General features: G+C 46.8%; 1 protein-coding gene across 2 annotated transcripts; it reads left to right on the top strand.

The window, feature by feature from the left end:
- Nucleotides 1-12,291: 12,291 nt before the first annotated feature.
- Nucleotides 12,292-48,312, top strand: LOC139009266 (acyl-coenzyme A synthetase ACSM1, mitochondrial-like). Of its 2 annotated transcripts, none has more exons than XM_070413462.1 (14): nt 12,292-12,370; nt 13,067-13,307; nt 23,138-23,348; nt 26,544-26,751; nt 31,932-32,072; nt 35,029-35,188; nt 35,878-35,957; nt 38,222-38,345; nt 40,239-40,319; nt 40,808-40,909; nt 43,937-44,064; nt 45,046-45,145; nt 46,206-46,325; nt 47,977-48,312. In XM_070413462.1, exons 2-14 carry the CDS (start codon nt 13,116-13,118, stop codon nt 48,070-48,072), a joined length of 1,743 nt encoding a protein of 580 aa, XP_070269563.1. In that variant the 5' UTR covers nt 12,292-12,370; nt 13,067-13,115; the 3' UTR covers nt 48,073-48,312. The 2 variants fall into 2 exon arrangements, with proteins under 2 accessions (XP_070269563.1, XP_070269564.1); XM_070413463.1 differs by having other exon boundaries at nt 12,294-12,370; nt 13,070-13,307.
- The last annotated feature ends 17,728 nt before the right edge of the window (nt 48,313-66,040 follow it).

Here is a 66,040-nt window from a genome sequence, read left to right as displayed (position 1 = left end):
GCAGTCGATGTTGATGGTTGACCTGGATCAACCCATGGTTTTGTGCATTTGGGATTCTCAAAATAAATCCACTTTTCATCACCAGTCACAATTCCATGCAAAAAAGACTTTCTTTCTCGTCACTGCAGCAACATTGTACTGATGACTTTTCGGTTTTCCATTTGTCTTTCATTCAGTTGATGTGGCACCCATTTTCTTTTCTTGAAAATCTTTCCCATTGCTTGTAAATGATCAGAAATTGTTTGCTGAGCAACGTTTAATCTTTCTGCAAGTTGTTTTTGAGTTTGACAGGCATCTTCATCCAATAATGCTTGTAATTGTTGGTCTTCAAACTTTTTCGGTTGACCTGGACGTTCTTTGTCTTTCACATTGAAATCATCACTTTTAAAGCTTTTTAACCAGCGTTCACAAGTATCTTGAGATGGAGCATGTTCACCATAAGCTTCCCGAAGTATTCAGCAGCATTTTTCTTCAAAATAAATTAATGAATTATAACTTTCCACAAATGCTCTTTTTTGGCACAAAATTTAACATTTTTAAGTGTAAAAATATCTATGATGTTAACAACTTCAGCAAATTTGACATATGAGGTTCTGAAGCTTGTTGTCAATACAAAATAGCATACATATCAAATTGCATATATATCCCCATATGTGTAACTCCATCTATTGAAAAGAATCCATTACACCTAGTAATTAATCAGTACACCTGATAATTCCAGTTTGTTACTGGAAGGGTGTCTGTGCAGCATCCACTTACTTCACCCCCATTTTTAATTGCCTGTGATTCAATCATTGTAATTTCCAAATAATATTTATATTATACTAGAGGCCCAAGGAATGAAATTTATGCAAGAGGCTTGGAACTTGCATCCCCAGATGGCTCGGCTGGCCCTTGCAGCCCCTCACAGCCTCGGCCAGCCCTCACAGCCCCTTGCAACCTCAGCTGTTTGCCTCGACCCTTGCAGCCCCAGCTTCATCTGAAGGTCGTCCAGAAGGATGTCCAGATGGTTGTTAGGCTGTCCAGTCTAATTATCATATTATGCTTTTATTATTATAGATGACATGTAAATGTTTTGTTACAGTGCCGGTAACATAATCAATTTCCAATAAATTTGAGTCAGTATTTTACATCATGAAAAATTTGAGTCTCAATTAATTCATTTCTTTAATGAAAAGAAATACAAGGTACTAATCCTATATAATAAAGAACTAATATGCTAATTAGACAGGACGGCAGAACAACCTTCCAGAACAACCAGTGGGAGGGTCCGTGGGGCCATGAGGCAGCTAGGGTGCGAGGGCTGAGGCAGTCCCTTTGGACAAATTTTGTGCATCGTGCCTCTAGTCCTATCTAATAAAGAGGGAATATCCAAATTGACCGTCATGCCATCACAAAGATGGCAGTGCCCACAGCAGAGGCGGATTCTGTAACACAAGATGGCTGCACCCACAGTGGAGGCCGAGTTTCCATAATGAGCCTTAACGAGCAATCAGCAGGGACCTAAGGCTGTGCCCTTGCCTTGTGGGACTTGACAGGGGACCTCATGCTGTGCACCCTCCCCGGCACTGGGCCAGGCAACCTGAAGCCATACCCCCATCCGGTTGGGCTTGACGGGTTGGGGCCGGCCAAGTCTAAATCTAGCCCAATGGGGGTGGGGCCGGCCAGTTCAGGGTCTCACACAATTTTGAGGTGCACGTGGATGGGCGAGGACTTGATTCTGTGCCCTGTGGCAAGCCCCAGACTCTGACAGGAGGAAGATTTTCATATACATTTTACTAATTTTCTTTCACCTCTGACACTTCTATTATAGAGAAATGGCAAATAGAAATATTAAAATATTTCCTCTAATTAATTCCCTTTTAATGTGCACAAACGTTGTGCACCAGGTCACTAGTATATGTATATGTATATGTATAAATGAGGTTATGTTCCTTTAGGAAAGAAGTCCTAAAGGAGTAATTATATCTTCTCTCTTTCTACTGTCCTTTCTCTATAACAGTACTACTACTACTACTACTATTCTTACTATGGGCTGGGCACTGTTCCAAGCAGTCTGCATGTATTATCTCCTTTAGTTCTCATATTAATTCTATCAGGTAGGTACTGATATTCTTATTTTTGGGTGAGGAAACTGAAGCACAGCATTGCAATGACTTTCTCAGGATCTGTGTGATATAGTAACTGGTAAAGAAGATCTCTGCTTTGCCTATTTGGCACTGGAGTCTGTTTCAAAAACAGCTGCCATTTGAAAAGCACTTTCTGTATGCTCCATATGCTGGGCACTTTGAGTGTCTTCCAAACATTATCTCGAATGGCTTCCTCTCCAGGACACAAGTCGATGCAATATTGGATCTGAAATGGCTGGGGAAGGCATTGGTGAATTCCGATGGCTTGGCCAAACATAAAACCAACCCAGTTTGTGTAGTGTCATAAATTCCAGAGTCAAAATTTTTTTTCCTTCCAGGGCAGATAGGGTTGATCAGAAAATGTAAAGAGAGTGGGATTCCCTCTCACCCAGTACCCAGTTGAGCAGCTCATATCTATTGTTTTTGATAAAAGAAGACAGAAATCAGAGATGGAGACGTGTGGCAGGTAGGATAGAAGCAGAATATTGTCAGGAGACTTGAGCAAGGAAGACCGCCTTAAAGAAAGGCAGGCCTCAAGACCTTGGCCATGTTAGGCAATCTCTTCAGTTTCTACAGAGGTAAAACATGACCGACTACACATGTCATTGCAGAAGCCAAAAGCTGGAGAGTCACCTCACCCCTCTTTTCTTCATTTCCTCTATCCAAACCATCACTACTAGTAGGTCCTCCTGATGGTGTCTCGAAATGCCACCCTGCACCCGCCACTTCTCCGTGGTCATTGTGTTAAGCTTGCCCAAGCCACCATCACAGCTTAGGCCATCCAGCATCCTCCTCACTTCGAAAGCCCTTCTCACAGAACTTCCAGTGAGCTCTCTACAATACAAACCTGATCATGTCGCTTCCAAATGACCTCTTTCCCATGCTAATTAATTTCAAAATTAAGTAACCAAGAGACTAGCCACTTAATTGAATACTGAATTGTGTCTCTTTTCTCTTAAAATCCTCTCAAGACACCCCACCACACTTCATGCAGAATCCAAACTCCTAATTATGGCCCAACGGTGTCTCCTTTGTGCTGTGTCCCCTGCCTGTGTCTCTGAACCCAGACTCATCTTCCTCACTCACTAATCGGCCACCCAGCCTCGATCTAGTCCTTGGAAACCTCAGCCTTTAGCCTGTGTACTTGCTGCTCCTCCTGTCTGGAACGCTTTTCCCATGGTCTTCGCATGGCTGGCTCCTTCTCCTCCTTCTCCTGTGACAAAATGTTACTTCTTAAGAGAGGATAACCTTAGTCAGCCCCCCAACCCCCGCCCAGTCACACTGCTATATTATCTTGTTCTATTTTCTTCTGGACACCTAATACCATTTGGGATTCCCTTGATAATTTAATTGATTTTTAAGTAAGTCTTTATTGTTCAGATTATTACCGTTGCTCATCTTTTTTTCCCCCATAGCTGCATTCCACCCAGTTCCCACCCCATCCCATGCCCTTATCCACCCCCGCCCCCAACTGTCCTCGTCCATAGGTGTACAATTATTGTCCGGTCTCTTCTCACACCCCCCACACCACCTTGCCCCGAGAATTGTCAGTCCAATCCCTTTCTGTCACTGGTTTATTCTGTTCATCAGATTTTTTATTCACTTGATTTTCAGATTCACTTGTTGATAGATATGTATTTGTTGTCATTTTTTGTTCATAATTTTTATCTTTACCTCTTTCTTCTTCCTCTTCTTAAAGAATATCCTTCAGCATTTCATATAATACTTGTTTGGTGGTGATTGATGCCTTTAGCTTTTTCTTATCTGTGAAGCTCTTTATCTGACCTTTGATTTTAAATGATACCTTTGCAGGGTAGAGTAATCTTGGTTGTAGGTCCTTACTATTCATCACTTTGAATATTTCTTGCCACTCCCTTCTAGCCTGCATAGTTTCTGTTGAGAAATCAGCTGACAATCGTATGGGTACTCCTTGTAGGTAACTAACTGTTTTTCTCTTGCTGCTTTTAAGATTCTCTCTGTCTTTTGCTCTTGGCATTTTAATTATGATGTGTCTTGGTGTGGTCCTCTTTAGATTCCTTTTGTTTGGGGTTCTCTTCGCTTCCTGGGCTTGTAAGTCTATTTCTTTCACCAGGTAGGGGAAGTTTTCTGTCATTATTTCTTCAAATAGGTTTTCAAGATCTTGCTCTCTCTCTTCTTCTGGCACCCCAATAATTCAGATGTTGGTATGCCTGAAGTTGTCTCAGAGGCTCCTTACACTATCTTCATATTTTTGGATTCTTTTTTCTTTTTGCTTTTCAGGTTGGGTGTTTTTGCTTCTTCGTATTTCAAATCTTTGGCTTGATTTTGGGGATCCTCTGGTCTGCTGTTGGATCTCTGTATATTATTGTTTATTTCAGTCAGTGTATGCTTAATTTCTAATTGGTCTTTTTTCATATCCTTGAGTGTCTCACTAAATTTCTCAGAGTCTTCTAGAAGATCTTGAGTAACCTTATAACCGTGGTTTTGAACTCTATATCCAGTAGTTTGCTTTCCTCCATTTCTTTCATTTGTGACATGTTTCTTTGTCTCTGCATTTTGGTTGCTTCCCTGTGGCTTTGTATGCTAGGTGTCCTATAGGGCCTAGTGGCTCAGCCTCGCTCATTACCTGAGGTGGACGCTCTTGGTGCACCCTTTTGTGTGTACAGTCTTATTGTAGTTAAGTCTTGATTGCTGTTGGTATCACTGGGAGGAATTGACCTCCAAGCCAATTGGCTGTGAGGACCAGTTCTGTCTACAGTGGGAGAACTGCTGTGCTGAAGACACCTTTATGGGGCAGGACTTGCTTCAGTGGGGCTTTGGTGCTCACTGAGTCTGCCCCATGGGTGTGTCTCTTATGGATGTGAAGAGTTGTAATCTGGTATGATCTCACTCTGACCACTGGGTACACTGGCTTTTAGATCTCCAAGGATGTGCAGAGTCAGCCACTGCCCTAGGCCACCCAGCAGTAGCTACAGAGAGATCTGCTGACACCCCCTCTTTGTTTGGGGTTTGAAGGTGCCCAGATGAGGTCCAGCTGTGAAGCAATGCAGGCTGCTATCAAGCCGTGGGCCTTCTTTTGGAACCCCTGTGTTCTCTGACGCAGCTGCAGTTTGTTAGGTTTTAGATTGCAAAAGGCCAGGCCATTCATATGCAAAAGCCTCTGTGCACAGCTTGGGTAGGGTTGTACATTGGGTGGTATGGGGTGGAGCAAACAGCAATGGCTGCCAGTCAGCCCTTCCCTGAAGAGGTCCTTGGGTCTCTGTGTCCCGCGGCACAGTGCAGAAACAATGATCTCTGCCAGCACCTCTGAGAAAAAGCCACCCTCATGTTTCACCCCGATGCCAGACAGTCCAGTTTCTCCCCATATGAGTCTGGGTCCCCAGAACCTCACCCAGAACTGGAGTTCAGAGCAGTCAGGAGCTTGTGTCTCCCTCCCAAATGAAAAAGTCAACAGCGCTCCCAGTTGCCAGTCCATTTCCACACGCACCTCTGTACCTCCGCACTTCCCCACCTCCACACCTCCTCCCAGTCTCAGTGCGCTTTTCTCTTTCCTTCTTGTTGTATAACTTCCAGTCAGCCAGCCTTCCCATGGTTCTGGATATCTATTTTTTCTTTTAGTTGTAGTTTTGATGTGGTTGTGCAAGGCAGCAAGTTCAGGCATTTACTTATGCCACCATCTTGATTCCTCTCTTTCTGATTGATTTTTTGTTTGCAGTCTTCTGCCTCCCTCTCATGGGAATATAAACTAGAGAGCAGTAACTTTGATTGACATGTCCAAAGCTATATCCATACCTGGAGGGTGCCCATTATATGTCTATTGCATGAACGAATGCTCCGTAGGTTTGTCATAAGGTTAAGAAAGTTAATGGGTGTAACGTGTTCAGGTTGACAGGAGAGGGCTGCACAGTTACTCAGAGAACTGGGCTGATCGAGTCTCTGCCATGTTTTGATGTTATCACCTTCACACGTGGTTTCCAGGACTAGTGAGTCAGGGAAGAGAGTGTCGAAACTCAGACCTGGCCTGAAATGCCCGAGACCAGGGAGTTGTGACACCTCCAACTGGGGTTCATAAACAGAACTGGAATTCAGTGGCCTCATTCTCACTGCAAGAGAGGCTTGGCAATGAAAGAAACGTGTGCACGCAGTCTTCTGAGAGTTCTACATCTCTACCATATACCCATTGTCAAAGGTGAGAAAACTGAGGCACCAAAGGACAAGAAACCTTCTCAACGTCACAGAGCTGGCAACTGGCAACTGACTGAAACCCAGGCTGCCTGGCCCCTGTCTCCTTGACCTCAACACTGTTGTTAAGTTCCCCACAGGAGATCCACTGAGATCCAGAGAGGACCCCATGGACTTTTCTTCCTGTCCCCATTCTCTTCTCAAAAGTGATGAGTAACTAATTTTTCTGCTTGAATGACAAGGTTATTTTGTACTTTGATAGTTTTGGTGTTTGATGTTTACTAGCCCTGCCCTCTCTTTCACTCGTTCCATGACATAAAAGGCTGCCTGAGCTAAAAGTTCATCATTAATGAATCACTCAGGAAGAACAAGACCCACGCTCAGAGCGAGGTTTCCCTCAGCCACGGCAGGGGTGTTCTAGGTGTTTCCAGTAATCTTTGCTGGTGACTTTGAACAGTGGTATTTCTCTCCTGGTTCAATGGGAGGTAAAATGTAATGGGAAAGTGGGGCCAGAACAGTGGAGATGCGCCTACCCCCCCCCCCCCCCCCCGCCCCCAACAACATGCCCAGCAACACCCGCAAATGGCTCTAGGAGAGAACTAACAGTTCAAGCCACTACCTGTGACAGTACCCACTCACATCTGCATGCCTGCGCCAGGTGCTTCCCAGGCATTACCTCATGCAGTCCTTTCAGAGAGCCCAGGGGACACATCTGAGCAGCAGCCCCCAAACCTCCATTTCTCAGACCAGAAGACCAAGGTTAGAATAGCAAATGGCCTGCACACGGGCCATCTTATAAGTGGCTGAGCCAGAATTTCAGCTCAAGACTTTGGGATTCCAAAGACCCTGCATTTTGCTAGTACAACAATATTATACTTCAAATCCCAAATCAATACAAACAACCAACATTGATTATGCCATGCACTGTGCTATATGCTTCCACAAATTATTTCATTTAATCAGAATCGCAACAAAACAACCATACCCTGGCTGGGTAGCTCAGTTGGTTAGAGTGTCATCCAGCTATGCCAACGTTGTGGATTCAATGCCCAGCCTGGGCATATACGAGAGGCACTCAATTGCTGGGGTCCAGCCCCAGCGGGTCCAGGGGATCCCCAAAGGTGTGGACGGAGTCGGCGAAGAATGAATGACATGGAAACTGGTTTCAGTTCATCAGCATAGCGAGGTTCTCCCTCCAGGATCTCCAGCGAAGTTCTGGTTAGGAACTCGAACCAAGTTCTGGTCAGGATCTCCAACCAAGTTCTGGTGCCATGTTCTCTCGCTAGGTTCTCCAGCTAGGTTCTCCAGGTTCTCCAGCCAGGTTCAGTCACCAGGTTCTTTAGCCAGGTTCTTTTGCCATGTTCTGTCTAGGTTCTCCAGTGAAGTTCTGTAGCCAGGTTCTGTCCAGGATCTTTTGCCATGTTCTCTCGCTAGGTTCTGGTTAGGATCTGACATTTATTGTCTTGTTACATCCGTATTTATACCAGCCGATTTTAATCCTGTCAATTTCTATTACAAAGGTTAGGGCGTTTCTTATCTCCATTCCAGGGAATCAAGATTATGTAGCTTAACTACCCGCCTGGCACTTAATTAAGGGGTTGTATCCCCTCCCTAACCTCAGGGAAAAATCCCCACCTGGGGAAACAACCTTTCTCAGAGAGGTGACCTTGGTTAAAACACATAGCACCAAGAAGGTGAGCAAACATATTAAGAACAATATGCCATATATGCCAGGTCCCTTGAAACAGCAAGGATGGACCGCTCCCGGCACTCAATAAATGCATAAATAAATAGAACAACAAATCTCTCTCTCTCTCTCTCGCTCTTTCTCTCTCTCTCTAATAAAAAAACACATAGGACTTTAGGTGTGCCCAGCAGCAACCTCTCTGAGACTTCATTTCCTCAACTGCAAAATGAAGGTGGTGATATCCAGTAGGGGATCCATGGGGATATGCGCAGGCTGTAACTAGCACAGTTGCTGGTACATAGCAGGTGATCAATGTAATGTTAGACAGCTGTGCATGGGAGGGAGGGTGCAAAGGGGAGTAAAAAGACCCAGAAGGTGAATACCTGGAATAAGACTGCACCATACAGTAGTGGGTTCACATTATATAAAAGGCGTGGCTCTCATTTCCTAAAAAATCATATCTAACAGGGGGGTCGGCTTTAGAATTTGCTGGGTGGTACAGGGCACCTCAACATTTATTGAGCCCTTACCCTTATTAGACACAGTACTGGCAAAGAGATTTTTGTAGATTATTTTACTAATCCTGTGGGCAGCTGGGTGGTAGGTATTGTTACTATGCCCTCAAGTTCAGAGACACAAATAGTGGCCAAAATCACTCAGCTGGTAGGCAGTGGAACCAAACTTGGCTGTGTAACTCTAAGATCTCCTGGAACACACTAATTCTGTTATCTGATAAAATAAATAGTTTTTTGATGCTGAAGTCTCGTGAACTCAGAGCTTTGTTGCTAGATCTCAAGGCACTGTGGGCCTGAGCATAGAGTAGTGGGCCGAGCCACCTCTCAAAACCCAGTGCCAAATTGATATCCACCTTAAAGCATTTCAAAGGATTATTCTTTTATATATGTATTTGATTTCAGAGAGGAAAGGAGAGGGAAAGAGACATAAAAACATTAATGATGAGAGAAAGTCATTGATTGGCTGCTCCTGCATGCCCACACTGAGGATTCAGGCCGCAACCTGGGCATGTGCCCTGACCGGGAATCAAACCTCAAACTCCTGGTTCATAGGTCGACGCTCAACCACTGAGCCATGCCAGCCAGGTTCAAATGATTGTTCTTTAAAACTATTTTGTAGGATGTCCTTAGACGTGATTTTTCATCATTTTTATCCAATAGCACACATCAACTAATTACTACACCTCGGGGGCACACCAAAAAATATACTATTTTTTTTCCCAATATGACCAAAAATTGTTAGAATTTTTATTCATGCACACTAGCTGTCTATTGTTGTGTTGGATGTTGTCCTTTTTTAAAATTGACACTCTAAGGGAAAAGAGGTCAGTTCCACTGACTAAATAGTCAGGTATTGCATATTTTAAAAATTCTTGTGGTACACAGGGTGAAAATCACTGCCTTAGATTATAAAGCCCAAGAGGGTAGGAACCCTTGCAGCCTAAATAATCTCTGATGTTCTAATACCATGTGTGGCACAGTAAATATTTGATGAGTGAAAAATGTATTTATCTGTAATTCACACATTTTTATAGACACACTATATCTTCTCCCCCAATTTTCATCTTTTAGTTTTCCAAATTATGGCAGAAAGGGAAAATCTAACATTTTATTGAGTTCCAATGTCAAGCATTGTGAGGAATGTGCATACATATACACATACGCATAAACATAGACATATACATATACTGTATTTTTTCATACATAAGATGCCCCCATGTATAAGATGCCTCCCACTTTTCCAACCCAATATCAAGAAATCAATATTTTAAACATAAAACAGAACACATTTTTATTTAGTAATTACTGCAGGTAATGTTTACATACCAGGACTATGATGTTTTGCAGCATGTCACTTCATTCAGCCTCTGTTGCATCACTGCCCCCTTCGTCATCGCTATTAGTTCCAGACATATCAATATCTCCAACTTCTACTGTACCACTGCTGTCTTCACAGTCACTGTCCATATATGTGAGATCATCCTCATAAACTGGTGGCATTTTCTGAGCTAACTTTGTTTCTGTTCTCATGGCCAACCCTTCTCTCCTCATAAAATTGAAGCACCATTTTGCCTTTCCTGTAAAATCAACAATGTTCATTTCCCTTGCAAACAATTTTGCCTGATATTGAATAAGCTTGGTTGACACACGTAAGCCACTCTGGTGCTGCTCCATAATCCAAGTCTTAAGCCTCTGCTCCAAATTTGCCCATTTTGCTGGTTTTCCTCTTATGGCCTTCTCCTTTTTTTGGCGTCTTAAGGAGTTGTTCTTCCTGTTTTCTCCACTGGCTGATCGTACACTCAGTGGGAGGAGGTCCAAACTGTCTCTCTTCTGCTGTACTTCCATGCTGTTTTGCACAGCTGATTACATTCAGTTTGAATTTTGCAGAGTAAGGCAATCGCTTACCGGTATGTATCTTTTTATTCTTTGACATCTTTATGGGCTCAGAACGCTCCGGTCCCTGTTGCATCTGCGCACTCTCTCCTCCACATCCAATTACAGCATCAGCTGACATCAGTAACAATAAGGCTCGTGATTGGAGGAAGCCTGTTTGACAAAGTATAGGCAGCTACGAACCCGTGCAGCAACTTCCTGGGCTAACATCCGTGTATAAGAGGCCCCTCGATTTTCAGTCTAATGATTGTAGAAAAAGTTAGCGTCTTGTACACGGAAAAATGTGTCTGGTCACAGCCCCTCTGCTAAGGACTGGACCTCCGTGGACGCAGAAATCAGAAGAAGACATGAGTCGCCGCTGGCATATAGGAGAGCCTTTATTGCAGACAAAGTAGCCATTGCTAACACAGGACCTATCAGACCACTGAGCCATGCCAGCCACGTTCTTCAAAGTAGTCCCACAAAGCAGCCGCACACTGGCTGGTCAGCAACACGTTCTTATACCAACTCAGAAAAAACAGGTTTCTTGCTAAATAGTGACATTCATTACATAAGATAATGGTGCACCTGCGCAGCGCGTACAGTAAAACTACTGTCTCATTGCCTCTGCACATACATATAGCAAATTAGCCTCAAACATCTGGCGTAGTCTAGTCATGGGCCCACTCACAGATACAAATGTAGTTATAAATATCACTATAGTACTTCATAGTGAGACATATCAATATCAACATGGATATAGATATAAATACAGCTATCGATGTAGTTATAGGTATAGATATGATAAAGCTACTGATAGTGACAGCAGATATTGGCATAATTATAGATATAGATATTGACAGTTATAAAGACAGATATACATGAAGATAGAGATGGACATGTAAGTATAGATATCCCCATGTTTAGCCTCTTTAACCTATTAATGCAGAAGCTGGACGCTGTGCTGTCTGCTCAGCAACGTATTCCTATTCCTTCTCATTAGACGCTAATCCCAAAGCTCAAGCAGCCATCTTTTTTGAAGCCTGATTGTTCATTGAGTTTCCTCAGACAGAGTGTTTGTTAGCAGAAATCCCCATGCCTGGACTATTCACCTGTGCTGAGTCTGTGCTCACATGCTTCACACAGGAAGTCATTCATTCACTACTCCAGGTGTTGCTAATATTTCCATATTTTAGAGGGAGGTTAAGAAAATCTCCCAAAGCTGTGTAGGTGAAGAGTGCAGGGACTGGGATTTGAACCTGTGCCTATTGGCTCCCTAAGGGCACGCTCTCAGCTCCCACAGTCCTCCCAGCTGGGTGCTTGAGGTGCTTGGTCCCCTCGCATGATGAAGATTAAATCCGAATTTCAAACACATTTACAGGATAGGATAATGCCAAAGTCATTTCTTTGTTATTTGATTAAGAGAAGTGTATTGGATAGCTAGGGCTGCTATAACAAAGTACGACAGCCTCGGGGGCTTAAACCTCAGGAATTTATTTCTCACAGTTCAGGAGGCAAGAAGTCTGAGATCAGGGTAAATGGGGGTAGGGGGCGTCTCTTCTTGGGCTTAGCTCTGGGCGTGAAGTTGTCCGTCTTCATGTTCACACCACATTCTCCCTCTATGTGTCTGTGTCCTGATCTCTTCTTATAAGGACGTCAGTTATATCAGATTAGGGTCCACCTAGTGACCTCATTTTAACTTAATTACCTCTTTAAAGATTCTTCCTCCAGACCTGGCTGGTTGCTCGCTCAGTGGTTAGACTTAGATTGTTACAGAGAGTACCTCAGTAAGAAGCACACACACACATTTGAGAAAGGGATTGTGGGTAGCTCGGTCTGGATTAAAAATTCATAAGGGATGATTGCTCAACCCTGGACCAATGAACTTTGCACAGGGGCCGGGATCATCTAAAAATATAACAGGTTCCATGAGAACAGCACAGTTGGGCTCGGCAGGAAGAGAGGTCTTAGAGCCAGGCTAGCATGGAGAGCAGGACTTTCAAATGGTGAGTTTACCCCAAAGGGGCGGGTCCCATGGCTGCCAACCTGAGCTTAACTCCCAGGGGCTGAGAGAGAAGGAGAAGACCCTCAGGAAGGTGCACCAATCTCATCCAGTAGCTATAGGGTGTCCCAAAATTCACGCAAGAAGTAATTTTGATAGAAAACACAGGTTTATGATTGAAAATTGTAAATTTTTTATTGATTCATAAAGTATATAATATAGGCTTATGTATGGAATATCACATCGGGTAAATGGCCTCCAGAGCTTTTCTGGCACATATGCAACGCCATGGTCTTTATTGGTCTTCATTGTCCCTCCTCCTGGGCCATAATTGGTACTTGGTAATGCTTGTCAAATTGAAAGGATTGAAATCAAAGAACATCAGATATTAGAATCTGATTCAATAAACCAAGTAAAATTAGGATTTTATTTTGTTGTTGTTGTTGTTGTTGTTGTTGATGATGCTCACACAAAATTCAAATCTTGCGTGAATTTTGGGACACCCTATATAATACCTCCCCATCATGCTCTGCCTGTGGTTCCTGAGCTGGGAAGAGAAATCCTAAATCCTCAGTCACTAAGTTGTGCCTCCAAATACTGGTCAGCTGAAACAGAACTGCAGCCATGAACCAGAATGTGCCTCGTCTTGTGGAGGAAAGTCCTGCTCCATGACTGACCTATTAGCCATCTGTTCCCGAAGCAGGTGGTGACTGAGAAGTCGGTGCCTGCTTCCTGAGGACTGCTCCGCCATGCAGTGGCTGATGAGGCTCCGGGTCCTTTGGGGCACCCACAAATCCTGCCACGCCTTCCACCCTGCTCCTTGGCACTTGCGCTCCCAGTATTTATCAGTAACTGGTGCCCCGAGATGGAATGACCATGATAGACCTGAGAAATTTAACTTTGCAAGTGATGTCCTGGACTACTGGACTCAAATGGAGAAGGTGAGGAGGCGCCTGTGATGGGGTGAGGATAGGTTGATCTTTCTGGCTTATCTTGCTCCTCAGAGTCTGAAGGGCACAGACCAGATAGAGCCGATACAGGCCGACCTCACCTTACCAGTGTCATGGGAAAAGCTTATGTTTTGGGGTTCAATTCTCAATTCTCACCCTGGCCACTTTGCACTTCACACTCTTTTCCTGCCGAGTGGTTTTATCTGTGAAATGGGGATAATCTCGCTTAAGAAACAAGACAGCAGGTAGTGTATCTGGTACACTAATAATTGTGACCAAATGCAAAGTTCTAACTACAAGGTCAGCAACTTGATGGTAATGTGAATTCTGGCCTTCCACTAATGGGACTGTGAGCCTAACTGGGATTCAGCTCATCAAACTGGGGCTCAACTTCAGGCTGCACTCAGAGGGAGGGGACAGGCCCCCTGCTGGTGCCCCTGCGCACCTGACACCTAGAGCTCAGTCAGCCGTCCCCCTGTGGGGAGAGGAAGGCCACTGCAGGCCTTGCCACCAGCGACTACTTGAGTGTGGCATTGGGATCTGTTCAGAGAAACCAGTCCCTGCAGCCTCTAGAGTTCACAGGTCTCTTCAGAAGAAACCAAGTGCTTGAAACCAAAAGGGGAGCCGTGATGTCTACCCCAGGGGAAGGAGTGGACAACGGGTGGTGTCCCAGCTACTAAGTCCCAGCTGATGATGATCACAGTGTGAAAAGTTACCCAACTTTATCTTTGTACAAAGAGAGAATCCACCTGCAATGCAGTCAGAGAGTTGATGGAATGTTTAAGTTTCCGGTGAATTTAACATATGCATTCACGTGTTAGTGTTCAAGGCTTATATGCCTTTCATGGGGTTTCTTCTCCCTCTTTCATTTTCCTTTCTCTGAGTTTCCATAAGAAATCCTAGGAAAACAGAGCCTTGGTTATGAAGAGCATTTTTATTATCCACACTAGAGACCCGGTGCATGAAAATTAATGCACTGAAGAGGGGGGGGTCCCTCAGCCCGGCCTGCCCCCTCTCACAGTTCGGGAGCCCTCAGGGGTGGAAGGCAACCTGGTGATCAAAGGAAAGCGATGCCCCATCACACCTTTGCTGCTGCCACTGCCGGCAGCACAAGACTCAGCTGGCCCTGGTACCTGAGCCTCCAGCAGCCCTGGGTGGCTGGGGGTCTGAGGGGACTGGGTGCCACCATCTTGTGGCTGTGGGTGCTGACATCTTTGAGGGCAGGGCAGTCAATTAGCACATTCCCTCCTTATTGGCTGTGGGCGCCCCCATCTTTTTGAGGGTGGGACAGTCAATTAGCATATTCCCTCTTTATTACATAGAATCTCCCAGATAAGAAAACTGAGTATCCGGGTTTTACATTACCTACAGAAATTACATACCTAAGTAGAGGAGCAGAATTTGGGTCCAGATTGTCTAATTCTAAAATACATTTTTTTAAACTTGGTCTCATAATCTGAAGATGCCAAATCTTTGCCTTCAGACTATAAATTGACTTCCATTACTGTCCAGACCAAAAATTTGATGGAGACCTTGTGGACCATGAGATGGGCTGGAGAGGGAGGAGGTAGAGAGGAGGAAAGGGGCCCAGCTCTTCATTTTCGCATTTATCTTCATAAAATTCTTATTCATTAGTTCACGCATCCACCTATGGAGATAACCACCAAGTAAATAGGATTCCCCATGAAATACCTGTTCTTGTTGGGTTTTATATCATTGTTATCAGTGACCGTCAATTCCTCCGTATCTCCCACTGTCCCCCCAGCACCCTCATTCCATTAATTTTCATTCTCACAACACTTCTGATCTGTCTGTTTCACTTATCCAATTGCCTTAACTATGATCAGTGTCTCTCTAGGGATGTGGGGTGTCTGACAAGTTTCTCAACAAACATTTGTGGAGTAAATTAATTTGAAACCTGCCTTACAATCCATAGATCTTGGTGCTCCTCCTATTAAAGACTCTGCAGAGGCCACGCCACCTGGATCCAGTCTGCTCCCTGAACCTCCCTCAAAACTTAACAGTCTTGAGTTAGAAATCCAACATTTTTATGTGGCCTCTCCTGATTGTGTGTGTGTGTGTATGTGTGTGTGTGTGTGTGTGTGTGTGTGTGTGTGTGTGTTGGCAAGGAATTCATTATAAAACAAAAGAAAGTGCTTTGTCGCTCTGGCTGGGTAGCTCACTTGGTTAGAGCATCGTCCCAACCCGCCAAGGTTGTGGGTTTGATTTGTGGTCAGGGCCCTCACAAGAATCAACCAATGAGTGCATAAATGAATGGAACAACAACTGTTTCTCTCTCTCACTTCCTCTCTCTTTAAAATGAATCAATAAATAAAAATTTTAAAAAATATGAGGCAAACCTTTTCTTTTTTTTTTAATGTATTTTATTGTTTTTTTACAGAGAGGAAGGGAGAGAGATAGAGAGTTAGAAACATCGATCAGCTGCCTCCTGCACACCTCCCACCGGGGATGTGCCCACAACCCAGGTACATGCCCTTGACCAGAATCGAACCTGGGACCTTTCAGTCCGCAGGCCGACGCTCTATCCACTGAGCCAAACCGGTTTCAGCGAGGCAAACCTTTTCTACCTGCAATAAACTCACATGTGTGGAGGATTTCTTTGTTTTACTGTGACTTGGATATCTTTATTTATCCTCACCCAAGGATATTTTTTCCCATTGATTTTTTAGAGAGAGGGGAAGCAAGTGAGAGGAAGAGGAGAGAGAGAGAGAAACATTGATGTGAGAGAGACACATCCATTGGTTGCCCTGACAGGGTCTGAGAATGAACCTACAACTGAGGTACATGCCCTTGGCTGGAAATCTAACTCCAGACCCTTCAGCCCACAGGCCTAAGTTCTAACAACTGAGCCAAACTTGTCAGGGCTTTATTTTTTTATAATTAAAAATTGTTTTTGGAGGGAGACCAAGATGGCGGCATAGGTAAACACCTGAGATTGCTGCCGCAAACAACCACTTCAAAAATACAACTAAAAGACGGAACGGACATCACCCAGAACCACAGGAAGGCTGGCTGAGGAGAGACTCTTCAACTAGAAGGAAAAACAACAGCATACCGAGGATCAGAGGAGGCGCAGTGTGGAAAATATAAAGGTACCGAGGTGCGCGCGCAAAGCGGGCTGGTGGCTGAGGGCGCGGTTGTCGTTTTCAATCAGGAGGGAGTCTCAGACTCTGAGCTCCAGATCCGGGTGAGTCTCTAGGGACTCAGACTCAAACGGGAGAAGCGGGATTGTCTGGCATCAGTTGAAACGTGAGGGCAGCTTTCTCTCCGAGGTTTGCAGCCGTTGCTGGGGTTCTGAGAAGCAGAGCCTCTGGGAACGGGACTGAGAGCAGCCATAACTGCTCCCTCCGCCCGCCCCGTTGATCCCGCCCTGCCAAGCCCTGCGCAGAGCCATTTGCCGGATCGCCTCAGGTAAAGGCTAGATTAGCACCTCTCCAGAGGACAGAAGTTTTCCCACAGCTGATTCTCACAGCCAGTCGGCCTCGTGGTCAAATCCCTCTAGTATTAACTACAACAATCAAAGCTCAACTAGAACAAGACTGCGCACAAAGACCACAAGGTGGTACACCAAGAAAGCATAAAAAATGCGGAGACAAAAAACATGACAGAAATGGAGGATATAGAGCTAAAAAACGCAATTTTGAGGGCTTGCAATAATGTGCTAGAAGCAGCCAATAAACTTGATGAGAGCCTCACGAAAACTAATGAGACGCTCGATGCTATGATAAAGAACCAACTAGAAATTAAGCATACACGGACTGAAATAAAGAATATTATACAGACACCCAATAGCAGACCAGAGGAGCGCAAGAATCAAGTCAAAAATTTGAAATGCGAAGAAGCAAAAAACACCCCACTGGAAAAGCAAAATGAAAAAAGAATCCGAAAATACGAAGATAGTGTAAGGAGCCTCTGGGACAGCTTCAAGCATACCAACATCCGAATTATAGGGGTGCCAGAAGGTGAGACAGCAAGATATTGAAAATGTATTTGAAGAAATAATGGCAGAAAACTTCCCCCACCTGGTGAAAGAAATGGACTTACAGGTCCAAGAAGCGCAGAGAACCCCAAACAAAAGGAATCCAAAGAGGACCACACCAAGACACATCATCATTAAAATGCCAAGAGCAAAAGACAGAGAGAATCTTAAAAGCAGCAAGAGAAAGAGACTCAATTACCTACAAGGGAGTACCCATACGACTGTCAGCTGATTTCTCAACAGAAACTTTGCAGGCCAGAAGGGAATGGCAAGAAATATTCAAAGTGATGAATAGCAAGAACCTACAACCAAGAGTACTTTATCCAGCAAAGCTATCATTCAGAATTGAAGGTCAGATAAAGAGCTTCACAGATAAGAAAAAGCTAAAGGAGTTCATCACCACTAAACCAGTATTATACGAAATGCTGAACGGTATCCTTTAAGAAGAGGAAGAAGAAAAAGGTAAAGATACAAATTGTGAACAACAAACATGCATCTATCAACAAGTGAATCTAAGAATCAAGTGAATAAATAATCTGATGTACAGAATGAACTGGTGATTATAATGAATCAGGGACATAGAAAGGGAATGGACTGACTATTCTTGGTGGGGAAAGGGGAATGGGAGATTCGGGAAGAGACTGGATAAAAATCGTGCACCTATGGATGAGGACAGTGGGTGGGGAGTGAGGGCGGGGTGGGGTGGGAACTGGGAGGAGGGGAGTTATGGGGGCGGAAAAAAAGAGGAACAAATGTAATCTGAACAATAAAGATTTTAAAAAAAAATCAGCTGCCTCCTGCACACCCCCAACTGGGGATGTGTCCACAACCAAAAAAAAAAATTGTTTTCAATTACAATTGACATACAATGTTATATTCATAAGTTATATAAATGTCTAATCATTAGGTTGTACACCTGAAACTGAGTTCTAGACTATTTCTATCACCCCAAAAGCTTTCTTTGACCTTTCTCAGCCAATCCCCTCCCACTCCCACCCTGAGCCCCAGGCAACCACTGACCTGCTCTTGCACCCTTTTGTGTCTGGTTTCTTTCACTTAGCATAATGTTTTTGTAGATTAGTTGTTTGTTTCTTTCTTTTTTCTTTTTCTTTTTTTTTTCTCTTTCTTTCTTTTGTAAGCCTCACCAGAGGATATTTTTCCCATTAATTTTTTTTAAAGAGATTGGGAGGTGGAGGAAGAAAGGAGAGGGAGAAAGAGAGACAAACATAAACATGTGAGAGACACATCCATGAATTGATATCCAGCTGGGATCGAACCTGCAACCCTGGTACTTGCCCTTAACCAGGAATCGAACACGAAACCCTTTGGAGCAAGGGCAGACACTGTAACCGCACTTGTCAGGGCTGTTCATTTCTTTCTACTGATAAGTTATTTACTCGCTGTCTTATCTTTTTAAACTATTTCTCAATATCTCTTAGTTTCATCTCACCCCTTAAAACTTTAAATTTCAAACCTAGTTTAAGGGTTGTATTTTATCTTCTTGAAAACAGCTTCATGTCAACATCACATTATCAAATTAATCCTTAACACAAAAATACATGACTACTAACGTGATACCTTCTTCAAGGTGCAGGAGTTAGGATCTAACACAGACTGAATTCTGAGCAACAATTGTTTTCTACTTGTTATACCAGCTTTTCCATCATTTTTAAAATCCTGCAGAAATCTTGTGTACTGTACTAGGCTCCCTGTATATAAGCAGTGCACAACTTGTCATCAATACTTTTTAATATTCTTTATCCTGTTGGGCAAGAATTTTTTTCACAGCACTGATTTTTTTAAAGCTGTACGACACACATGTGTATGTGTAGGGAGCGGCTCTAGGGTCAAGCCTCAGGCTGACCTGTGGCAGGGCCACAAACAAGTCCCAGCCTGGGGGGCAGAGCTCTCCTAGCATAATTAAGCCTGACCTTGTAGCCCTCCCTAATTCCTTCCTAAGTAGCTAATGGGCTGTGGGAGGTGCAGCAAGTGTTGCCAAAACAAGAACATTTGTATACATGTTAATCTACCCTTGTTTTAATCAGACTATAAAATAAAGCACCGGTTTGCAGGCTGGGTCTTTTGTGTCCTCATCCAGGCATGGGAGATCCACCAAGCCCCAGCTGTATTCTCTTGTCTGTCTTTTCTTCAATCCTTCACTGCCTCTCCTCAGGTTCACCCTTGACCTTGCTGGAGCAGCACAAATATGCACATATATTAATCTTATCTCAGATGAGATACATTCTTTGGTTCCAATAATCTGAGTTAAAGAATCATTTTTGTGCATTTGTCATGGGGAAATTTCTGGAAAATGTACACTAAACCATTTTCAATGCTAACATTCAGGGAGGAAAAATGTGATGAGAAATTTGAAGAAATCCTTTTGTTTCTGAGAACCTTTTCTACTCATAAGTTTCTGTATTGCCTGAATCCTTGTGGTCTAAGAAAAGGGCCTAAGAAATAATAAGATCTAACTAATATTGAATGAATAAGTGAATAATTATTATTAAATTTGAATTATAATGCAAGTATGTTTTTTATATAAATTGACATATTGTTAGCATTTTATTGCAAAAAAATGATTTTATTAATTCTATAATTTTGTAGACAGTATATAGTTAGATCCTGCCAATCTTTATCTTTGATTGGGAAATTTAGTTCTCTTACATTTAAAGTAATTACTGATGTGGAAGGAAGTACTACTGCCATTTTGTTAATGTTTTCTTGATATAGCTTTTATTTTTGTTCCTCATTTCCTCTTTTACAGGTTTCTTTTGTGTTTGGTAGATTTTTTTTGTAGTGATATGTTTTGATTCTCCTCTCATTTCCTTCTTTGTATATTCTGTGAATTGTGTATATTACATATAATGTCTTAAAGTTATAGAAATCTATTTTAATCTAATAACAACTTACCTTCAATTGCTTATAAAAACCATATTCCTAGATAAATTTGAATAATCCTATCTAATAAAGAGGGAATATACTAATTGACCCTCATGCAGTCACAAAGATGGTGGTGCCCACAGCCAATAAGGAGGGAATATGCTAATTGACTGTTATGCCCTCAAAGATGGCGACGCCCACAGCCACAAGATGGTGGTGCTCAGTCCTCTCAGCCACGCCGGGGCGGCAGGCATGTGGCAAGGCCAGGCCCGCCCCAGGCAGGCCCGGCCACTCCACTCGCCTGCCTCCGGAGTCCCCCAGTCCTCTCAACCCCCCAGCCGCCGAGGGCTGACCCGAGGCACAGGTAAGCCTCAGATGGCAGCTGCCCAGCTGCCCAGGGCCAGTCCTAGGTGCAGGCAAGCCTCGGATGGCGGCTTCCCAGATCATGCCCGAGGCACAGGCAAGCCTCAGATGTCCACTGCCCAGTCATCTAGGGCCGCCCAAGGCTCAGGAAACCAGGGCCGGCCGAGGCTTGCATTGCCAGCAGTGGCAGCAGCACAGGTGTGATGGGGCATCGCCTTCCCCTGATCGATGGGTTGTCTCCCTCCCCTGAGGGCTCCCAGACTGTGAGAAGGGGCAGGCCGGGCTGAGGGACGCCCCCTCCAGTGCATGAATTTTCATGCATTGGGCCTCTAGTAATAATAATAACTTTAAAGACATGTAAAGAAAAGAAAAAAAAGACTTATATCCAAAATATACAAAGGACTCAAACTCAATAATAAAAAAGGAACAACCCACTTAGAAAATTGGCAAAATTGAATCGGCCCCAGTGAGGTCAAGACGGCCCCAGTGAGATTGAAACGGCCCCGGTGAGGTCGGGATGGCCCCGGTGAGGTTGAAATGGCCCCAGTGAGGTCGGCACGGCCCCGGTGAGGTTGAAACGACCCCAGGGAGGTTGGGACGGCCCCGGTGAGGTTGAAACGGCCCCAGTGAGGTCGGGACGGCCCCAGTGAGGTTGAAATGGCCCCAGTGAGGTAGCGACAGCCCCGGTGAGGTTGAAAATGCCCTGGTGAGGTAGCGACAGCCCCGGTGAGGTTGAAACGGCCCCGGTGAGGTCGGGACGGCCCCAGTTAGGTTGAAACAGCCCCAGTGAGGTTGGGACGGCCCCAGTGAGATTGAAATGGCCCCAGTGAGGTTGAAACGGCCCTGGTGAGGCTGAGACCACCCCAGTGACGTTGGGACTGCTCCAGTGAGGTTGGGACAGATAATGGGGACCAGAATAGACTGATGAACAGGGGTAGATGCAGAGGCAGAGCAACATTGAACAGACGGTCAAACTACAGTGGGAAGCCTGAGGAGGGTTTGGGGGGATTCAGAGATCAACCGAAGGACTTATATGCATGCATATAAGATTAACCAATGGATACAAGACACCAGGGGGGTAGGGGCTGGGGGAATGTCAAGGGGGGAAAAAGGAGACATATGTAATACTCTTTGTAATACTTTAAGAAATAAAAATTATTTGTAAAAAAGAAAGGAAAAAAAAGAAAATTGGCAAAAGATTCTGAACAGACATCTCACTTGAGAGTCACACAGACAGCAAACAAGCATACAAAAGATACTCAACATTACTTTTTATTGGGGAATTTATAAATAAATGAATGAATAAATAAATAAATAAATTCCTTTTCAGCTACATCTCACTCCCCACTGAATATTGCAAACAAGTTTCACTCTTTTCCTTCTGTCCCAAAAAGGGGCTGGGAACCTGGCAACACCTCCTCCCAACCCTGGGGCACCACATCAGAGAAGGGGGTGCAAAAGTGAGCACATCCCCAGTGGGGGGCGTGCAGGAGGCAGCTGATCGATGTTTCTCTCTCATCGATGTTCCTAACTCTCTATCCCTCTCCCTTCCTCTCTGTAAAAAATCAATAAAATATGTTTTTTTTAAAAAGTGAACACAAATGTCACATGCCCTACCATTCTAGGTGTGGCTTTAGCTGTTTGGGCATTTGTTGGTTGCTGCAGATCCTTGACTGTTTTAAGAGCCCCAACAAAGCCATTTTAGTCTGTTTACTTGATGTTTCTCTAAAGGAATAGGGGCCTGGACCTTCCCAGTCTGCTTCTTATGAACTTCACCTTTAGAGGCAACTTAATTTTAAAAATTAATTCCACAAAATATTCAGAGCCTAAATAAGCCTCTTCTATTGTGTAGCAATTATAATAATAGTCATATTTATTGAGCACCTACTGTTATGTACACTTTGCTCTTTAAATAACTCATTTAGACTTTACGACCTTCTAGGTGATATTGCCCCCACTTCCCAGATGAGAATGCTGGGGCACACAGAGGAACGCACTGTCTGCATGGAACTAAGACACGTGGGGATGGAGCTTTAAGTCTACAGTTGGAGACATGAAGCTATTCATGGTTTCATATGACTTGGGAGGAGGTGGCTACAGTAGACCATAAGAAGTTGGCTGGATGACACCCTAACTTTTCTTGGCTCTTTAAATGATTTAAAATGAGGTCTCAGATCCTAGCTGGTTTGGCTCAGTGCATAGAGTATCAGCCTATGGACCAAAGGGTCCCAGGTTCAAGTCCGGTCAAGGGCACATGGCTCGATTGCAGGCTCTTCCCTGGCCCGGGCACTGGTCAGGGCCCTACTGCTTATCAATGTGTCTGTGTCCCAATCTCTTCCAATCACATTGATATTTTTCTCGGTCTTTCCCTCTCTCTTCCACACTCTCTAAAAATCAATGGGAAAATATCCTCGAGTGAGGATTAAAAAAGAATAATAATAATAAATAAAATAAAATGGGGTCTCAGTTCCTGAGCTATGCTCACACTGGAATGTGACTGTGACAGTGGATTGGGGAAATAAGAGCCGTTTTCCTGTGAAGCAGGAAGTAACACACGGTGTGTGATCTTGATCAGGAAGGCAAGAGAGGCCCCAACCCAGCCCTGTGGTGGGTGAACAGCCAAGGAGACGAAGTGAAGTGGAGTTTCAGAGAGCTGACAGACTTCACCTGCCGCGCAGCCAACGTCTTCACACAGACCTGTGGCCTGCAGAAGGGAGACCGTCTCGCCTTGATTCTGCCTCGACTGCCTGAGTGGTGGCTGGTGGCCATGGGCTGCATCCGAACAGGTCAGTGACTCAGAGAGACCCGTAGAGATCTTAGGGATGTCCTGGAGCCAACTGGTCCAGGAACACTAGTGTTACAGAAAACCGGAGAAGAACCAAGCAACGCTTACAGAGATGGAGTTACACTTATTATTATTACACGTGGGCCCAGAGGAAAATTACCTCTCAAATTCTGGGCCCTGTCACACAGAAAGTTTTCTGTATTTATACGTTCTTACCCTCTTTGTATCCAAAATATGGGGTTCTGTTCTGGTCCCCTTTGCAAGTTCTTTAAGAGCCCTTATGTGCTGGGGCTTTGAGACCTCGACCAAAGGCTTGGCCTGGTGCCAGCACTGATAACTTCGTCTGGGGAAGGTTTAATGGCCTCTCTGAAATTGGAGTAGTCTTATTTTCCTTATTATTTAAGCCAGCAAGGATTTACAGAAGCCAAAATGCAGGGTTAAAATTTCAAACAGCAGTTTTTATATAAGATGGATGCTTCACTAGTTGCTTCCTCGTCCCTACAGTCTTTCTTCTTCACAGTTTTTCTCTTTCTCAGACTCCCTCACATATTTTTACCCATTATCGCTCACTCTCTCCCTCACACTCACATATGCTCAAATGCAAGGACACACACACACACACTTTCTCTTGCACAGCCTCAGACATTATTACTTTTTTGAAATTCATCAACTGAACATTTTGCCATATTGGAGCCCCCACTGAGTTAGTAAAGGGTCAGTTGCAGACATTGTGACACCCATAAATGCCATGTAAATACCCATAAACCCTGGATCCCAGACATTTCCTTCACCATCACCAGAGCAGGCTTATCAAACAAGAAGGCTGACATTGATACAATATGTGTTACCTGATAGCTACCCATAGCCAACAGTCCCCAATTGCCTTCATCATGTCCCTGACAGCCATTTCTTTCTTTAAGTCCAAAATCCAATTGAGGATCTTGCATTGCATTTACTTGTCATGTCTTCTCCTTCTCCTTTAATCTAGAAGGGCTCTCTAGCCTTTTCTGCATGGCAATGACATTTTTGAAATGTCTAAGCCAGTTGCTTTGCAGGAGGTGCACACAAATTGGTATTTCTGACTCTTGCTTCATGATTATATTCATCTTAAAACATCTTAACAGGAGTGCTGGGGGGACAGTGTTGTGTCTTTGTTGGTGCATCACATGAGGGGTCTCTGCAGTTGTTTTGTCTTCCATCAATGATACTGTTAATCTCAATAGAAGGGTGGTATTCAACTTTGTCAGGGCACCTTTTCTCTTCCTGACTAGTAAGAAGTCTGTGGTGTAACACGTATGAGACTAGTGACTATCCTGCTCCCCCACTGTCTTTCACCCCATGGTTTGAGTATCCCCTGATGATTCTTGACTGAGTTAAATATTATTATGGTGTTTTTATACGAGGACTTTCTGTTTATATCACCCCCTCTACATTTATTAGTTAGCATTCTTATGTAGGAATTTCCCTGTCCCTTTTAATTGCTTATCTATCTATCTATCTATCTATCTATCTAATTTAGAATCAGAACGGGACTCATGGATTTTTTTAATCACTTCAGTTGAATCACATGTTTACACAACAGTCTGTTCATGCTCTTGCTTATATACTCTCTCTTAGTTTCCTCATAAAATAGTGGATTTATCAATCAAAGTCATGTGGAATCAAACATTAATAGCAACAGCAGAGGGAGCATAAAGAAGCCATGTCATTTGTAGAGCTAAGACGTGAGCTGAGCCCTCTGGGATAAGCACAATTGAAGAGGAGTAGAAGCAGAGAAAGGGAATTCCAAGAACGGGCTTAGCACATGCAAAGGCGTAGAGTCAGGAGTTGCCTATGTGAACGGCCATTTTGAAATAGAGAATAGAGGTGTGGGGAGAAAGGTGGAACGTGGGCAGCGTCTTCAGTGTCAGAATGGGGAGCGAGCTGTTTTCCTGGAGAGAGGACACAGGTGTTAGTGAAGAGAAGTGAAGGTGAACGTGGTGGGCAGGCAGGCTAAATGGCCATCTCAGAAGAGATTAAAGAAAATTGAGTTTTTTTAAGGAAAGGAGGGTGGGACTGGAATATCCAAAGGGAAGGGCTGCACAGCCAGGAGCCAAGGGGCTGATGGGCACCGAGGAGCTGCAGTTTCATCCCGATGTGTAGTCACGAGTGGGAATCTCTTGTTGTCAGTGGGTTTGGGGGCTGAGCTGGTGGGCTTGGAATGGGGATGGAGTGCAGGTGTGCGATCAGGAGGCTTCAGGACAGTTCCAGTTCCTTACATGGACTGATTCCTGGTGTCCAGCAAGCATTTCCTGGTCTTTGTTCTCCTGTGGCCGGAAGCTTACAAATGGCTGTCAAGGGTTGTATTGCCTTCTAGTCCTAACAACAGGAAATGCTGGGGGAACATCGATGCCCCGGGGGACTTACCCAGGTAATAACACAGAAGTTCAAGGCAAGGCATTTGGTGGGGAGATTAGAATCCAATAGGTGCACACAGATACTGGAACTAATTGTTGGTGACAGCAGAGGGGAGGGAAGGTAGGAAAGTTCCAGGGACAATGTGGTTAATTTGGATGTGAGGGATGAAGGAAAGCAGGGATTCCCAATGACACAGGGATGAGAGAAGGGGGTGGGAGGAGAAAAGCGGGGGCTGGGATGCAGCTCTTCCTGATGTCAGAGACTCTGTCCTCCTTGCATCTGTGCTCCCAGGTCCCATGCAAACTCTTGCAAAGTAGGACCCACCTGTCTACTGGCTGCACCCATCTAGAGTAGACAGGTTAGGGCAAGCGTTTCAAACATGAATGTGCATGGGATCACTTGGAGGTCCTGTTAAAATGCAGGTTTTGCCCTGCTGCCTTTCTTCAGTGGTTGTGTATTGACCTATGAACCAGGAGGTCATGGTTCAATTCCTGGTTGGGGTACATGCCCAGGTTGCAGACACAATCCCCAGTGTGGGGGTGTGCAGGAGGCAGCTGATCAATGATTCTCTCATCACTGATATTTCTATCTCCCTCTCCCTTCCTCTCTGAAATCAATATGAATATATTTTTTTAAATGCAGGTTCTGATTCGGTAGGTTTGGGGTGTGACTCAGTGGTGCTGGTACTGTGGGTCTTTGCATACCAAGAGGTTATGGGATTTCTATGCAGATAAGCCAGGCCTGAAGCCCATGGTTGTGAAACAGGAAATAAAACAGATAATTACTTTCTCATCCCCAGGTATTATCTTCATACCAGGGACAACCCAGATGAAGGCCAAGGACATTCTCTACCGACTAAAGCAGTCTAATGCCCAGAGCATCGTGACCACAGATGCCCTTGCCCCGGAGGTGGACTCTGTGGCTTCTGAGTGTCCCGCTCTGAAAACCAAGCTCCTGGTGTCTGACCACAGCTGTGAGGGGTGGCTGGACTTCCGATCCCTGATTCAGTGAGTTTCGGGTCTGATGGAGGTGCTCTCTGAGGAACGGTGGGAGAAGGCCCTCCACACCCGAGCGCTGTAGACAGACAGCTGGTGGTAGGAAGCTCACCAGGCCTGGTTCCAGAAACCTCTTCCCATTATGTCCCTGACCTGCTGTGTGACCCTGGGCTACTTCCTGCCCCTCTCTTAGCCAAGGTTGCTTCATCTGTAATATCAGGACATTGCACTTCTCTGCTTCTCTCCCTAAAGTTTGATCACCCCTGGGATGTTAAAGGAGGTGTAATGTCAGAGGATTACTGTGTTTCAAGCTTCTTGTAGGTGGGAACCTAAAAGATTATTCACATCCTATCTAATAAAAGAGAAACATGGTAATTAGCCATACCTCTGCTACCCTTCCCATTGGCTAATCAGGGTGATATGCAAATTAACTGCCAGCCAAGATGGCGGCAGGTAGCCAGCCAGCTTGAAGATAACAGGAGGCTTGTTTGCTTCAGTGATGGAAGAAGACAATGTTCCCCACCTGCAGCTGCCAGCCTCTGAGCTTGCAGTTTGAAACATTGTTACAAATATAGAAGCTAAACAAAACCCCAGAAACCTGCTTTCAGCCAGCCGGGATCTCAGAGCTGGAGTTGAAACAGTGTTTCGATTATAGAACCCAAACAAACCAGATACTTGCTTTCAGCAGCTGAGGCCTCAGAGCTGGAGCCAAGCCTCAGAGCTAAAGCTGGCCAGAATTAAAAACAAAAAGAAAAAAAGGAGCGGTTGGGAGCTTTAGTCACCCGCCAGCCTGAAAACAGCCCTCAGCCCCTCACCCAGACTGGCCAGGCACCCCACTGGGGACCCCCACCCTGAAGGGGGTGTGACCAGCTGCAAACAGCCATCAGCCCCTCACCCAGGCTGGCCAGGCACCCAAGCGGGACCCCCACCCTGATCCAGGACACCCTTCAGGGCAAACCAGCCGGCCGCCTCCCGTGCACCAGGCCTCTATCCTATATAGTAAAAGGGTAATATGTCTCCCAGCACCAGGATCAGCGGAGCCGCGAGGCCTCCCGGCACTGGGATCAGTGTGACAGGGGGCAGCACCCAAACCCCTGATAGCCCTGCGGCTCTGTGTGTGACAGGGGACGGGGCCACAACCTCCCTATCCGCCCTGCTCTGTTTGTGACAGGGGAAGGCGCCCCAACCCCCTGATCAGCCCTGCTCTGTGCCTGAGAGGGGGGAGCTCCCCAACCCTCTGATCACCCTGCCACTCTGTGTGTGACAGGGTGCGGTGCCCCAACCCCCTGATCGGCCCTGCTCTATGTGTGACAGGGTGTGGCACCCCAACCCCCCCTCCACGGGCCCTGCTCTGTGTGTGACGGGGTAGAGCCATAACCTCCCCATCGGCCCTGCCCTGAGTGTGACAGGGTGCGGCACCCCAACCCCCTGATCCGCCCTGCTCTTTGTGTGACAGGGGGCGGTGCCCCAACTCCCCTATCGGCCCTACTCTGTGAGTGACAGGGGGGAGCTCCCCAACCCTCTGATGGGCCCTGCTCTGTGCGTGACAGGGGGTGGCGCCGCAACCTCCCCATCGACCCTGCCTTGAGTGTGACAGGGGGTGGTGCCCCAACCCCCCAATCGGCCCTACCCTGAGCATGACTGAGGGTGGCATCGCAACCTCCCAATCCGCCCTGCTCTGTGCATGACAGGGGGTGGCGCCCCAACTCCCCAATCAGCCCTGCTCTGAGCCTGACCAGGGGCTGCACCTAGGGATTGGGCCTGCCCTCTGCCACCCGGGAGCAGGCCTAAGCCAGCAGGTGGTTATCTCCTGAGGGGTCCCAGACTGCGAGAGGGCACAGGCCAGGCTGAGGGACCCCCTCCCCCCCCGAGTGCACAAAATTTTGTGCACTGGGCCTCTAGTATAAATATAAATACACTAGAGGCCCGTTGCAGGAAGACTCCTGCAAGAATAGAGATTCCTGCAACTGGAGCGAAGCAGAGAAGGGCTTCGATCCCGCTCCTAGCTGCTGCGGCTGGGTTTCCCTCCCGCTCCCAACCCACTCCTGCTGGGTTTGCCCTCCCGCTCCCAGCCATTGCAGCTGGGTTTGCCCTCCCGCTCCCACCCGCTCCTGCTGGGTTTGCCCTCCCGCTCCCACCCGCTCCTGCTGGGTTTCCCCTCCCGCTCCCAGCTGCTCCTGCTGGGTTTGCCCTCCGGCTCCCACCCGCTCCTGCTGGGTTTCCCCTCCCACTCCGAGCTGCTCCTGCTGGGTTTGCCCTCCCGCTCCCACCCGCTCCTGCTGGGTTTCCCCTCCCGCTCCGAGCTGCTCCTGCTGGGTTTGCCCTCCCGCTCCCAGCCGCTCCTGCTGGGTTTGCCCTCCCACTTCCAGCAGCTCCTGCTGGGTTTCCCCTCCCTCTCCCAGCGGATCCTGCTGGGTTTCCCCTCCCTCTCCCAGCCACTGCAGCTGGGTTTCCCCTTCCGCTCCCAGCCATTGCAGCTGGGTTTGCCCTCCCACTCCCACCCGCTCCTGCTGGGTTTGCCCTCCCGCTTCCATCCACTCCTGCTGGGTTTCCCCTCCCGCTCCCACCCGTTCCTGCTGGGTTTCCCCTTCCGCTCCCAGCCATTGCAGCTGGGTTTGCCCTCCAGCCTCACACGTCCACAGTCTTGGCTCTGTTCCTGTCTCCACCACCTCTACTTTGCTCCCTTCTGTAGCGCTTCGCTTCCATTTTGTCTTCAGTCTTCGCTCCCAGCCGGTATATGCAAATTAACCGCCATTTTGTTGGTGGTTAATCTGCATATCATGCTGATTAGCCCATGGGAGGCGTATCAAAGGTACGGTCAATTACCGTGTTTGTCTATTATTAGATAGGATATATATGAACTAGGGGCCCGATGCATAAAATTCGTACAAGAGTAGGCCTTCCTCCCTGTGGCTGCTGGCACCAGCTTCCCTCTGGCACCTGGGACCTGGGCTTCCCCACAGCCCCCGCTTCATCCGGAAGGTCGTACAAAAGGACATCCAGTCTAATTAGCATATTATGATTTTGTTATTATAGATAAGTTGAATGAGAGGTTAAAATAGATCTTGAAGGTGAAAGTTGAGTCTGCAAGAAAAAAATGAGGCTGTGACTGGCAGAGGGTTTTGGGGGCAAACATCACCCAGGTTCTGGGTTCCCTTAGAAAGTTAGAAACATGACAGGAGGTCAGAAAGACCCTCCAGCTCCAATCCTTTAATTCTTTGAGCCTTCAGAATATCCAAAGGGATATTTTACACTGTCGACCTAAGAAAATTCCACACCTGTAGAAAATTTTTATGAGTTTATTTGAGCCAAACTGACTACATATGCTGGGGAGCAAGACCTCAAATGCTCCAGAGAAAAAGAGTTTTGTAGGAAGGGCGTGTTATCCTACCTGCACAGGAACAATGGACAGGCTTGCTTAAGGCAAAGATAAGCCTTTCACCAGAGAAGTTATGTGTCAGGGGCCTGACTCCCCGCCATGCCCTGTCGGGTCAGGAATTTATAATCAGATCATCTGTGAGGTTAGTTCCACTGAGCCCCCTTTTCACCTACAGCTCAAACCTTTCTGGGTTTCTTTTCTTTGTCTCTTTTGTTTTTCAGAGGTAACATTGGTTTATAACATATAAGTTGCACTGGGTTTGTTTTCTTGAAGTAACCCTTCTGTTTTTAAAGTAAAATGTTATTCAACCCAAAAAGGCAAACACAGTGAAGTCACACCTTCTGGTGGACTCTAAGGTCCGAGAGTTGGGCTCTCCCTCCAGGGAGCAGGCCCTCACCGTCCCCTGGCGCTACCTTTGCCTTTCTCTCTCCTCAACTCCAAGGGCCTTTCTTCTGCCCCAAACTTGTTTCCTGAGCCAGTGCAGCCCAGCTGGCTCACTTCTACTACCTCTGTGGTTTTCTAGATAAACTTCCTTTTATAATTTGAGTAAATAAATAAAGTCAGAGAGTTAAAAAAAAAACTTAAATAAATAATACTGTTGTCCGGCCCACATGGCCAGTGGCTGAGTGTTGACCTATGAATCAGGAAGTCGAGGTTCCATTCCTAGTCAGGGCACATGCCCAGGTTGCAGTCTCGAGCCAAGGTGGGTGGTGGGGGGCATGTGGGAGGCTGCCAATCAATGATTCTCTCTCATCATTGATGTTTCTAACCTCTACCTCTTCCTTCCTCTCAGAAATCAATAAAACGTATTTTAAAAAATAATACTGTTGAAAAATTCCTTAAATTGCTCAGAGTCAGGATGGTACCATTTCTCAGCAAGAGCCAGTGTTCCCTCCAGCATTTGGATGGTTTGAAATTCATTTGAATAACACAGGAAGCTCACAAACCCAATCATCGCAAGCCCGGGAGTCTGAGTGTAGAAGCTCCCAGGAATCAAGGCCCACTGATTCTTTTTTCTTTCACTCTCACTCTCCCTTGCTTTCTCCACTCCTCCCCACTGCTCCCCACCCCTTATCACCAAGGTTATGGAGTGAACTTCCTGCAAAGTTAGTTTGTGTGAAAAAAAAGCTTAGCAGTGTGAGTAAGAGGACAGTCTATGCATCACACTGGGTTTGAACCCTGGCTCTGCCAATTGCTGGCTGTATGTCTTCAGGCAAGTTACCTAACCTCTCTGAGCCCCAGTTTCCTCATCCACAAAGGGAGCATGAGAAGTTGGGGATAGGCACCTCTTAGGATTGCTCTGAAGATTAAATGAGCTCTTATTTGTAAGTCATTTAGAGCATTTTCAGAAACAGGAAGTTCTATTTCAATGTTTGTTAAATTATAAAATAATTGGCAGTGTTTCCCCATTTTTTAAATGAAGAAATGTCAGTCTTCTTACCCAAGTCACCCATAAACTCTGTTTGATTCTTCAGACCTGGAGACCAGTTTTTCCTCCAGTGTTGCAAAATCCCAGCTTCTGCACTGGCCAGGAACTCAGTTGGTTAGAGTGCTAAGGTTGTGGGTTGTATCCCTGGTCAGGGCACATACAAGAATCCACCAATGAATGAATAAATAAGTGGAACAGTAAATCCATGTTTCTCTCTGTGTGTGTCTGTCTGTCTCTTTCTCCTTCTCTCTCCCTTCCTCTCTCTAAAATCTATACAAGCGAACCAGGTTTCTGACTTTGAGCCTCATGTTGTGTCTTTTGCTGGCCCTGAGGGTGGAGCCAGGAAACTTGACTTCTCTCCTTTTGTGTTCAATCCCTTTGTAGATCAGCATCCCCAGATCACACCTGTATTAAATCAAAGACCACGGACCCAATGGTCATCTTCTTTACCAGTGGCACCACCGGCTTCCCCAAGATGGCAAAACACAGCCATGGACTTGCCTTGCGACACTCCTTCCCTTCATGGTAGGAAAGAGGGCAGCAACTTAGAGGCTGCATCACAGACTGGGGCAAGGGGTGTGTGGGGTGTGTGTGTGTGTGTGTGTGTGTGTGTGTGTGTGGTGTGTGTGTGTGTGGTGTGTGTGTGTTCGTGTGTGTGTGTGTGTGTGTGTGTGAGTGTGTGTGCTGGGAAAGGTGCTCTAAGTAGAACCGAGTCCATCCTGCTTCTCCCTTCTGCTCTCTCTGGTTCAGACCACTGAGGGTCTCCGAGGCGAAGGTCTGGACTTCTAAGTGTGTGTTCACAGAAGCCTCCCAATGACAAGGGGGTCCTGCCTGAGCACCTTCACAGGTGTGGAGGGAACGTGGGTGCAGGCAGCAGGCATTCTGCAAGCTGCACAAATGACAAGCCATGTGTCGTTGTCACTGGTTCCAGGTATGGTGGGAGGAGGACAGAAAGTTCTAGCTATGTGAACTGTACAGATACAGAGGTGGAGTTTACCAGTCATGAGCCATTAGAGGGAAGTAATACCTGGAACCAAGCCACTGCCTTTAACCTAAAATAAATAATTGTAGAGGCTGAAGACATAGCCTTAGGTTAACCATGTAATCAATTTTAAACTAAACATCTTTTCCCTCCTACTTCCTCCTCCCCAACTAGTAATATTCAGACCAAACCAAGTTCTGTGGGGAAGTATGGGCCTTGGTTGGCAAGTCTGTAAGGAGGATTCTCCAAAAGATCGGGGGCATCTGGGGGGACCTTCCCAAAGGAGGCAGCCCCTACCTTGACCTTTCCAAAAAAGTCCGATCTCCTGGGTGTTTTGTTGGAATCTCTATGTTTAGTCTTTAAGACCCGACCTTGAAGAAGCCTTTTACCCTGCTGATTGTATCTAGAGGTTAAATTTAGTTCAAGCTGTTGTTACAATAAAAGGCTAACAGGGAAGGTAATCGGGGCTGTTTGGGTTCCTAAAGCCAAACAAGACCCTTAGTCTTCTCTCTCACAGAAACGTGTGTCAAAGTAATCTGTCCATCCATCTCCCAGGGTCTGCTGGTCAGCCCTGGCAAAGTTCTATGTATTTTGTACCTTATAAAGCAGAGCAAGGGGCAGAGAAGGTGTCTTTTGGACACTGGGTATCTGTGCTAATGATATTACTTGATCAACAAAACCTTGGAGGAATGGGGGTGGAAAGAAGGGGAGAGTTTTCTGTGAGGTCAGAATAACACAAGCAAAGACACAAAGATATAAAAGGTAGTGTTCATAGCCCAGCTGGCGTGGATCAGTGATTGAGCATTGGCCTATGAACCAGGAGGTGATGGCTCAATGCCAGATCAGGGCATGTGCCCAGGTTTCGAGATCCATCCCTGGAGTAGGGCATGCAGGAGGCAGTCAATCAATGATTCTCTTCACCATTGATGTTTCTATCTCTCTTTCCCTGTCTCTTCCTCTCTGAAATCAATAAAAAAATATTTTTAAAAAGTAGCACTCATAGAACTACAGAGATTTGAGAAGAGCTGCTGCTGCAGGTGTCCGGGCACAGATGGGAGGAGCTGAGAAAGTGAGTGGGGCCCAGAACACACAGGGTCGTGGGGACTTTGGTGCAGAGATTGAGCTTATTGGGAAAACACTGGACGGCATTGAAAGGTTGTTAACAAGGGAGAGACCTAATCCAATTTGTATTTTGAAAAGATCACTGTGGCTGCAGGGTGGAGAATGGCTTGGAAAAAGAATAGATTTAGAAAGACCTGTTAGAGGGTCTTAGAATAATTTAGGCGCAAGATGGTGGTGGCCTGGACAAAGTGCTGGGGACGCGAAGGAAGTTAAGAAGGCTGAGATTTTAGGAGCCAGAATGGGAGGGTGTGCTGGCTAATGTGGGAGGGAGGAGGGGCTGGAGAGTCAAGGTGGACTCCCAGGTTTGGAGCTTGCACAGTAATGACAGTCACTGAAACACAGAGAGCCCTGGAGAAGAATGAGTCCCAGGAGGCAGGAGAGATTAGGATGCCCTGGGTGTGAGATGCCCAAGAGACGTCCCAGAAGAGATGCTCCGTGGGCAGTTGGGTCTGAAGCTCAGAACAGAAGGCCCCAGCTTGTAATTTCCTGTGGGTGTGCCACAGCCCTCAGAGAGATGGGAACAGGGAGTGTGAATGGCTCTCCAGGCGCCTCCCTACTAATAGAAGAGCTCTTCAAAGCCATAGCTCCTCATGGGTGAGTTGAGTTTTTCCAAAGGAGTTGCACACACAGAGGTCCCTCAGAAACAGTAAGAGTAGGGTGGAGAAATGCTTCAGACCTAGCTGAGTAGCCACTGGATTCAATTTTCCATCTACCAGCTTTTTCTGTTATTTTAATTTTTTTGTTAATCCTCACCGGAGGATATCCACCACCACCACCCCCCATTGATTATTATTATTTTTTATTATTTTTTTAATGAATGACAGTGCAGGACTGAACTTGCACATTTTAAAATTATATTTAACTAGAGGCCCGGTGCATGAAATTTGTGCACGGGGTCGGGGAGGTATCCCTCAGCTCAGCCTGCACCCTCTCCAATCTGGGACCCCTCGGAGGATGTCCCACTGCCGGGATCAGGCCTAAACCGGCAGTCAGACATCCCTCTCACAATCCGGGACGGTTGGCTCCTAACCACTTGCCTGCCTGCCAGCCTGATCCCTAACTGCTCTCCCCTGCCAGGCTGAACGCCCTAACTACTCTCCCCTGTCACCTGATTCTCTTAAATGCTCTCCCCTGAGAGCCTGATCACCTATAACCCCCTCAGCCTTGGCCCCACCACCATGGCTTTGTTCAGAAGGACTTCTGGCCTAATTAGCATATTACCCTTTTATTAGTATAGATTGGTTTCAGAGAGGAAAGGAGAGGGAAAAAGAGATAGAAATATCAATGATTGGAGATTGTGCCCACAACTTGGGCATGTGCCTTGACCAGGAATGCAGCTGTGGTTATAAAGCTGAGGCCACTGTATTTTGGAGTCAGCAGGAAATTACTGCAGCTGAAGGCCTCTGATGTCCTGTGGTGCCTGTCAGATCCAGGCTGGATTGTGGCTTCCGTGGGGACCCTGTTTGAACCATGGACAGCAGGGTCTACAGTCTTCATCCACCATCTGCCCCAGTTTGACCCTAAGGTCATTGTGGAGGTAAGAGGACTAATCTCTCAGTGTTAACAAACTCCTGGAGAAACCCATGCTTCAGGCTCAAAAGCTGGCCCCTGCTAAGAATAGTGTGTGTAACAAAGAAGCCCATTAGGGTGATAGAACCTGGGCTCTGGGTGTCTCAAATGTGAGGCTCTGAATCAGTCAGTGAGACTCCCAGAATACACATTTTGAGAAATTAAAGCAACCAGGACAATCTCAGGTCTCCTAGCTCCTCCAGGGCTGGGTAGCTGGTGTGCGTGTGTGTGATTTTATTGAAGTGTTTAAAACCAGAGCCCTTGGAATAGGATGGTTCTAGTTCCTTTTCACACCTTTAACATTTGTTAGTGGTAACCTTACCTCTCTGAGCTCAGTCTCCTCACCTGTAAGATGGGAGTTTTAATAATTACTACCTCATAAAATTGTTGGGAATAATGAGATAATACAGGCAAAATATATAAAGTGCTTAGCCCTGAGGGCTGCACCTGAAAACACTCAGGAACTGGTAGCAGTTGCTGTTATTGTCATGAGCACATCATGAACAAATGTGCTCTCCTAGAAGGGAGATCAGAATTAAAAGGGTAATAATTTAAAAAAATAGAGTTACCACCACCAACAACAAAAGAATGGTAATAATTGGCCAGTATTTTTCATCTTAACCATAAAAATAAAATTTTTCTCTGCTTACTTTGTAGACACTCTTTAAATACCCCATCACCCAGTACTTTGCTGCGCCCTCTGTATATCGAATGATTCTGCAGCAGAATTTTGGCAGGTATGTAGACGTGGCCTGTTGTGTTCACAATCTTTGGGTAGGATTTTAAGGATTCTATTTCACTGTGGTCTTGTTGTTGTTGGGGAACAGGCTCTTCCACGGGGTTGGGAGGAAAGAATTGTAAGGATTGATGTGCAGTGTGGTTTATTTGTTAGGTAACATCAATAGAGTTCTCCTCCCGGCTTCCCAATGCCCATCTCTCTGGGCCCTGCCCTGGAAAAAGTCCAGTCTCCTCTTCAACAGCCAACACAAAGGCCAATGCCCGGAGTTTCTGCTTCATGATCCTTTGGGCCTGGAAGTCTCTCCCCCAGCCCAGGTGGCCTCCAGACCTGCATGGTCCTTTGCTCCTGGGCGGGAGGGGACAGGAACAAATTGGGCCAGTGGGGTCCCAGGCAAGAGAGACAGCATTACTCCCCGGGTCTCAACCAGGAGCTTTTTCAAAACAACCGACTAACTTCCCAAGATTCCAGGTGCACGCACTGGGCCCACCCCTGGCCAACGATCTTTTCCCAGGTTAGACTGACAGCCTCTGTGGTCCCACACCTCCCCCTGTGCCATTTTGACTTCACTGGGCAGTTCCTAACTTCCCCCTCCGCCTCCCACACACAATCCCAACCCAGAGGGAAGGAAGGGTGTTAATCCCCTTGGGGGGACTGTGCTGCCATTTCTTGGGTGTGAAACTGGAGCTTCCTGGTGAAGCAAACAGGCCTCTGCTTCCAGCTGCCTGTGCTCAACACTGTCAGCCTGTCCCCTGGCTCTGTTTCTTTCAATCACCAGCCAAGAATGGTAACAGTCTGACTGTTCTAACTCTGGTTCTTTGAGGACAGTGAGAGCTGGTGTGTGTGTGTGGGGGTGTGTGTGTGTGTGTGTGTGTGTGAAATGCTGGTGGCGATAATATCAGCCAGTCTAATTAGTTAATTAAGCAGGACTCAGATCCAAATGAAACAGTGAGTCTTGCATCATTGTGGCCTTTTTTCCTCTTTTATCCTTTTTTATTGTGAAATAACAAACATACAGAAAAATATAAAAGACATAAATTTGTAGATTAAGAAATTGTTGAAAATTAAACCAATATGTAACCACTCATTCAAATCACAATAAGAGAACATCGCCAGCCCCCAGTGACCTACTCAGACCTCTCCAACTCCTTAAAGGAACTCACTGTCTTGACTTTTATGGTGTTCTCTCATTCGTGTGTGTTTTTCTCCCCCTCTCTCCCTTGTAGTTTACCTCCTAAGGAAATATTAGTCTCTTTTACTTGCTTGTGAGCATTGTAATCATATTATTCTGTAATGTCTGGCTTCTTTTTACAACGTTATATTTCTAAGATGTGCCCATGTTGCATCATGTTGCTGTAGCTAACGTTTATTGCTATATAATATCCCATTTATTAAAAAGTCGACATTTTTATCAATCTGCTCTACCACTAATGGACATCTGGGTGGTTTGCATTCGAGGGCTGCTGATGACTCGCACTGTTCTTGCACACTCACCCTGTGCACATCAGCACTCATTTGTGTGGGGTCTTTCTAGGAGAAATTGCTGAGTCAAGTGACACCGCATCCTACCACCCATTTTCCAAAGTATCCAATCACCGTGTGCGCCCACCAGCAGGGAGGCAGGATTCCCTTGTTCCACATCTTTGACATTTGTTCTTGTCAGAGTCTTTAATTTTTACCAATCTGATGGATGTAGTGTTATTTTGCTATAGTTTTATTTTGTATTTCCCCGTGTTTATAGATTAATTTTGAGCTAAACTGCAATCTTGTCTTTGAACCTAATGGGCACTTATGTATATTTTAGAGACTCTAAAATGCAAATGGCTGCTTCAAAAATCAGACCGAATAACTTTTAGGCACAGAGTTAAAATGTCAAGGAGTTGAACAAGTACCCTTACAAAGCTAACTCTGAAATACAACTTGCTTTTATTCACTTAGCCTCCATCCCAGCATGCCCTTGGAGTCTGCTTCGATCTGTATTTCAAAGCTCATATGACAGCCACTCTTTGCAACATTCCTCAGATGATGAACTTGGTCCAAACCCAGTAAAAATCCAGTCAGGGCATCACTAAAGACAACAGTGGAGACTCTGCTAATTTTACCTATTTTGGCGAAAGCTCCAAATGAATGAGGAAGACACCCCTCATGAAACCAGCCCCCTGTCAACCACTCCTGACTCTGTGTCCCAGGAGAGGTGTGGGGGTGGGGGAGAGGGAGAACAAGATGTCTGCTCTGAAGCTCTGTGGACACCTTGTCTCCCCCAAGCCTCAGGTTCCCCACTCTGGAGCACTGTGCTGCTGGCGGGGAGGCCGTGCTGCCCGAGGAGCAAGAGAAGTGGAGACAACGGACAGGCCTTCTGGTCCACCAGGTCTACGGACAGTCGGAAACGGTAGGTGGACGGGCCCCTCTGGGCCACCCAGCCCAGCAGAGGAGCTGAATCTGCCAGACCCTGTGCACCAGCCCCACTGTCCCCACAGCCAGCAGAGGGCGGCTCTGGGGTTCCAGGCTGATTGGCCCCAAATGTTTGCAGAGAAACAATTCACACACAGTCTTTGACTTGTCCAGGCCTCAGTGTGCTGACAACTATTGGACAAAACCTTCCAAAGGCATCTGAGGACAGGGGCTGGGTCCCTGGGATCAGGGGAACCGGGAGGAGCAATGGAGGCACCTCCTGCCTCACGGAGGTGCCACCTGCGAGTCCTGCCCACATCACCCTCCCTCCCTAGAGCAGCAGCCACAGGGCCAGGCGGAGTTGGGCCCGGAAGCTCATCTGTGGGTGTGTATGAGGACAGCACACACGTTTGGTTGTGGGGCGCGAGCAGGAGGGGAGGAGGGAGCTCAGGCATCACACACACACACACACACACACACACACACTGTGACCCCCAAGGCTATCACTGAGCACACAGTGGGCAGGCCATGCAGTCTGCTGTGCTGGCATCTTCAACCCCCTGATGCGTAGGGCAGTCTCTCTTTGTCCTGATTCACATATCTGTATGACAGTGTGTTGTTATTTTTTGCAAAAAATAATGTCTTATTTTAGTCAGTTAAGCGGTCTGCTTCCAGGCCTGAGAAATGTGAGGGCTCGAGGCCTGACCTTGCATGGCTGCCAGTTCACTTTTGAACAGAGAAGCACACGCTACACCCACAACCCCAGTCCCTTGGCATCAACTGCTTGAAGCCACAGAATACTCCCTCCTCGCTGCCCGGAGCCTCATTTCCCAAAAGCACTTGCAACCCGCTCGCTCACCTGTGGGCGATTCCGGGTCCTGAAGTGTGAGTAGCAGCTTGGAGAGGGAGGCCTTCCTCTCCCAGGAGCTCAGGTGTCAGTTCCTCTGAGCATCGCCCATGGCAGCTTCAAGCCCATAGGCATAGGTGGGCCCTGCCAGAAGCTCTGCTTCCCCACCTCTAAAATGGGAACAGAATGCCGACACAGGGTGGTGGCGAGGGGAGGGGAAGGGGTGTGCTGGCCCCCGGGCTGTGCCCAGCCTGCACTTCCCCCAGGGCCGGCCTGCTGTCCTCACTGATGTGGGGGTCGTGCACCAGGTGTTAGGGGTGCAGAGCCAAAGGGGCTGTCTCCATGCTCAGACGCTTGTTTTCTATGGAGGGAAACACCCACAAAAGTCAGTATAATGCCCTGTTGGCGACAACAGAAATGCGGGGAAATACCACCGAAGGAGGATCACCCAGGCCTTCTCCTGGGGCCTGAGTCTGGCTGGTTTCACTGAGGAGCAGGTGAGCTCCTGGGTGCGGCCTGTGCAGCTCCCGCCCCCCAGGCTCTGAGAGGGGGTGCCGGCCCGGCCCCTCTGACAGAGGAGACCCAGGGCATCACCTCATCTTCTGACTGTGAAGGCTTCACTCTAGGACAGATGGTAGCTTCAGAGAACCAGGAAGGAGGCAGAGGTCACCAGGAGGGCAATGGGGTGGGAGTGGTGGCAGAGGAGCAACCTAAGTGATTCCAGCGCAGCCCCAAGGGCAGATGGGGCAGAGATCCTGTCAGCTTCAGTCTTGAGTAAGTGTTGGTCAAATGGACACAAGCCTGGTGTGCAGTGGGCACTCCCCCGCCCACAACCCGCCCACAGCCCTGAGCTCAGGCCTTGGCTCCTTTCTTGGCCTCCCCCACGGGACCCTGTGGCCCAGGATGCAGAGCTCCCAGCTCCCCACAGGCTCTATGAGCAGCGACCCGTGACCCCTGTGAGCAGGGGTGCTGTGTAGGATTCTTGCTGCTCTGTGATCTGCCTGGACCCGTTGACCACTGGTATTCTCTTCCTTTTGTGCACAGGGATTCACATGTGCCACCCTCCGGGGATCACAGGTCAAGCCCGGGTCCATGGGGAAAGCCATCCCACCCTTCGATGTCCAGGTTTGGTGCTAAAGGCGGGTCCAGGGAGCACTGAGGGCTCAGCTGGGATCGGACCCCGTGTGACACCAGGTGGCAGAAGCAGCCGTGCCCCCTGCCCGAGGTGTCCTTCCTCCTCTCCTCCTAGTTCCCTCTGATTTCCTGGGAGGTTTCAGTACTGTGGGCCCCAGTGCAGCTCACAGTGCCAGCCGAGGCCGCACACACAGCCGTGGCACATGGGACCTGGAGGAGCGCCAGCAGCTCTGTCCACCCGCCGGGGCTTTTAGCTTGTCCTGACCCTGTTTTGTAGCTTGAAGACACATGTGACGTCCACATACAGGAAACAAACACACCCATGACTTGCTGATTTCAAAGACTTGACAGCTTCATTCTGTTTTCTGCCAGGGACCTCCCCATGGTCCCCACTGGTGTCACACGCATAAGCCAGGCAGAGCTTGGGTGGGCAGGGTGCTGGGAGCCCTGCAGGGGGACTCACAGACCTCTTGCTCCAGGTCATCGACGACGAGGGCAACATCCTGCCGCCCAACACTGAGGGCAACCTTGGCATCAGGATCAAGCCCACCAAGCCCATCGGCCTGTTCATGTTGTATGAGGTGAGGGCGCCCCGCCTGCCACTCCCTGTCCCTGGCACCCCTGCAGCGAGAGGGAGGGGACTCAACTCTGCATCCTGAGACTCCTCCCATCTCCATTATTTGATCCAGTTCAGTGAAGCCAGGTCCAGTTCACCCAAAGCTCATAGACTTTCCCCTCCTAACCCATGTGGCACTGATGGGGTAGAGAAGCCTGGCTTCGGGATCATCAGAATTGGGGCTGCTGATTAAGAATGCGGCTTCGGCTGGGTTCACATGCTATCATCCAATTTACCAACAGGGTGTGAACAAAACTAGTCACTGTCCTGAGCTTCCTGAGGCCTCCCCTCCCCAACTTCTCAGAGAAACCACCTGCAGACCATAGGAGTCATGTGTTTCCCCATGTCAAATAAATGGCAGATCTAAGATTCAAACCCATGTCTTTCAGCCCCAAAGCCTAATGGGAAATCCAGGGATTTCAGAACCTGTGATGGGCTCTAAGGAAACTGCCCAGATAACCCCTAGCCCTCCCAGGGTAGTAGAGGCCACTAAGAGGAAATTCTCAGCTTCCAAGATGGGCCATGGAAGGGTGGGCACACCTGAAATTGATCTCAGATTCCACCTCCTTTCTCCAAAAGAACAGCCATCAGAGGGTCTCTCTCTTGGAGTCACTGTTGTCATCACTCTGGCCTCCAGGGGACGCTGCTCCTCATGTGATACTATCAACCAACAGTAAAAAACGCTGGCTAAACCATTCTTTGATTTTGTTTATCTTTTCAAAGAACCACTTCTGGGTTTCATTGATTTTTTTGTATTAGTTTTTTTTTGTCTCAATGTCATAAACTTCTGCTCTAATCTTTATTATTTCCTTCCTTCTACTTACTCCGGGCTTTTCTTGTTGTCCACGTTGTAGTTCTTTAAGTTGGAGGGTTAAATAATTTATTGTTAATTTTTCTTGTTTTTTGAGGTATGCCTGTAGTGCTATGAACTTCCCTCTCAGGACTGCTTTTGCTGTGGCCCAGAGATTTTGAGTCGTGTGTTTATTTTCATTTGTTTCCAGAAAGGCTTTATTCTTTATTTTTTAAATACATTTTATTGATTTTTTATAGAGAGGAAGGGAGAGGGATAGAGATTTAGAAACATCGATGAGAGAGAAACATCGATCAGCTGCCTCCTGCATACCTTCTACTGGGGATGTGCCCGCAACCAGGGTATATGCCCTTGACAGGAATCGTACCTGGAACCTTTCAGTCTGCAGGCCAACGCTCTATCCACTGAGCCAAACCGGTTAGGGCTATTACTGATTTCTTGATGTCATTGGTAACCCATACTTTGTTTAATAACATGCCATTGAGCCTCCATGTGTTTGAATGTTGTTGGGGGGCTTTTACTGTAGTAGATTTCTAATTTCATTCCACTGTGATCTGAGAAGATGCTGGATATGATTTCAATCTTCTTGAACTTGTAGAGACTTGTTTTGTGTCCTAACATGTGGTCTATCTTTGTGAATGATCCATGTGCACTTGAGTAGAATGTATATTCTGCAGCTTTGAGGTGAAATGTTCTATAAATGTCAGTTAAATCCATCTGATCCAGTGTGTCCTTTAGAGTCACTGTTTCCTTGTCACGTTTTTGTCTGGAAGATCCATCCAGTGAAGTCATCAGGGTGTTAAAGTCTCCTGCTATGACTGTATTGTTGTCAATCTCTCCATTAAAATCCTCTAGCAGCTTTTGGAAAATATTTAGGTGCTCCTATATTGGGTGTATATATGTTTACCAGGGTTCTATCTTCTTGTTGGATCCATCGCTTTAGTATTATGTACTAAAGTGATCTTTGTTGTCTTTTGTGATGGCCTTCATTTTTAACTCTATTTTTTCGGATATGAGTATTGCTACTCCTGCTTTTTGTTCCTTTGCATTTGCATGGAAAACTTTCTTTTCATTCCTTCACTCTCGTCCTGTGTATGTCTTTTGTTCTGAGGTGGGAATCTTATAGACAGTATATAGTTGGCTCATATTTTTGTATCCATTCAGTTATCCTATCCCTTTTGATTAGACCATTTAATCCATTTACATTTAGGGTTATTGATAGGTACTTATTTGTTGCCATTTTAATTCTGTATGTGTAGGTTTCGCTCTCTGTTTCTCCTTCTCATTACAGCAGTGCCTATCGCATTTCTTGTAATGCTGGTTTGGCGGTGATGTACTCCTTTGGGCATTTTTTTTTTTTTTTTGTCTGGGAAGCTCTTTATTTAACCGTCTATTTTGAATGATAGCCTTGCTGGGTATAGTGATCTTGGTTTCAGATCCTTGCTTTCCATTACCTTGAGTACTTCATACCATTCCCCTCTGGCCTATAGATTTTCTGATGTGAAGTCAGGTGTCAGCCTTATGGGAACTCCTTTGTAGGTAACAGTTTGCTTTCCTCTTGCTGCCTTTAAGATTCTCTCTTGGTTTTCAATTTTTGGCATTTTAATTATGATATGTCAGGGCACAGGCCTGTTTGGGTTCTTCTACTTGGGGTTCTATGTGCCTTCTGAACTTATGTGACTTTTTCCTCCACCAGGTTAGAGAAGTCTGCCATTATTTCATCAAACATGACCAGCTAGATCCTGCACGGCCGATACTAGGGACTGAGCCAACAACCTGGGCATGTGCCCTGACCAGGAAGTGAACTAGCAACCTTTTGGTACATGGGATGATACTCAACCAACTGAGCCACACTGGCCAGAGTCACAAGTTTTCTTTGAGGATGAGATGAGATAGCACTTGGGGAAGAAAATTCATTTAGCAAATGTTTATTGACACCTTTCGTCTATTCAGCTACTGTGTTATATTAATATCAATTGTCAGTGTGTTTTGTGCATTAATTGACCAGTAGCATGCGTTGAGTGTTTGCACTTAAAGCAAATAGACACAGAGAGATTTACAAAATTTGCACAGGTGCCTGGTCGAGGGAGAAGCAGGATTCAAACCCAGATCTGAGCCCCAGGTTGCAGCTCAACATCTTTAATCTCACTGCCTTTAACAAGAGCGCCCTTCTCTTTGCAGAATGACCCAGTGAAGACAGCCAAAGTGGAGTGTGGGGACTTTTACAACACTGGGGACAAAGCAACTATTGACGAAGAGGGCTACATCTGGTTCCTGGGGAGGGACGATGACATCATCAATGCCTCTGGGTAGGTGTGGCTGACCTGGGGCCTGGCAGCTCTAGCTTGCTTCACCATTCCTCCATGCACTGGGGATGGACCCTCAGCCTATTCCTGATGCAGCCATGCCTACAGGGCCCTGGCCGGGGGTATCTGTGCATGTCCCCCAACATCAAAATAAAGGTCAAGAAGGCCTAGAAGTGCAACCACAGAAGATATTGTGCAATTTAAAAAGGGGATATAAGATTGGGAAGGGAGGCCTTATTTGAGCCCTTATTTGTCCCCATTGGTTGGGGGAAATTATTCTCTGTGTTCCTCTAATTAATGGGACACATGTCACAGAACAACAACAATAGCAGCTAAGCTTGTGGAGTACTTACTGTGTGAAAGTACACTCCTCCGTGCTTTGTTTAACCCAGTAGATGCCATTATTGTGCCTATTTTACAGACGAGGACACTGAGTCACTGACCAGTGAACTAAGTTGCTGAAAGTTTCCAAGGTAGTGCAGGGAGAAGCCCAGACTTGAAACGAGGCAGTGTGGCTCCCCACCTGTTGTCCCTACCGCTTAGGTGATTTATGGAGGAAAAGTGACACAAGTAACAACTTCCCTTAGATGCATCAGGGAAATTAAGTTTGTTTTACTTTTTAAATTTCTAAATGAGATGCTGATGTAGTGGGACAGAATTTACCCAAACATTTAAGACCAAGTCTGAGGCTCCCAAGAGTACAGTAAGAGTCCTGCTGGGAAGCCCACAGCCCAGGAGGACAGCCTTCCACCCCCACCCGCCCTCCAGATGCAGTGAGGGGAGACCTGGGAGCATCTGAGCCTGGAATGCCCAGGTCTTCACATCCTGGTCCCACTGCAGCGCCTTTTCACAGACTTCTGGCTCTCGTGAAGGTTGCCCTCTGTGCCCAGGGGAGCTGTGACTCCCAAACATGGGATTGGAGGCCTGGGTCACTCCAGCCCTGGCATCTGCTCAGACCCAGAGCAGGAACCCTTGGTCCCGCAGGTACCGCATTGGGCCGGCAGAGGTGGAGAGCGCCCTGGCTGAGCATCCAGCGGTGGCTGAGTCAGCTGTGGTGAGCAGCCCGGACCCGATCCGAGGGCAGGTGAGGAGCAGCACAGGAGGTCATGGGGTCTGCCTGTGGGCACTGGAAGGCTGGTGCAGGGGAACCTTCCAGAGCAGTTGGTGTGCGCGGCGCACTTACACCGTGTGGGCAGCAGGAGGCACTGTGGCATCATCCGTGACATCCTGACTAGATACTGGGTGAGCTGGCTCATTTAACCCTCACCACAACCTATTGAGTTAGAGACTCTTCCTTATTATACCCTTTTAATAGACAAAGAGACAGCATACAGAAGTTCAATAACTTGCCCGGATTGCACTGTGCTGGAGCCAGGATGGAAATCTGAGCACTCTGTTTCCAATGCATTCATTGGATTTATTGAGCACCTACTATGTACAAGGCCTGTGCAATTAAATGGGAACATAAATAACAATACAAAAGCAATAACTGCAGCCCAGCCTGTGTGGTTCAGTGGTTGAGTGTCGACCCAGGAACCAGGTGTGATTCCTGTCAGGACACATGCCAGGTTTGGGGCTAGATCCCCAGTAGGGGGCCTACGGGAAGAAGCAGACTGATTATTCTCTCTCATCATTGATACTACTATCTCTCCCCCTCATTTCCTTTCTGAAATCAATAAAAACGTATTTTTAAAAAGAATCAACAACTACTTAAAAAATAAAAACAATAAGATCAATAAATTACCAACAATTATTAAATGCCCACAAGGTTCCAGGCACAGAAGTGTACATACATTAGTGGTAAAAATGATGATGAAAACAATGATGCTGGGGAGAATAATAAAGTTACACTGGGTGCATGTTTTGTGTGCATCATCTCATGGAATCTGAACATAAGGCCACCATGTTCAGCCACATGGGATGAGCCTGTACTCTGCGCATGTCACAGAGAAGGAATTTGAGGTTAAGTGATTTTGCAAGGGAAAGAGGAGAAATTGGAAGTATTTGGATTTGAACCTTGTCTTGTCCTTTTCCAAAGGCTCAGGTGTCAGCCAGCTTTGCCATTCGTTGCATTAACACTTACTTTTAAACCAGGCAACTGGGTGGCACTCACCCTGAGGCCGGGCTCTGGTTCTGCGTTGCAGGTGGTGAAGGCCTTCATTGTCCTGACCCCACAGTTTCTGTCCCATGACCCGGACCAGCTCGCCAAGGAGCTGCAGGAGCACGTGAAGGCAGTGACAGCCCCGTACAAGTACCCGAGGAAGGTGAGTGGGGCCGATGCTCGCTCCCTTCCTTGCTCTGCTGCCCCAAGTCTGGTCAGGTGGCCGGGAGACGCTGAAACCGCACATAGAACGAGCATTTTTCTCTGCAGAACAAGCAATTCGGCTTAGGGGTGGATGCAGCCAACTGAGTGGGATGGAACCTCTATTCCAAAACGTGCTGCACATTCCCCTGAGGGCAAAAAAATCAGACCAGTGCCCAAAGCTATCCAAGGAGGCTATTTAACATCCTTCAAAATTTGAAAAAGACATCCAAATCAGCAGCTTTCTAACTATTCCTAAGCATGATTCATACTAAGAAATACATTCCATATTGTCACTCAATACTTATTTATGTACACAACAAACAAGTGTTAACAAAATTATATTTATCCTTAAGACATGCCGTCCATTCTTATACTTTTTATTCTACTGCATTGGTTTTTCTGTTTACAGATTTATTTATTGTCAATCTTCACATGAGGATACTTTTCCCATTGATTTTTAAAGAGCGTGGAATGAAGGGAGAGAGGGAGGACAAGAGAGAGAGAGAGAAACATTGACGTAGAGAGACACATCAATTGGCTGCCTCCTGTACACACCCTAACTAGAGCCAGGGATGGAACTGCAATCCGGGTACATGCCCTGAACCTGACATCAAACCTGAGACCCTTCGTTGTGTGGGCCGACGCTCCGAGCCCCGAGAAACACTGGCCAGGGCTGCATTTGTCCAATAGAGAAGTTATAAAATTATTTGTGAAATGTAATATTATCTTGTAATTTTAAATGATGTAGATTTTCTATTTTTAATATAAAGGTACCACAATATATTGTTAAGACAAAAAGCAGGCTATGAGAGAATAAGCATAACACTATTGTATTTGTTTAAAAACAAAGTTTGAAAGGATACGGATGCCAACAGTTAACATTTCCTACCTTGTCTGAATGTTTATAGTCAGTGCATATTGTAAAGCTGTGTAGCTACCTACCATTACTGAATATTTACTTCATGTGCCAGGCCCTGGATTCAATGCTTCATGTGCATTATTATTTCATTTCATCCTCTCTGCAGCCTGAGATGGTCTAACCAAGTATTTTACGGAGTTGAAATTGAGGCTCAGAGAATAGAGTTAATACAGACAGAGCTGGACCTCAAACCATGTGTCTCTTACAGCAGCAGCGTTCTTGCTTTTAATGTCAGGCTCTGCTGCCTCCTAGAGATAGAACAGGGATGCGTACCAGTTAGGACGGGATAGATGTTACTGTGAGTAACAGTCAGCCCCACAGCCACGTGGCTTATTCTAGGGAAGACAGCTCCCATGCTCACGCCACATGCCCACCCTGGTCTCCTGGGACCCGGTAGAGAAGCAGCCACCACGTAGGGACCTGCCAGGTGCTGTCAGAGATGGAGAGAGAGGGTGGCCAGGCTCAGAGGTTCCGACTCTCCTGTGAGAGGTGGCACGCTACACTCCCCCACATTTCATTGGTCAGAGCACGTCACAGGGCTGCAGCCAGGTTCAGGGGGTCAGGAGGAGGACCTGACATGAGGCCACCACCTGCTACAGCCTGTTTGGGGGATGTGCAGGGTGGAGGGGGGAGTGGGGACTGGTAGGAAGTGACCGCAGGACTCAGGATGGTTTGCTTTCTCCTCACCCAGGTGGAGTTTGTCCCCGAGCTGCCCAAAAGTGTCCTCGGCAAGATCAAAAGGAGTGAACTTCGGGAAAAGGAGTTTGGTCAGATGCAAGGGCAGTAAATTCAGCATCCCTTCTGGGTGTGACCTTGGGCAGACCCCTGGCTGCCTCTGTGCCCCCACATGGCGGGGCGAGGGGGGATGTTGAGGCTGATGGGGAAGGGCCCAGGACGGCCAGCATTCCCGCATTTCTGTTCTTTTAAGTGAACATCGGTTACTACCCTGCCTCCAAGGCTCTTGTTCCTTTGGATGCCCAGGCGGGCGCTCAGATCGGGACTGAAGATAATAAAGTGCTGACATCGATATCAGGGTGATCCTGCATTGTGCCTTCATCGTGTGTATGAACCTGTGCTGAATGCGGTCCCTCCTTGCTCTCCCCCCTCCCCCTGGAGAGAGCACAGGGCCTGATTCTCGCTCCTGTTGCCTCCCTCACACACCCCAGTGTTCCCAGGTGGCCCTGCACGTCCAGTAGGTGACCAGGACCCAGAGTTCCGGGAGTGATGCTCCAAGCAGCCCAGGCACCTGCCTCAGCTGGGTCCCAGCCTAGGCCCGGGGTGGGCAAGTGAGTGACCAGCTCTCCAGGGACCGGGTTCCACAGGACTCTCCCAACTTCTCCAGAGGTGCCCCGTGTTGTCAGAGATGGAGAAAGAGGGTGGCCAGGGGCCTAGAGGTCTTACCCCTCAGCTTTCCCCCATTTGCACCCACCCACGCATTCCTTCCCAGGGATCCAGGGTCTTCCAGCCCTTCTCCCAGGGCCCAGAGTCCTCCCTATAAACTCCCCCTCCACACTCTTTCAGTTCTTTCTGCCATCAGAGTCTTCCCTACCTTCTCCCCAAACCTGGGCATGGGGTTCTATGAACTGACCCTTCACTTCATCCACCTTCGGATGAGACCCCCAGGGGCACATCACAGGCTGGGAGCAGCAGGGGCAGAAGGGGCTCAGCCTGGGGTGGGGAAGGAGCACATATTGTCTCCTTCTCCCTCACCACTGGGAGTCACTCTCAGGGAGATCCCCTCTAAAGCTGCTGTTTGCCCGGGGGCACAGACACACACACACTCACGGGGAAATGTACAGACACCACAAGACAGAGACAGCCAGACACAGACACCCCAAGGCCCACCTGGGCACTCAGGTGCAGGGATCATGGCCAGGCTCACACAGACTCACACTGTGAACGGGCAACAGCACCTTGAGGAGAACACACACTCACACACACACACACACACACACACACACACATACAGAAACACACAGATACAAACACTCAGGGCCGCCTGAGACAGCCCCAGAGGGCGCACACACACACACACACACAAACACACAGATACAAACACTCAGGGCCTCCTGAGACAGCCGAAGAGGGCATGCGCGCGAGCGCACACACACACACACACACACACACACACCAGCACAAACATACTTGGAAACAGAACACAGACATAAAGAGGAACACAAATACACAGATACAATCAGGAACATCCAAAGGGGCAGCAAATTCACACACACACACACACGCGCGCGCGCGCGCGTGCACAAAACAAACACTTCCAAAATACTGAGTCATATTAATTCAACACATTAAGAATTAAGGTACTGCCCGGCTGGTGTGGCTCAGTGGTTGAGCATCAACCTAGGAACCAGGAAGTCCGCGTTTGATTCCTGGTCAGGGCACATGCTTCCTGGTCAGGGCACATGCCCAGGTTTCAGGTTCATTCCCCAGTAGGGGATGTGCAGGAGGCTGCTGATCAATGATTCTCTCTCATCATGGATGTTTTTATCTCCCTCTCCCTTCCTCTCTGAAATCAATAAAAATATATATTTTTTAAAAGGAGCAGGAAAACACTTTCGGGTGTGACTACTACCTTAATGTGCTGATGGCTTCTTTGATGCATACATATGTCAAATATCAACAAGCTTTATTCATGAAAAAGGTGCTATTACACATAAATTATATTACAGTTAAGCTATAGGGGAAAAAATCTGATACAAAAACTAGTAAGGATTTTATGTTGTTGGCAAACACATTGCATATATTTTTTACATAGTTAAAAAAAGCTTAACTTATGAATTTACAAGAAAACATAAAATTAAAAAACAAATACCAACTTATAGTGGAAGGGAAGGTTACTTTTTCTGTTGTTTATCCATGATATACCTGGATTAAATCCTTTGGAACATCGCCAAATATATGTCTAAACTGTATAAAAAATGGAACACAGTAACCATAAAAAATGTATGATAAATATACAAATGAGAATAATATATATAAAGATGTTTATAGATATGGACATAATGGACAGAGATAGGCAGACTATAATACTGGTATTGTTATTTCAACAAAAAATTAATCATAGATTTCTGGGCAAGATGGTGGCATAGATAAACACTGTGCTCACCTCCTCCCACAACCACATCAAAAGTACAACTGAACTATAGAACAACCATCATTTAGAATGGCCTGAAATCAAGCTGAATGGAAGTCCTACAATTAGGGAATTAGGAGAGGCAGACAGTGTAACAGGACGGTCATGTACCCATGTGTGGTGGATAAAAATTGAAAGGGATATCTCAACTATGGAGGTAGCAAATGGGCCCTAACCCCCACCCAGGATTCCAGTGCCAAGGAGAGAGTCCCTATAACTTCTGGCTATAAAAACCAGTGGGAATTGAGGCTGAGGGAAACACAGGCTGCTGGAGTCCCAGGCAGTTCCTCTGAAAGACTCTCTCCCTCTGAGCTCCAGCACTGGGGCAGCAATTTGAAGGGCACCAGAGACATATGGTGAGGAACTGAATTGTTGAGCATCAGGGCAAGACCTGGGGGCAGCTTTCTGCCAGACTGAAGTGCTGGCAGAGGCCATTGCTCCTTAGATAAGCCCCTTCTTCCCCCAGCTAGCAGGCAGTTGCCATATTTGAGATTTCATCAACCTGGCTCACACTATTTGCCCTGCCCTGTGGATTCCAAGGCCCCATCCCAGCCAACTTTCAGGCCCATCCAAGCTGTCTCCAGTTACTTTTCCATATGAGTGGTCTGTCTTGGTTCATGCTTCAGACTTTCCTAAAATCTCTCAAACAAGCAGTATCTGGCCTCAGCATGCCCTGTACCTCTTACTAAGTGGCCCCAGCCCTGACACTAGCAGCAGCCAGCCTTGATTCTCATCTTAGCCTTTCCTGGGCACCTCCAAGCCCCCCACAAGTAGCAGCCACCTACAGATTGCTTTGTAGCAACAGGTATTGGGTATGCAGAGGCCAGATGCTACTAGTTTGGGGTTTGTGAAACTTTAAGAGCTTTTAGGAAAGGCCAAAGCATGATCCAAGCCAGGCTGATTGTAAGGAAAAGTCAGTTACCTACAAAGGACCTTCTATAAAATTGACAGCTGACTTCTCAACAGAAACATGTCAGGCCAGAAGGGCTTAACATGAAATTGTCAAAGTGATGAAAAGCAAGGACCTACACTCAAGACTACTTTACCCAACAAGACTATCATTTAAAAGTGATGGAGAAATAAAGAGCTTCTTAGGCAAAAAAAAAAAAAAATTAAAGGGGTTTGTCACCACCAAATCAATATTACAAGACGTCATTAAAAGGTCTTCCTGAAGAAGAAGACAATGAAAAAGAAGGAGGCGGTAGAGAAGAAGAAACAGAGAAACATAGTTAAAAGAATAAAATAGCAATAAATATGTACCTCTCAATAATCACTTTAATTGTAAATGGCTTAAATGCTCCAATCAAAAGACATAGGGTAGCCCAGTTGGTGTGGCTCAGTGGTTGAGCATCAACCTATGAACCAGGAAATCACAGTTCGATTCCCGATCAGGGTACATGCCCAGATTGTGGACTCAGCCCCCAAGGTACAGCATGCAGAAGGCAGCCGATCAATGATTCGCTCTCATCATGGACGTTTCTATCTCTCCCTCCCTCTCCCTTCCTCTCTGAAATCAATAAAAATATATTTATTTTTAAAGATATTTAATGCAAATGGGAAGGGGGAAAAAGCCCAGTAGCAATATTTATATCTGATCAAGTAGACTTTAAAACAAAGGCAATAGTAAAGGACAAAGAAGGACACTACACAATGACAAAAGTAGCAATCCAACAAGAAGGTATAACCCTTGTAAACATTTATGCATCCAACATAGGAGCACCCAAATATGTAAAGCATATCTTGATGAACATAAAGGGAGAGACTGACAGTAATACAGCAATAGGAGGGAATTTTATTTTTTTAATATATTTTTATTGATTTTTCAGAGAGGAAGAGAGAAATAGAAAACATCAATGATGAGAGAAAATCATTGATCAGCTTTCTCCTGCATGCCCCCTACTGGGGATCAAGCATACAACCCAGGCATGTGCCCTGACTAAGAATCAAACCAGTGACCTCTTAGTTCCTGGGTTCATGCTCAACTGCTGAGCCACACCAACCAGAGAAGGATAGACCACGTTGTAGGACACAAAACAACTCTCAATAAATTTAAGAAAATTGAAATCATATCAAGCATCTTCTCTGACCATAATGGTATGAAACTGTTTTAATGTCCCCACAAGTGACACACAGGATGCAAGATCAAATCAATGAGTCATTTAATCAATAAAGCCGGTGACTGCAAGGAAGAAGGGGCTCCAAATCTCGCAGTGCCCCCTTGGCCGAAACATCAGACTTATATAGGCAAATATCACAAAGGTATTGATTACATCTCAAGGTTTGGAATGAGGAACCTGGTTTGCAAAAAGCAGTTTGCTACAGAAGCTAGATTGAGCAGATTAGTTATCTACAAAGATTAATTATAGTTCCAGGTCTTTGGACCACTGAGTCAACAGAAACACATTATCTGGAGCCACTGAGGCAATTTAAAGTAATTGTGCTGTCCTGGTCTCCAGGTGCAGAGGAATGTGTTTTTTAAGACCAGTAAGATCACAATCAATGGGATATTCAAACCACAATCAATGGGGTATTCAACTGAATGGAATAATTTATATAGTTCAGAAAATCAAAATAACTTTTCTATTGTTTTAGCAAGCAAATAACTACAGAAGCCAGAACAGCAGGGTTAAAATATTAAACAGCAATTTTTACCCGAGATGGTTGCTACCATGTTTCAAAACTAGAAATCAATCACAAGAAAAAAACTGAAAAACACCCAGAGACTTGGAAGCCAAGTAACATGTTACTAAACAATGAATGCATTAACACTGAGATCAACATAGAAATGAAAAAGTACCTTGAAATAAGTGAAAATGAGAACAACCCAAAATCTAGGGTACATGGGAAAGCAATTCTGAGAAGGAAATTCATAGCATTACCAGCCTACTTCAAGAAAAATCTCAAATAAACAATCTAACTTTACAATTAAAGGAACTAGAAAAAGAACAATAAACAAAGCACAAGTGAATAGAAGAAAAGAAATAATAAAGATCAGAGCAGAAATAAACAAAATAGAGTCTTAAAAAACAATACAAAATATCAATGAAACCAAGGGCTGGTTCTTTAAAAGGATAAAGAAGATTGACAAACCTTTAACAGACTCATCAGGAAAAAAAGAGAGAATGAACCAAATAAATAAATAAAAGAAAAAATGAAAGAAAAATAACAACTAATACCAAAGAAATACAAAGGATTGTAAGAATATTACAAACAACTATATGCCAACAAATTGGACAATCTGGAAAAAGTGGATAAATTCCCAGAAATATACAATCTTCCAAAACTGTCAGGGAGAATCAGAAAATCTGAACAAACAGATTACAACTAATGAAATTAAAGCAATAGCCCGCTGGTGTGGCTCAGTGGTTGAGCATTGACCTATGAACTAGGACAGCGGTTCTCAACCTGTGGGTCACAACCCCTTTGGGGGTCGAACGACCCTTTCACAGGGGTCGCCTAAGACCATCGGAAAACACATATATAATTACATATTGTTTTTGTGATTAATCACTATGCTTTAATTATGTTCAATTTGTAACAATGAAATTGGGGGTCACCACAACATGAGGAACTGTATTACAGGGTCGCGGCATTAGGAAGGTTGAGAACCACTGAACTAGGAGGTCATGGTTCGATTCACAGTCAGGGTGTATGTTGGCTCGATCCCCAGTGGGGGGCATGCAGAAGGCAGCTGATCAATGATTCTCTTTCCTAATTGATGTTTCTTGTTTCTCTCTCTCTCTCTCTCTCTCTCTCTCCTCCCCTCTTCCTCTCTGAAATTAATAAAAACATATTTTTAAAAAATGGAAGCAGTAAAAAAAAAAACTAAAAGAAAAACACAGCCTCCCAACAAGCAAGTCCTGGATTGAATAGCTTCACAGGTGAATTTTACCGAACATTCAAAAAACTAACACCTATCCTTTTCAAACTATTCCAAAAAATTCAGGAAGAGAGAAGACTTCCAACCTCATTTTATGAGGCCAACATTATCCTAATTGCAAAACCAGATAAAGACACTACAAGAAAAGGACATTGTAGGCCAATATCCCTGATAAACATAGATACTAAAATCCTCAACAAAATGTTAGCAAACCAGACAAAACAATACATTAAAAATATCATACACTATGATCAAGTAGGATTTATTCTGGGGGTCTAAGGCTGGTACAATAGTCACAAATGAATGAATGTGACACACCACATAAACAAAATAAAGGGTAAAAGTCATATAATCATATCAATAGGTGCAGAAAAAGCATTTGATAAAATCCAACACCCACTTATGATTTTTAAAAACCCTCAGCAAAGTGGGAATAGAGGGAACATACCTCAATGTGAAGACCAATTATGACAAACCCACAGCCAGCATCATACTCAATGGGCAAAAACTAAAAATGTTTACCTTGAGATCAGGAACAATTCAGGGATGTCCTCTTTCACTACTCTTATTCAACATGATACAGGAAATCCTAGCCACAGCAATCAGACAAGAAGAAGAAATACAAGCATCCACATTGGAAAGCAAGAAGCAAACTGTCACTACTAGTATGTGCAGATGACATGATACTATATATAAAGAAGCCTAAAGATTCCACCAAGAGACTACTGGAACTGATCAAAAGAATTCAGTAAAGTAGCAGGATACAAAATAAATACCCAGAAGTCAGTTGGATTTGTATACACCACTAATGAAATATCAGAAAGGAAACTAAGATCCCATTTACAATGGCATTTAAAAAACACACATACACCCAAATACCTAGAAATAAATTTAACCAAGGATGTAAAAGACTTGTACTTGAAAAATTATAAGACACTGAATAAAGAAACTGAAGAAGATTTTTAAAAAGTAGAAGCATATACTGTGTTCATGGATACGAAGAATTATCATTAAAATATAGATATTACCTAATGCAATCTATAGATTCAACACAATTCCTATCAAGGTACCAATAGCATATCTCACAGAACTGGAACAAATACTCCAAAAATTTATATGGAACCACAAAAGACCCCCAAAGGCCACAACAATCTTGGGAAAGAAGAAAAAGTTGAAGGAACCACACTCCCTGATATCAAACTATACCACAAGGCCATAGTGATAAAAACAGCATAATACTGGCATAAAAACAGACATACATGCCGAAACCGGTTTGGCTCAGTGGATAGAGCGTCGGCCTGCGGACTGAAAGGTCCCAGGTTCGATTCTGGTCAAGGGCATGTACCTGGGTTGCGGGCACATCCCCAGTGGGAGATGTGCAGGAGGCAGCTGATCGATGTTTCTCTCTCATCGATGTTTCTAACTCTCTATCTCTCTCCCTTCCTCTCTGAATAAAATATATTAAAAAACAAAAAAGATGGTCTATTCAATAAGTAGTGTAAGAAAAATTGGACAGATAACTTGCAAAAAAATGAAATTAGACCACCTTCTTATACCACACACAAGAATAAATTTTTTAAAAATTAAAGACTTAAATGTAAGACTCAAAACCATAAAAATTCTAGGAGAAAAAAATCCTAGATGAAAACATGTCTATATATAATATGTGTAAAATATATATATTTATCCTAATATATAAAAGCCCAGGGTTGTAACACTGATCAAAACGGAAGGCTGACCAACCCGGAAGTCCTTCAGTCAGTGCCCTGAAGACTCAGCACTGACTGCCCAGGGGGCTGAGACCCAGAGAGAGAGGCAGGGTCTGATCCCAGCCTCAGTGGCAGCTGTTGATCAGTACTTGCCTCTCTCTTTCTCTCCCTCTTTCCTTCCGGCTTCGCCAGCAGTGGGGCCTTTCTTTCTCTCCCAGCGGCCTGGGGGGCTGCTGTTCAGCCACGCCTCTCTGAACAGGCCCAGAGATATGCCTGGAGATGCTGACTGGCATAGAAACTGACCAATCAGAACCAAATCTGGGTGCTGTGCAGAGACAATGGCTGCCTAGGAGGCAGAGCTTTTGACGCTGACTGGCATGGGAACTCATCATTCGGAACCAAATTTGGGTGCTTTGGAAGCCAATGGCTGCCTAGGAGGCAGAGCTTTTGAAGTTGTTTGGCATAGGAACCGACCAATCAGAACCAAATCTGGGTGATGTGGGGAGCCAATGGCTGCCTAGAAGGTGAAGCTTTTGAAATTGATTGGCATAGGAACCAACCACTCAGAACCAAATGTGGATGCTGTGATGAACCAATGGCTGTCTAGGAGGCAGAGTTTTGAATGCTGCCTGGCACTGAAACTGACCAATCAGAGCCAAATGTGGGTGTGGTGTGGAGCCAATGGCTGCCTAAGAGATGAAGCTTTTGACACTGACTGGCAAAGGAACCACCAATCAGAACCTAATCTGGGTGCTGTGGGAGCCAATAGCTGCATAGGAGGCAGAGCTTTTGAAGCTGACTGGCATAGAAATCAACCAATCAGAACCAACTGTGGTTGCTGCAACAAGCCAATGGCTGCCTATGAGGCGGAGCTTTTGACACTGACTGGCATTGGACTGACCAATCAGAACCAAATCTAGGTGCTGTGAGGAGCCAATGGCTGCCTAGGAGGCAGAGCTTTTGACGTTGTTTGGCATAGAAACTGACCAATCAGAACCAAATTTGGGTGTTGTGGATATCCAATGGCTGCCTAGAAGGTGAAGCTTTTGAAATTGATTGGCATAGGAACCAACCAATCAGAACCAAATGTGGATGCTGTAATGAACCAATGGCTGTCTAGGAAGGAGAGTTTTGAACACTTACTGGCATTGAAACTGACCAATCAGAACCAAATATGGGTGTGGTGCGGAGCCAATGGCTGCCTAAGAGGCTGAGCTTTTGACATTGTTTGGCATAGGAGCCAACCAATCAGAACCAAATCTAGGTGCTCTGGGAGCCAATGGCTGCCTAGGAGGCAGAGCTATTGACGCTGACTGGCATAGAAATCAACCAATCAGAACCAAGTGTGGTTGCTCCAAGGAGCCAATGGCTGCCAAGGAGGTGGACCTTTTGATGCTGACTGGCATAGAAACCAACCAATCAGAACCAAATTGGTGCTGTGAAGAACCAATGGGTGCTGAGGAGGTGGATCTTCTGATGCTGACTGGCATAGGAAACAACCAATCAGAATCAAATCTGGATGCTGTTAAAAAATCAATGGCTGTCTAGGAGGCTGAGCTTTTGATGCTGACAGGCATTGGAACCGACCAATCAGAACCAAATCTGGGTGCTGTGGGGAGCCAATGGCTGTCAAGGAGGTGGAGCTTTCAAAGCTGACTGGCATAGGAACCAACCAATCAGAACCAAATGTGGGTGCTGTGACGAACCAATGGCTGCTGAGGAGGCGGAGCTTTTGACACTGACTGGCATATGAACTGACCAATCCGAAATGTTTGTGACTGAAGAACCCATGGCTGCCTAGGAGGTGGAGCTTCTGATGCTGACTGTCATAGACACCGACCAATCAGAACCAAATGTGTGTGCTGTGGAAAGCCAATGGCTGCCTAGGAGGCGGATCTTTTGATGCTGACTGCCATAGAAACTGACCAATCAGAACCAAATGTTGGTGCTGAGACCAAACAATGGCTGTCTAGGAGACAGATCATTTGATGCTGACTGGCATAGAGACCAACCAATCAGAAATAAATCTGGGTGCTGTGCAGAGCCAATGGCTGGCTAGCAAGTGGAGCTTTTGACACTGACTGGCATAGAAACCAATCAATCAGAACCAAATCTGAGTGCTGTGGGGGGCCAAAGGCTGCCTAGGAGGTGGAGCTTTTGATGCTGATTGGCATCAGTACCAACCAATCAGAACCAAGTGTGGGTGCCTGAAGAACCAATTACTGCCTTGGAGGCGGAGCTTCTGATGATGACTGGTATAGACACTGACCAATCAGAACCAAATCTGGATGCTGTGGGGAGCCAACGGCTGCCAAGTAGGCGGAGCTTTTGACACTGACTGGCATAGAAACCAACCAATCAGAACCAAATGTGCTCTGAAGAACCAATGGCTGCCTAGGAGGCAGAGCTTTGATGCTGACTGGCATAGAAACTGACCAATCAGAGCCAAATTGTCCAGCAGAGGAAGGCAGTTGGGGGTGAGATCAGGCCTGCATTGGAAGCAGATGAGGGTGCTTTCAGGCCGGCAGGGGAAGGCTGTTTGGGGTGAGATCAGGCCACAGGGGAGGGCTGTTTGGGGTGAGATCAGGTCAGCAGGGGAGGGCAGTTGAGGGCAACCAGGTCGACAGAAGAGAACAGTTTGGGGTGATCAGGCTGCCAGGCAGAGGCAGTTAGGGCCAATCAGGCAGGCAGTCAGGTGAGCAGTTAGGAGCCAGAGGTTCCAGATTGCTAGAGGGATGTCCAATTGAAGAGGGTACAGGCTGGGCTGAGGGAAACCCCCCACGTGCACTAATTTCTTTCACCAGGCCTCTACTAATATATATAAAATCCTATATAATAAAGTCATAATATGCAAATCAACCAAACAGTGGAAGGACTGGTTGCTATGACACACACTGACCACCAGGGGGCAGATGCTCAACACAGGAGCTGCCCCCTGATGGTCAGTGCACTCCCACAGAGGGAGCTCTGCTCACCTAGAAGCCGGGCTCACATCTGGAGAGCACTCCTGCCTCTGCTGCAGGTGGGTGGTAAGGAGGGAGGGGTCCGGGACTGGGAGGAGAGCCCCAGACTGCGAGAGGGATGTCTGACTGCGGCTTAGGTGAACATCTCCCTAGGGGTTCCAGACTAAGAGAGGGCTCAGGCCGGGCTGAGGGACGAATCTCGTGCACTGGGCCTCTAGTATAATATATATTATACATAGCCTCACCTGAGGATATGTTTTTACTGATTTTAAGGGGGGGGGGGGAGTAAAAGGGAGAAAGAGAAAAAAAATCATTGTGAGAGTGAAACATTGATAGGTTGCCTCTTGTATGTAGCCTGAACAGGGGTCAAACTCTCAAACCAGGTATGTAACCTGACCAGGAATGGAACCCACAACCATTTTGGTGCATGGGATATTGCTCCAACCACCCATGCTGCCCAGCCAGGGCACAATATTCTTTTGATATATCACCTCAGGCAAGGGAAACAAAAAATAATAAACAAATGGGACCATGTCAAACTAAAAAGTGTTTGTATCTCAAAGGAAACTATCAACAGAATGAAAAGACAACCCACTGAATGGGAGAAGATATTCACCAATGACATATCTGATAATGGGTTAATATCCAAAATTTATAAAGAACTTATTCTCAATTCAACATCCCCCAAAACAAACAATCTAATTTAAAAATAGGCAAAGGACCTAAACAGACATTTCTCCAAAGAAGACATATAGTCAATAGTCATATGAAAAGATGCTCAACATCACTAATCATCAGAGAATTGCATATTAAAAACACAATGAGATAGCACCGCACACCTGTCAGAATGGCTGTCATCAATAAATCAACAAACAATAAGTGATGGCGAGGATGTGGATGAAATGGAATCCTGGTGCACTGCTGGTGGGAATCCAGACTGGAGCAGCCACTGCGGAAAACAGTATGGAGTTTCCTCAAAAAAATTAAAAATGGAACTGCCTTATAACCCAGCGATTCCATTTTGGGGAATATAATACCTGGATAAGCCTGAAACACGATTTGAAACAATATATGCACCCCTATGTTCACCAAAATTTGGAAGCAGCCCAAGTGCCATCAGTAGATGAGTGGATAATAAAGCTGTGGTACATTTACACAAGGGCATACTACTTGGCTGTAAAAATGAAGACAATCTTACCTTTTGTGACAGCATGGATGGATCTGGAAAGTATTGCGCTAAATGAAATAAGCCAGTCAGAGAAAGACAAACACCATATGATCTCACTTATATGTAGACTCTAATGAACAAATAAACTAACAAACAAAATAAAAAGACATATATACAGAGAACAAACTGAAAGTTAGATGCCAAAGGGGAAGGGTATTGGGGGACTAGGAGAAAAATATGAAGGGATTAAAAAGAAAAAAACTCAGACACACAACGGGGTGGTGATTACCAGAGGGAAAAGGGTGTGGGGGAGGTAGAAGAGGGTAAAGGAGAGATAAACAGTGATGGAAGGAGAGGTGACTTGGGGTGGTGAACACACAATATGATATACAGATGATGTTTTATAGAATTGTACACCTGAAACCTATATAATTTTGTTAACCAATGTCACCCCATGAAATTCAATGAAAATGTAAAAGATGCCGAACCGGTTTGGCTCAGTGGATAGAGCATCGGCCTGCGGACTGAAGGGTCCCAGGTTCGATTCCGGTCAAGGGCATGTACCTTGGATGCGGGCACATCCCCAGTGGGGAGTGTGCAGGAGGCAGCTGATCAATGTTTCTCTCTCATCGATGTTTCTAACTCTCTATCCCTCTCCCTTCCTCTATGTAAAAAACCAATAAAATATTTTTTTAAAAAAAAAAGAAAATGTAAAAGATAAATATTTTTTAACGTTTATGGATTTATACTATTCTTATTTATAGACACATGGCCTTTCATCCTCCACGGGGGCGGGGGCGCAGGAAGTGATGTCAGGGTTCTAGGAGAGCAAGGTGGCTGTTGCAAGCCTTCTGAAAGGCCACGCTCTGGGAATTCACCCTGTGTCACTTTCTCCGCATTTTATTGGTCAAGGCAAGTCCCAGGCAATGGGATGCAAGGGATAGAGATAGACTCTCTCAGCGCCGCCCCCGGGTAAGAAAGGGGTTGGTTGAGGGTCATTTCAAGTTGGAGTAAGGTGTTTGACACAATCCGAGTTGGGGAACACGGAAAGAAGAAGGAAAGCCTTGTACTCAGAGTCCCAGGAATAACTGGGGTGTTGCTGCGAGTGCACTGGGCACCTCCCACCCTAAGCACCATGGGAAATAGGTCTTGTTTAGAAGGCTGCAAAGCTCAGTCCTCGCCCATCCTGGGCCATCCTACTCTCCCAACCTGAACAAGGAAAATGCAGGGAGAGTCAACAAGAGGAGGAAAAGAAGTAACCTACTGCTGCTGGGCAGGGGTTGGGAACCAGAATGATGTTCTAAATCTCCCCCTGAAAATCCACATGCTGCCCCATGTGGGCCGTGTTTCTGCTTTCTTTAAAGTAGACATTCTCAAATTCCACTCTCGGGGAAGTTCCAGTGGCTCTTAGGTTCTTACTGTTTTTAGAGCGGTACTGCCTCTGCTTTGGGTCTGTCCTCTTTTTTTAAATATATTTTATTGGTTTTTTTACAGAGAGGAGGGGAGAGGGATAGAGAGTTAGAAACATTGATAAGAGGAACATCAACCAGCTGCCTCCTGCACTCTCCCTCCTGGGTATGTGCCCACAACCAAGGTACATGCCCTTGACCGGAATCAAACCTGGGACCCTTCAGTCCGCAGGCCAACGCTCTATCCACTGAGCCAAACTGGTTAGGGCGGGTCTGTCCTCTTTAAAATGTTCTGCAAGAATTTATAACTTGTTCATGTTCTTTTTCAAAAGCTATTCACCATCACTTTCTTTGTAAAGAGATGGTGGGCTGGGGTGCTCTGCCCAGCATAATGAGGTCACATACTGGCAAGATGGCGGGGCGGGGGGGGGGGGGGGGAGGGGGTCCTACAATATGCACCATTTTAATACTTACGTGGAAGTGTAGGTTTGGTAAGAAAACTAAAATTTCACGGTACTTTGGTTAGCCCTAAAGGGCTCCCGGGTAATAAAAAAAATGCTTAACTACCTAAGTTTATTTTGTATTAAGATCATATTTGTACACAGTCCCACTGAGCGCACCACGAAGCCTCCAGTGCCCCGCACGGTCCCTAAAGCAGGCGAGGACCCCAGTGCATACTCTGTGAGCGAACAGGTGAACATCATCATCCTCATCCTCACAGGCAGAGGTGGGAGAATGCCCGGATCGCCGTGGAACACGTTATAACACGAACGATGCCTGATCCTTGCATCAAGACCCTAATTGTTGTTGGGTTCCTGTTGCCACGTGTGAGAAACAGTGAAAGAGAGAGGAGTATTTTAGACAGGCCCGGAAGTTAGGTTTAGAAAAAAATCTTAGCAGTCAGCATCTGGCCTTTCCCGTCACACCGCTTCCTCATCAGAGCGTCATTGGAGGGGTTACTCCCTGAACAAGTGCGAGTGAGGCGACTTCTTCTGCACCAGCCGTTCAATTCCTTCTTTTTAAAGTTGATCTATTTTCTTCTGATTTTGCAAGTTGTAAAAAATACAACTTTAGACCCTTATTCTGTGTTCGGCACCAGACAGACCAAATCTATACTCTGCCAAGCAACACTCGCTCAAATCATTGCATCTCCCCCGGTGTCGAATATATGACAAAAATGGGTTGTTCCCTAATGCAAAGTCAAAGGAAAATTTTTCTTCACTAACGACATCACACTGGGTGGGAAGTATAGGGACTACCCATCTGATGGTCTTGAACTTTGTGGTTGAAGACTTTGAGAGGTGACAGATTCGCCAGGGATTTGTCAAGAGTGTTCATTACAGACTTTGAAATCTTGGACGGTGAAAGTTCATCACAGTGCCTCTTGCAAATACGATTAGTCTTTTCAGTACTGATTTGATGGTGCTTAACCACAGTGCATAGAGAATGGAGGGTTTCATTAGAAATTACTGATGTAAATAGAGCGCATCCGAAAGGGAGAGGTATCCTTGGCCTATGATTAAAGTTTACAATCTTCCCCCATGCCACCTCCCCACTGAACACCTGAAATGGAATTTTCTGGCTGCTGCAGAGGAACTGTTCTTAACGGCATTCCTGTAGCCCAGGGATGACCACGCCCATGGGGGCAAAGCTGTGGCTGGTTAAGTGACTGATGTCTTTAAAACCATGAACGTGAAACATGAAAACCTGGGTGAACGGTAATTGGGCGAGTGAAAGAAATTTATGGCTGACAGAAGGCATAAAAAATGAGGGATGCCCAGCCAGCGTGGCTCAGTGGTTGAGCGTAGATCTATGAACCAGGAGGTCATGATTCCATCCCGGTCAAGGCACATGCCCAGGTAGTGGGCTCAATCCCCAGTGGAGGGCATGCAGGAAGCAGCTGATCAATGATTCTCTCTCATCATTGATCTCTCTCTCTCTCTCTCCCTTCCTCTCTGAAATCAATAAAAATACCTTTTTTTTTAACGGAGGAGCATAGTGTGTAGCTGGTTATGGGAGACCAGTCCCTCTGTTGATCCTTGTTGATTTTAGAACAACCTATTATTTTTGGTAGCTTTTTTTTTTCCTGGAAATAAAAATTTCACTGACATCTAAACGTGGGAAATGAAATAAAACACACCCAATGCAGCGCCCCCAAAATCACTGGCCTGCATCTCCCTTTCCTTCTGCTGTGATGCCTCCCAGTGGTTGTCAGAATACACCTGGGGAGCGGGCACTGGGGGTCCCCTGGCGTTACCTGAATGAAGGTGGTGGGTTCCACCTGCGGGTGGAAGGTGCACAAAGGCGCCAATGCCTTCCCCACCCCCACCCCAGCAGCCGCACCTCTGCTCGGGCGTTTAGGGGGGCTTGGCCTGCTGCCAGTTTGGGGGGGGTTCGAGGGGGAGGGCACTGCTGGGGAGAACCAGGAGGGTCTCCCCAGTTCACCTGCTCCCACCTTCCCCCAGTTCCCTTCCTGCGCGCGCTGGAGGGTGGCACCCCCGGCACTACGGAGGGGTCGGGGCAGGAGAGGGCTGCCGGGGGAGACGAAGCCAATGAACACACGCTCAGGCTGCGGAATGGAGCTGCCAGCTGATTGGGGGCCCACCCGCGCCCCTTTATGGAGTAAGGGGGCTTCTGCCAGGCAGGGTGTCCCCGGTTTGGGAATTTCTAAGATGAAAAAAGCCTTGCGAGGGTTACTCAAGACCCCAGGCGTTTACCCTCCTGGTCCCAGGAAGCCCCGCGGCTGCCGGGTGTGCCGGTGCTTGAGGGCATCGGCCGCTGCGCGTGGGCCAGCGTGACTGTCCCTGTGCGCGTTTTGCAGCTGCTGGATGTGTGCCGCGGGGAAGGCGGATGCCCTGAGGCCGACCTCCGCCTCTAACTCCCCGCAGGCCTCCCCGCGGGGGGTCACCGGGCTTCTAGGCCGCGCCCACAGGCCAAGGCCCCGGCGGAGAGCAGGCGCTCTCGGCGGCCCCAGCCCGGAGCCGAGTGGCAGCGGGCGTAGCGGCGGGTGGCGGTGCACCCCCATCGGGCTCCAGTCGCTTCTCTGACGCCGGAGCCGGAGTGGAGGCTAGCGAGGCGCGCGCCCTCCTGTCTCGGCGGCGGGGGCTGCGGCGCCGCGTGCCCTCCCCGACGGCCGAAAGCCGAGCGCCGGCGCCACCTTTCCGCCTCGGGCGGACGCCCGGCAGAGTGGGCCCCTGCGAGTGCGCCCACGGCCCGGTGCCCCCAGGTCTCCCGCGGGCCGGTGGCTCACGTTCCCGCTGACGGTGAGAATCGGGGGTGCAGGCGGGACAAAAGCAAAGCCCAGAAACCAAACGCCCGGCGATGGGGGTGCGGTTCAGCGACGCGGTCCCGAGAGTCCGAGCCTCCGGACTGTGCGAGGAGACGCTGTGCACGGCGCCTGCGCCCCGGGGGCTCCGCAAGCACCAGCTCGCCGGCTGCCCGGGCGCGCGGCCCTGGCCCCGGGACGGCGCGCGGGAGCGTCTCCACCGAGCGCAGCGGTGCCCTTTCCTCTAGACGCGCAGAAGCCGCGTTCAGGAAAGAAACCACGCGACCCGAGGGCTCTCCCGCGGCCTGCCGAGGCGGGAGGCGGCCGGGCTATGGGACTCGCAGGCGGTCAGTAGGCTCGGAACTTGGAGAGGCCACCGGCCGCGCCCGTGCGCCTGGTGAGCTCAGCGGCCTGCCCCCGTCTCAGACCCCGCGACCTATTCGGTCCCAGCATCCTCGGTCCTGCGGCTCCACACGTCGTGGAGGGGGCACCGCTCCGCCCCGCCGGCGTCCAGCGCGCCCGCCCGTGGCCCAGCGAGACCTGTTGCCCGCGCCCTCCTCTCGCCGCCCCTCCTCCGGCTCGGGCGGGTTTCGGGAGCGCCTCTGGGCGCCGCTGGGGCCCCAGCCCAGGCTCCCTGCCCCGCCTGCGTGGCAGGAGCCGCAGTCGACCTCGTTCGAGCGTTTTTGAAGGTGTGCAGCGGGTCGCTGGAGCCCAGGGCGCGTCTCTTTCCAGCCCGGCCTGCCTCTCCCAGCCCCGCGGAGATCGCGAGCACCCGGCGCACCGGGCGCACCGGGCTGCCGCCGGTTCCGTGACTGCCTCCCGGTGCCACACCCGGCGGCGCCCACGCGGAATTCACCGGCGACCGCCTCCTGCGATCACGAGCGGAGGCTTCAAGCCGGGGTCGGAATAGACCGCCCGCCTCTGCGTCCACCCCCTGCCCTTTCCCTCCTGCAGCGAAATCGCCTGCCCCCACCCCTGGCCGCCGCTCAGGACCCGCGGAGGGCGCGCGGGACTCTTATCTGGGCTGTGCGGTCACCAGGCGGCTCTTCATCTCTTTACCAACAAACACTGACCCAGGTGGCCAGACAGCCGGACAGCGCCGAGTGTTACCCGCCGAGTTAGCGGAGTTGGCAAAGAAAGATTTCAGAGCCAAGAACTCAAATTAGAAGAGAAAGTTTACTTAGAAAGTTACAGGGGTGGCAGAAATGAGCTG

The sequence above is a fragment of the Myotis yumanensis genome, unplaced genomic scaffold, assembly GCF_028538775.1.
Source record: "Myotis yumanensis isolate MYYU_CA2020_CCGP unplaced genomic scaffold, mMyoYum1.0.hap1 SCAF_4, whole genome shotgun sequence".
NCBI lineage: Eukaryota > Metazoa > Chordata > Mammalia > Chiroptera > Vespertilionidae > Myotis > Myotis yumanensis.
The sequence above is the reverse complement of the archived record's forward strand: the minus strand, read 5'-3'. Positions and strand labels throughout refer to the sequence as shown.

Coding starts and splice junctions, on each gene's coding strand:
- LOC139009266 (XM_070413462.1), top strand. CDS start 13,116: ATGCAGTGGCTGATGAGGCTCCGGGTCCTTTGGGGCACCCACAAATCC. Junction 32,073..35,028: donor CGACACTCCTTCCCTTCATG/GTAGGAAAGAGG, acceptor TTTTGGAGTCAG/CAGGAAATTACTGCAGCTGA. Junction 40,910..43,936: donor GCCTGTTCATGTTGTATGAG/GTGAGGGCGCCC, acceptor TTCTCTTTGCAG/AATGACCCAGTGAAGACAGC.